The sequence below is a fragment of the Choloepus didactylus genome, chromosome 6 (assembly GCF_015220235.1).
Source record: "Choloepus didactylus isolate mChoDid1 chromosome 6, mChoDid1.pri, whole genome shotgun sequence".
Taxonomy (NCBI): domain Eukaryota; kingdom Metazoa; phylum Chordata; class Mammalia; order Pilosa; family Megalonychidae; genus Choloepus; species Choloepus didactylus.
This window is the reverse complement of record NC_051312.1, coordinates 1,658,150-1,730,238: the sequence shown is the minus strand read 5'-3', so window position 1 is coordinate 1,730,238 and position 72,089 is coordinate 1,658,150. Positions and strand designations below refer to the sequence as shown.

At 40.1% G+C, this 72,089-nt stretch overlaps 1 protein-coding gene and 2 pseudogenes across 1 annotated transcript; 1 reads left to right on the top strand and 2 right to left on the bottom strand.

Moving 5' to 3' along the window:
- Positions 1-34,591: 34,591 nt before the first annotated feature.
- LOC119535925 lies at positions 34,592-37,145 on the top strand (annotated as a pseudogene).
- Positions 37,146-44,456: 7,311 nt separating this feature from the next.
- LOC119535923 lies at positions 44,457-66,726 on the bottom strand (annotated as a pseudogene).
- Positions 66,727-68,919: 2,193 nt separating this feature from the next.
- LOC119535922 (peroxisome proliferator-activated receptor gamma coactivator-related protein 1-like) lies at positions 68,920-70,765 on the bottom strand. Its single transcript, XM_037838302.1, has 4 exons — positions 70,694-70,765; positions 70,472-70,648; positions 70,056-70,321; positions 68,920-68,992 (listed from the first exon to the last, which is right to left on the bottom strand). Exons 1-4 carry the CDS (start codon positions 70,763-70,765, stop codon positions 68,920-68,922), a joined length of 588 nt encoding a protein of 195 aa, XP_037694230.1.
- Positions 70,766-72,089: the final 1,324 nt, after the last annotated feature.

Sequence of the window (72,089 nt, the reverse complement as noted above, 5' to 3'; positions counted from 1 at the left end):
GCAAACCAAAACAGGTTTTGCTACCAGCACACTAGTGTACTGAGATTTGCAAATACCAAAAATGCTGGGACAGCTTTATAAATGGATAAGGAAGATTCTGGAACAATTGTGAGGAGCTTGATAGAAAAAGCCTAGACTGCTTTGAAGAGACTGTTGGTAGAAATATGGACTCTAAAGATACTTCTGATGAGGCCTTGAGCAGAAATGATGAATGTATCATTGCCAACTGGAAGAAAGGTGACCTTGTTTTAAAGTGGCAGAGAATTTGGCAAAATTGAGTCCTGGTGTCAGATGGAAGGGGGAATTTGAAAGTGACCAGCTTGGATATCCAGCTGAGGAAATTTCCCAACTAAATGTGGAAAATGTAGTCTGGCTTCTCCTTTCAGCTTATAGTAAAATAAGAGGAAAGGAATAAGCTGAGAATTGAACACTTGAGTACAAAGAAATCAGAAATTGATGATTTGGAAAATTCTGGGCTTTCAGAAAGTGAGACTCCAGAGGTGAGTGCCCCATAGTGAGGATTTAACCAAACTGGGAACCAATCAGCCATTTCAGTACAAGTCAGGATTGGAGATGCAGCTATCCAGAAAGGAGTTATGCAAAGTTCTGTTGTCTGATGGACAGTATCCCTGTGTATTACATACTAAACTGATGAGGCTTTTGCAAGATCTGTATGAAAGGAACCACTGCCAGCTTGGACTAAAAGGGACAGATTGAAAGAAAAATGACTTCAATGGCAGAACCACAGAAACCAAGGTCCAGAACCAAGAAACCTTGGGCCAGGAGAGTGGACACACCGATACATGTGGAAAGGGTGAGTTTGCCCCAGAGTTTGCAGGGGGTGGGCCTTCCTCCCCATTGCTCAGGAAGAGTGCTGCTGACTAAGAGCTCTCAGATGCCTGGAGAATTGAGGGGAGCTTGGCCACCTTTGTTCAGGAAGATAGCTGCTGCCCCAGGCCTCAGAGAGGGTGGGGCACATTCCCCGGGGATTGGGGATAGACTGGCCACAACCCCCACTGTTTGTAAAGGGGTGAGCCTGTGCCCCAGAGATAGCAAAGAGTCCAGCTGCCACCCCAGTGCTTGAAGAGGGTGGAACAGAGAGCACGGCCATCTCCCCAATGTTTAGAGATGTTGGAACCTTCACCCCAGTGTTTGGAGAGGGCAGGGCCACTGTGTAAGCCTTTGGAATGGGTGGGACAGCCTCACCACTGGTGGAAACTTAAAAGGGGTAGCCTCTTTGGAAAACATTCTGACAGTACCTGAAACAATTAAACATATAATTACATGACCCAGCAATTCCACTCCTGAGTACATAATCAAGTAAAGGAAAATATATGCCCACACAAAACCTTGTTCACAAATGTTTAGAGCAGCCTTATTCATAATAGTGAAAAGTTGGAAACATCTCTAATGGTCATTGACAGAAAAATAGATAAATTAAATCAGACAGGCAGAAAATCAATAAGGATACAGTTCACCTAAGTAGCACTATCAATCAACTTGATCTAATTCATACTTATAGAGTACTTCAGCCAACAACAGAAGGATACACATTCTTCTCAAGCTCACATGGAATATTCATCAAGATAGACTGTATTTGGGGCCATAAAACACCCTTAACAAATTTAAAAGAATAGAAGTATGTTCTCAGACCACAATGGAATTAAACTGCAAATCATGAACAGAAAAATAGCTAGAAAATTGCCAAATATTTTCAAATTAAACAATAAACTAACATATAACAATTTTGTCAAAGAATAGAGCATATGAGGAATTTTAAAATTATTTTGAACTAAATAAAAATCAAAATACAACTTATTTGTGGGACCTCGTATTTAAATGGCATTTAAAGGGAAATTTATAACATTGTATGCATATATTAGAAAAGAAGAAAGATCCAGATTCCATAATCTAAGCTTCCACCTTTGGAAACTAGGTAAAAAGAACACTTTAAGTCTAAACTAAGGAGGAGAAAGAAATAATAAATATTTGAGCAGAAATCAATACAGTTGAACACAGGAAAATTTAGAGAAAATCAATCAAACAAAAAAAAACAGTTCTTTGAAAAGATCAATAAAATTGATACATATCTAAGTAAGCTAACCAAAGGAAAAATAAAGAAGACATAAATTACCAATATCAGAAATGAAATTGGGGTCATCACTACAGATCTCTCAAACATTAAAAGGATAATAAAGGAACACTCTGAATAACTCTATGACAACATATCTGATAACTTGGATGAAATGGACCAAGTCACTGAAAGATACAAATTACAAAAACACTAAGAGAGAGGTTGGATCTAAGATGGTGGCATAGAGAGGAGTGGAAGCTAGTTAGTCCCCCTGGAACAACTAATAAACAACCAGGAACAACTAGTAAATAATACAGAATAACTTCAGGGGGACAAATGTGACCATCCACTCATCATACACCAACCTGAATTTGGAGGAATGCCAGAGATTGCAGCATAATATCTGTAAGTAAAAACTGTGGATCCAAGCTGGGAGCCCCCTCCCCCCATGGCCTGAGCTGCAAAGCCTCGTGGTGCCAGAGAGAAGCTCTCTCCCAGCAAGCAAATATAGCTCAGCTGAGCCCCAACTGGGGTTTTAATTAACAAGCATGGACTGCTCAATACAAGCTATGAATCCCCAACAAGCAGACAGAGGCTTTGGGAGATGACTGACATTGGAGAGCTGGAGAGTGGCAGCGGACTGGCCCTGAAGGGGGCTTTCTGTCCCTTTTTTGGCTCAGTGGAGAAAGCCTCAGCCATTTTCAGTTCCCAGTGCTCTGAATCAGACAAGGATGGAGATAGCACAGGCAGAGAGAGACCACTGAAGTGCTAATAACCTCCCCCTAGGGGGTCTATCTTCTCTAAAAGGAAGGGGGTGGGGCCCAGCTCTACTACTTGCCTTCCACTCAGAACCAGACACCAGAGCCTGGGGGAAAACAGCCATGGGCCACACCTCCTTACCCCAATCTGGAATTACATGCTGACAGATGCCACCTGCTGGTCAGAAAAGCACAGTGACCTGAGGCATCACAGGGTGTACCAATTTTCTAAGACACACCCTCAGGGAAACTGGATACTGAATATTTCTTCCTTCTGGGACCCAAGCCCGTCTGATCTTGGAAAACCTGATTGGGGTAACCAAGGAAACAATGCCTAGACAACAGAAAACTACAACCTACACTAAGGAAAATGAAGTTATGGCCCAGTCAAAGGAACAAACCTACACTTCAACTGAGATACAGGAATTGAAGTAACTAATAAGTCAATTCAAAAAGTTTAGGGAAGATATGGCAAAAGAGATGAATCATATAATGGAAACACTGGGTGTATATAAGGTAGAAATTGAAAGTTTGAAAAACCAACTGGCAGAATCTATGGAAATGAAAGGCTCAACACAAGAGAGGAAAGACAGAATAGAAACATACAGCAGCAGATCTCAAGAGACAGAAGAAAACACTCAGGAACTGGAGAACAAGGCACCTGAGAGCCTACACACAAAAGAACAGATAGAGAAAAGAATGGAAAAATATGAGCAACATCTCCAGGAGCTTAAGGACAAAATTAATACCAAGAATGTACATGTCATTGGTGTCCCAGAAGGAGAAGAGAAGGGAAAAGGGGCAGAAGCAATAATAGAGGAAATAATCAATGAAAATTTCCCATCTCTTATGAAAGACATAAAATTACGGATCCAAGAAGTGCATCATACCCCAGAAACAGAATAGATCTGAAAAGGCCTATGCCAAGACACTTAATAATCAGATTATCAAACATCAAAGATAAAGAGAGAATCCTGAAAGCAGAAAGAGAAAAGCAATCCATCACATACAAAGGAAGCTTGATAAGACTGCATGTGGATTTCTCAATAGAAACCATGGAAGCAAGAAGGAAATGGGGTGACATATTTAAGACACTGAAAGAGAAAAACTGCCAACCAAGAATCCTATATCCTGCAAAACTGTCCATCAAATATGAGGGAGAGTTTAAAATATTCTCTGACAAACAGACAATGACAGAGTTTGTGAACAAGATACCTGCTCTACAGGAAACTCTAAAGGAAGCACTGCAGACAGAAAGGAAAAGACAGGAGTGAGAGATTTGGAAAACAATTTTGGGAGATAGTAGCACAGCAATGTAAGTACATTGAACAAAGATGACTGTGAATATGGTTGAAAGAGGAAAGTTGGGACCGTGTGGGACACAAGAACAAAAGACAAAAGATAGAGACTGGGACTCTGTAACTCAGGGAAACCTAGGATGCTCAATGATTGTAATAAAAGGTACAAATATATTTTTACATGAGGTAGAACAAATGAATGTCAACACTGCAAGGAGTTAAAAATAGGCTGGGATGGGGAAAATACAATCAATGCAAACTAGAGACTATATTGTATGGAAATATTGCATTATACTTCCTTTAATATAATAAAGGCAATATACCAAAGCTAAATGCGTATGGGGGTGGGGAATAGGGGAAGGGTATGGGACTCCTGGCATTGGTAATGTTTTCTGACTCTTTATTCTACTTTAGGTTAATGCTATCTTTCCTTCTGATGCCATGTAGCTGTCAAGTTGTTTTGTTTTGTTTTTCTCTCTCTCTTTCTCTTTTCTTTTTCTTTTGTCTCTCTGTCTTCTTTCACTCTTCCTCCTTCTTTGTGAAAGAAGTGATGTCCTTATATAGATAGTGGCAATGGTGCTGAATACAGAAATGCATGACTATACAGGGAACCAATGGTTGTTTACTTAGGATGGAATGTATGGTGTGTGAACAAAACCATCTTAAAAGAAATGGGTTGATTCATCTCTTCCAGGGCACTATATTGAGTGAAATAAGAAAGATACATAAAGGCAACTATTTCAGAGTCTCACTGATATGAACTAATTATAATATGTAAACTCATAGAAATGAAATATAAGTTACCAGGATATAGAATGAGCCTAAAGAATGGGGAGTGGTTGCTTATTATGAGCAGAATCTTGAACTAGGGTGAACTTAAATGTTTCAAAATGGACAGGATGTTGGTAGCATGTTGTGAGAATAACTAACAGTGCTGGAAGGTGTGTGAAGGTGGTGGAAAGGGTAAGCTCAGAGTCATGTATGTCACCAGAAGGAAAGTTGGAGGTTAAAAGATGGGAATATATAAAACAGTGAATCTTGTGGTGGACAATGTCTGTGATTAACTGTACAAATATTAGAAATCTCTTTCATGAACTAGAACAAATGTATGACACTGTAACTAGAAGTTAATAATAGAGGGGCATATAGGAAAATATATATATACCTATTGCAAACTATATACTACAATTAGTAGTATTTTAACAGTCTTTTATCAACAGTAACAAATAGTACTATACCAAAACTATGAATCAATAATGGAGGGGGGTGTGGTTAGGTGTATGGGAGGACTTGAGTTTCCTTTTTTTGTCTTTATTTCTTTTCTGGAGTAATGAAAATGTTCTAAAAATTGAAAAAAAATTGTGTTGATGGATGCACAGCTGTGTGATGGTATCATGGACAACTGATTGTGCACTTTGGATATTTGGATAGTTGTATGCTATGTGAACTATACATATATATGTGTGTATATATATACATATACATATACATATATCACAAAGAGAAATAGACAAACTGAATGGGCTTTTATATATTGAAGGAATTGAATAAAAACTTAATAACCTTCCAAATAAGAAAGGACCAACCCCAGTGAATGTTTGGTGAATTCTACCAAATATCTAAGGAAGAAATGACACCATTCTCCACAATCTCTTCCAGAAGACGGATGCAGAGGGAAGACTCATTCTATGAGGCCAGCATTGCCATAACTCTAAATCAGATCAAAGATATTACAAGAAAGGGAAAATACAGACCAATATCCTCTCCTGAACCTAGATGCAAAAATCCTGAACAAAATGCTACCAAATTGAATATAACATAAAGAATTCTGGGATGATGGCAGAATAGGAAGCTCCAGAAATCAGTCCCTCCACCAGAACAATTCAACAGGCAGGAATAGTCTGAATCAACTATTTGGAAACTCCAGAGTCCAGAAGAACCCTGTGCAGCATCCAGGGAAGAGCAGAAAGAAGATTCTCATAAACTGAGGTAAGTACCAATAAATTGTTCTCTCCATGTGGTGGTTACCATCACTCATTCCTGCTCTCATGGCAGGCAGCAGGAGATCTGACCTTTGGCATAGCTTGCTGGTGCCAGAAAGGGACATTAAAAATTCACTTTGATGTTCAGGGGGTGAGTGGGAATATGTCTTAGTACTCTTCACTGATTTTCTTTAGCTACTTCAGATCAGCTCTGAGGGTGGCCATTACTACAACCCACCCTGGAAAAGGTGGCAGAGGAGATTTAAAGACAATACACTTCCTCAGAGCTACAAAGGGCAGTTGAAGGGCTGCATTTGCTTGTTTGGGTCAAGAAACTGCAGGTTTAGGGAGACATGGAGGAAGCTCCTGCCACTGTTCCTGGTCTGTCCCTCATCCTCTTTCCAGGGCAGTTTGGAGCCAACTGGTGCTCCCTTTCTGAGCCCCTGATCTTGTTCCAGGTGGGAAAGACTGACTTGGGAAACTCTTCTCCAGCATGCCCTCCACCCAGAATTTGCCCTGGGTTAAAAGCAGTAAAAGAAAAAGTTGAGACAGATGGCTTGGGGCAAAAACTAAACTGCTTTAATTCCAGTAGTGGAACACCTGAGAGATGGAGGTAGTCTGTTTCCTGGGAAGTAGAAGGGAAATTCAAACTCCTGTACACAGGGGAGCTCTTAAGGCCACTAACAAGCACAAGCCCAGGACAAGACACAGGCCCAGAAAAGACAGAGAGGACAGTGCACTTTGCATTCACCTCAGGCTGATATTCCTGATAGGAGGGCTGAGCTCTGAGGAAGAGCACCACCTCACACAAAGCCAATTTGCAAAAACGGTGGAAAGTGTTCCTTGCTTAGATTTACCTGGTTTTTTTAGCTCCTGTTTCCCAAAAAAATCTCTGACATGTCACCAGTTGATTGCAAATTCAATAAATAGACATCTCAGGGAATAAATCCCTGAATTAACATTTAAAAATATTAAAAATGTGCAGTGTGCAACAAAAGATAACAAGACAAATAAAGATACAGGAAATGATAGCCCATCCAAAGGAAGAGGATAAAAATCCAGAAAACATCAATGAAGAAGACCAGACCATGGACATACCAAAGACTGTTAAAAAATAATCTTCATATTCTACCTTTGCATCATGCTCTTAAATGGCTTGGCATGGCACCATTACCAATGTTATCTGTATTTGAAATTTTGATATTTTGTTCACCATGGACTTTTTGCATTACTTTTGATTTTTTAAAACCTTGCATTCAAATACTATTTCCTGAGTTTTTTGGTGCCCCTTAAATTTGGGGCCCAAGGCAAATGCCTCACTATCCTTCCCTGCTTTAAAACCTGAAGCACACTTTTTCACTTTAATTATTATTCTGGTTATTTTTGTGCATGTGGTAATGAGAGTGTTGGGGATTGATTTTAGTGATGAATGTACAACTATGTAACAGTACTGTGAACAATCGAATGTATGATTTGTTTTGTATGACTGTGTGGTATGTGAATATATCTCAATAAAATGAATATTAAAAAAAATAATCTTCAAATGCTCAAGGAGATGAAAATTCAGAGGAAGAGCTAAAGTATATCAGGAAAACAATAAAAGAACAATATGAAAATTTCAATAAAGAAACAGAAATTTAAAAAGGAATAAAATAGAACTACTGTAATTGAAGACCACAGTAGTGGAAATGAAAAATTCCCAGGAGGATTTTAACAGCAGGTTGGAACTGGCAGAAGAAAGAATCAACAAATTAAAAGACAAGACAATTGAAATGAGTCAGGCTGAGAACCAGAAAGAAAAAAGAATTACAATAAGTGAAAATAGCCTAAGAGACCTATCAAGCATACCAATACTTTCATTATGGAAGTCCCAGAAGAAGAAGATAGATAGATAGAAAGAGGCAGAAGGAATATTCAAAGAAATAATGACGGAAAACTTCCCAAACTTAGAAAAAACATGAATATGCACATCCAAGAAGCCCAGAGAATACCAAAGAGGATAAACTCAAAGAGAAATACACCCAATCACATACTGATCAAACTACTGAATGCAAAGGACATGAAGAGAATTCAGAAAGCCTCAAGAGAAAAACATGTTATGTACAAGTGAGTCCCAATTAGATTAAGTGCCAATTTCTCTTCAGAAACCATAGATGCAAGAATGCAGTAATTTGAAATACTTAAAGTGCTAAAAGAAAACAATTGTCAACCAAGAGTTTTATATCTGGTGAGACTTTTTTTTTTAATGAGAACAAAATTTATGCTTTACTAGATAATAAAAGCTGAGGGAGTTTGACCCACTGCCTGCCCTACAAGAAATGCTAAAGGGAGTTCTTCAGACTGAAAGGAAAGGACCCCAGGCAGTGGTTCCAAGTGGCATAAAATAATAAAGGCTTCTGGTAAAGGTAACCACTTGGGCAAATACAAGTGGCAGTACTATTGTATTGTATATTTTGATATGTAACTCCCCTTCTTACTTCCTAAAGGTGCTAAAATGCAAATGCATAAAAAAAGATACATTGATGGCTCTGGACATAGAATATACAAAGATATAATTTGTGCCAAGTACAAAAAGTAGTGGTATAGAGGGATATAGGAACTGTGTATGTGTATGTTATTGAAGTCAAGTTGGTATCAAATCAAATATGACTTCTATATTTTTAGGATGTTAAATTTTAACTCCATGGTAATCACAAGGAAAAATATATGAAAAATATATAAAGAAAGAAATGAGAAGAGACTCAAGATGATACAATACTAAATAAATAAATAAATAAATAAATAAATAAATAAATAAATAAGAAAGTAGGCATTACCAGAGGAATTGAGGGGCAATGAATGTGTAAGACTTACAAAGATGAAATAGCAAAATGGCAGAAGGATGTCCTACATTATGAGGTAATGACTGTAAATGTAAATGGATTAAATTCTCCAGTCATAAGGCAGAGATTGACAGAATGGATATAAAAACATGACCCAACTATATGCTGTTTACAAGAGCTCACTTTAAATTCAAAGATATAAGTAGGTTGAAAGTGAAAGGATGGAAAAAATATACCATGCAAGTAGTAAAAAAAAAAAAAGAGAGAGAGAGAGAGAGCTGGCATAGCTATACTAATACCAGATAAAATAGACTTTCAGTCATCAACAATTTTGAGGGACCAAGGCAGTCATTATATACCAATAAAGGGGTAATTTAACAAGAAAATGTAGCAATTATAAATACATATGCACCTAAAGCAGAGCCCCAAAGTATATGGGGCAAATACTGACAAATATGAAGGGAAAAACAGACAGTTCTATATTGATAGTAGGAGATTTTAATACATGATTTTCAATAATGGATAGAATATCTAGACATAAGATCAATTAAAAAAATAAAGATTAGACCTAACAGACATATATAGTACACTTCAACTAACAACAACAAAATACACAATTTTTTCAGGGCACATGGATCATTCTACAGGAGAGACCATATGTTGGGTCACAAAATAAATCTCAAAAAATTCAAATATGTTGAAATCATATAATGTATTTCTCTGACCGTGATGAAATGATGCTAGAAATCAATAACGGGGAGAAATTAAAAATCCACAAATATATGGAAAATGAAAAACATAAGCAATCAATGGGTTAAAGAGGAAATCACAAGGGAAATTAGGAAATATTTTTAGGAAAATGAAAATGAAAATACAATATAACAAAACATATGATGCAGGAAAGGCAGTTCAGAGAGGGAAATTTATAGTTCTAAATGCTTACATTAAAAAGGAAGAAAGATTTCAAATCAGAGTTCTAACCTCAAAACTGGAACGGCTAGGAAAAGAAGATCAAACTAATCCCAAAACAAGTAGAAGGAAGGAAATAACAAAGATTAGAACAAAGATAAATGAAATAGAGGATAAAAAGCAATAGAGAGAATCAACAAAATCAAAAGTTGTTTCTTTGAAAACACCAATAAATTTAATGAACCGTTAGCTAGATTGACAAACAAAAGAGAAGACACAAATAACTCAAATCAGAAATGAAAAGGGGGCATTACTACTGACTCCACTGAAATAAAAAGAACTATGTATGTAGATAACCTAGAGGAAATGTACAAATTTCCTACAAACACACAAACTACCTACACTGACTCAAGCAGAAATATAAGATCTCAACAAACCAATTATGAGTAAATTAATTGATTCAGTCATCAAAAACCTCCCAAAAAAGAAAGGCCCAGAACTAGATGGCTTCACAGGTGAATTTTACGAAACACACCAATTAGAATTAACACCTATCCTGCTCAAACACTTCAAAAATATTACATAGAAGGGAACTCTTCCTAATTCTTTCTGTAAATCCAAACTCACTCTCATATCAAAGCCACCAGAAAAGAAAATTACAGACCAAAAATCCTCAACAAAACAACAATTTGAGTCCTGTGGCATATTAAAAGAACTATACCAGGAAAGTTGGGGCAAGATGGCAGAGTGGTGAGGTGTGGGTTTTAGTTCTCCTCCAGGGCAGTTGGTAGAAAGCCAGGAACTGCATGGAATGGACACTGCAGAGGAATTTAAGTTTGGACATACTTCATACAACACTCATGAATGTATGGAACAGCTGAGATCAGCAAAATCTGTAAATTCTCATGGCCAGGGGGCCCATGACCCTCCCTGTCAGGCACAATCCATGGGAGGAGGGGCCGTTGGTGCTGGGAACCAGGAGGGAGAACTGCAGTTGCACCGCTGATCAACAAATACAGACTCCAGAAGAAAAACTCCAACATAGATAAACTGAGAACAGACACTAGAAAATCTGGGAGCAGTCAGCATGGCAGAGAGGAGATAGGGCTAGCAAAAACAGTGAAAAAATAATAATATAATAAGTAAATAAAGAGGCTTTTTGAAGTTCCAGTGAACATAATATGGAGAAGGGCTGGACTCAAACAAAATGAGGCACATATGCAAATCCAGGGTGCAAGGACCTGTGTCTGAAAAGCCTGCTTCTCTGCTTTCTTGATTGTTCCTTAATTGCCCTCAACTCCTTTCATTTTAGCATTTCAGTAGCCCATTAGATCTGTAAGGACTGTAAATAGTCCATACTGGGCCCTTCTTTTCCTTTTTTCTTTTTTTTTAATCTCCTTCTCTTTTTCTAAAACAATTATTCTAAGAAGCCCATTACAGAAAGCCTCAAAGATTTGCATTCTGGGCCCAGGCAAGAGCAGAGCTAAGATAGCTCTAAGAGACAAAGCAATAAGTCTAGTGGTGGAGAAAATTTGCTAAACACCATAACTTCCCAAGAGAAGAGGATCATGGCCCAGCTCCGGTGGCAGCCCTCCTTCTGGGAACTCAGATCCCAGGAGCTGGAAGTCAGAGACTAGCTTCAGTCAGTGTGCTGGTTTGAATGTATTATATCCCCCCAAATGCCATTATCTTTGATGTAATCTTATGTGGGCAGATGTATCAGTGTTGATTAGATTGTAATTCTTTGAGTGTTTCTGTGGAGATGTGCCCCACCCAACTGTGGGTGATGACTCTGGTTGGATAATTTCCATGGAGGTCTTGGCCTGCCCATATGGGGTGGGTCTGAATTAAATTACTGGAGCACTATATAAGATCAGACAGAAGGAGCAAGCTAACACATTCAAGAGGGACTCTTTGAAGAATGCACTGGAACTGAGAGAGAAGCTTCAGCTTACAGAGACATTTTGGAGATGGCCTTTCAAAGCAGATTTTTGCTACAGAGCAGTTAAGAGAGGACAAATGCCCCAAGAGCAATTAAGAGTGACATTTTTGAGGAGCTGAAGCCTAGAGAGGAATGTCCTGGGAGAAAGCTATTTTGAAACCAGAACTTGGAGAAGATGGCAGCCACGTGCCTTCCCAGCTAACAGAGGTTTTCCAGATGCCATTGGCCATCCTCCAGTGAAGGTACCCGATTGTTGATGCCTTACCTTGGACACTTTATGGCCTTAACACTGTAACTGTGTAACCAAATAAACCCCCTTTATAAAAGCCAGTCCATTTCTGGTGTTTTGCATTCTAGCAGCATTAGCAAACTAGAATAGTCAGCCATGCCCCCGACAGGGTCAGGGTCACCAGGAGAACTAAAGTCTCCATGCCTCCTTACACTGGTGGGGAAACTATGGGCTGGCAAGCACCACCTGCTGGACAGCACAGGAGAAGCACAGAGTCTAAAGGCCTCAAAGGAGGGTCGCATTCTCAAGGAAACTCCATACCCTCCTCTTGAGACCTGGGCCTCTCTTAACTGGGAAAACCTGACTGGGGTTGACCATATCCGAGGAGACCATCACACAAAAAGGCCACATAGAGGCAGGGCAAGAAACAGAAAAACAAAAGGTGAAAAACTGATCAACTAAACAGAATCTAAATTAAAGGTCTAGAATAAGCTGAATTGAACACCAAAGGTTAGAAAACAAAGCCAACCAACAAGAAAACCATAGGTAAAAGAGTTAAAACAAGCTCAAAATAAACTAATCAAGAAAGTCAGATGCCTAGACAGCTCAAGATAATAAGCCATACTAGGAAACAGGAAAATATGGACCAGCCAAAGGAACAAACAAATAGTTCAACCGAGATACAGGAGTTGAAGCAATTATTGCTAAATCAATTTAAAGAACTGAAGGAAGAACTAATTGGAGATGTTCAAACAAATCTAAATCAATTCAAAACTCAAGTCAATGAACTGAGGGAAGACATAACAAAAGAGATGAAGGATATAAGGAGGAGACTGGATGACCATAAGGAAGAATTCATAAACTTGAAAAAGCAAATGGCAGAACTTATGGGAATGAAGAACATAATGGAGGAGATGAAAAAGACAATGGAGGGATACAACAGTAGATTTGAACAGGCAGAAGAAAAGATCAGTGAATTGGAAGACCAGACATCTGAATTCACAAACATGAAAGAACAGATGGTAAAAAGAAGGGAAAAATATGGGCAGGGTCTTAGGATGCTGAGTGACAAAATATATGTGTTATGGGTGTCCCAGAGGGAGAAGAGAGGGGGAAGGGGGCAGAAGGAATAATAGAAGAAATAATCACTGAAAATTTCCCAACTCCTATGAAAGACAGAAAATTAGAGATTCAAGAAGTATAGCACACCCCAAATAGAATAGACCCCAAGAGACCTACTCCAAGACACTTACTGATCAGATTGTCCAATGTTAAAGACAAAGAGAGAATTCTGAAAGCATCAAGAGAAAAGCAATCCATCACATACAAGGGAAGCTCCATAAGACTATGTACAGATTTCTCTGCAGAAACCATGGAGGTGAGAGACAGTGGCATGATATATTTAAGATACTGAAAGAGAAAAACTGCCAACCAAGATTTCTATATCTGGCAAAGCTGTCCTTCAAAATTGAGGAAGAGACAAAAATATTTTCAGACAAAGAGACACTGAGAGAGTTTGTGAATAAGAGACTGGTACTACAAGAAATACTAAAGGGAGTGCTGTAGGCTGATAGGAAAAGACAGAAGAAAGAGGTTTGGAGAAGAGTGTAGAAATGAAGATTATCAGGAAGGGTAAAAAGAGAGAGAGGAAGAAATAAGACATGACATATAAAATCCAAAAGACAAAATGATAGAAGAAAGTACTGCCCTTACAGTAATAACACTAAATATTAATGGATTAAATCCCCCAATAAAAAGACAAAGACTAGCAGAGTGGATTAAAAAACAGGATCCATCTATATGCTGTCTACAAGAAACTCACCTTAGACACAAGGAAAAAATAGGCTGAAAGTGAAAGTTTGGAAAAACATATTTCATGCAAACAGCAACCAGAAAAAAAGCAGGGTAGCTATTTTAATATCAGACTTCAAAAGTAAAACAATTAAAAGAGACAAAAAAGGACACTAGATATTAATAAAAGGGTCAATTCATCAAGAAAACGTAACAATCATAAATGTTTTTCACCAAGCCAGAATGCCCCAAAATTCATGAGGCAAACACTGAGAACACTGAAAGGAGAAGTAGATACCGCTACAATAATAGTTGGAGACTTCAATACACTGCTATCATCAATGGACAGAACATCTAGACAGAGAATCAATAAAGAAACGGAGATGTTGAATTGTACGATAAGTGAACTAGACTGGACAGACATTTATAGAGCACTACATCCAACAACAGAGGATACACTTTTTTCTCAAGTGCTCATGGAACATTCTTTAGGCTAGATGACATGTTGGGTCACAAGGCAAGTCTCAACAAATGTAAAAATATTGATATTATACAAAACACTTTTTTGGACAATAATGGAATGAAGTTGGAAATAAATAACAGGCAAAAGGTCAAAAAATTCACAAATATATGGAAGCTAAACAACACCCTCTTAGAAAACCAGTGGGTAAAGGAAGAAATTGCAAGAGAAATTAGTAAATGACAATGAAAAGACAACATATCAAAACTTATGGGATGCAGCAAAGGCAGTGCTGAGAGGAAAATTTATTGCCCTAAATGCCTATATTAAAAGAGAAGAGAGAGGAAAAAATGGGGAATTAACTGTTTACCTGGAGGAATTAGAGAAAGAACAGCAAACTAACCCCAAAGCAAACAGAAGGGAAGATTACAGCAGAAATAAATGAAATTGTGAACATAAAAACAATAGAGGGAATTAACAAAACCAGAAGTTGGTTCTTTAAGAAAATCAATAAATTTGATTTCCACTAGCTAGGTTAACAAAAAAAAAGAAAAAGAGAAAGAGAGAGAGCAGATGCAAATAAATAAATCAGAAATGGGAAAGAAGACATAACTACTGGCCCTGCAGAAATAAAGGAGATAATGAGAAGACACTATGAGCAACTATATGCTAAAAAACTAGACAACTTAGACGAAATGGACAGCTTCCTAAAAAAGCATAAACAACCAACATGGACTCAAGAAGAAATAGATGACTTCAACAAACCAATTACAAGTAAAGAGATTGAGTCAGTCATCAAAAAGCTCCCAAAAAGGAAAAGCCCAGGACCAGATGGCTTCACATGTGAATTCTAGCAAGCATTCAAGAAAGAATTAGTGCCAATCCTGCTCAAACTCTTCAAAAAATTTGAAGAAGAGGGAAGGCTACCTAAACTCATTCTATGAAGCCAACATCATCCCTAATACCTAAATCAAAGATACTACAAAAAAGAAAATTATAGACCAATCTCATTAATGAATATAGACACAAAAATCCTCAACAAAATACTTGCACATTGAATCCAGCAGCACATTAAAAGAATTATACACCACAACCAAGTGGGGTTTATTCCAATATCCAAGGCTGGTTTAACACAAGAAAATCAATTAATGTAATACACCTCATCAATAAATCAAAGCAGAAGAACCACATGATCATCTCAATTGATGCAGAAAAGGCATTTGACAAAATTCAACATCCTTTCCTGATGAAAATGCTTCAAAGGATAGGAATAGAAGGGAACTTTCTCAATATGATAAAGACAATATATGAAAAACCCACAGCTAACATCATACTCAATGGGGAGAGACTGAAACCTTTCCCTCTAAGATCAGGAAGACAGGGATGCCCAATGTAGCCACTGTTGTTCAACATTGTGCTGGAAGTGCTTGCCAGAGCAATTAGGCAAGAAAAAGAAATAAAAGACATCCAAACTGGAGAGGAAGAAGTGAAACTTTTACTGTTTGCAGATGACATGATTCTATGTGTAGAAAATCCAGAAAAATCTACAGCAAAGCTACTAGAACTAGTCAAGGAATACAGAAAAGTGGCAGACTACAAGATCAACCCACAAAAATCTATAGTGTTCCTATACACAAGGAATGTGCAACAAGAGAAGGAAATCAAGAAAAAAATTCTATTTACAATAGCAACCAAAAGAATCAAGTATTTAGGAATAAACTTAACCAAGGACACAAATGACATTTACACAGATAACTACAAGAAACTGCTAAAAGAAATCAAACAGGACCTTAAAAAATGGAAGAACATACCATGTTCATGGATTGGAACACTAAATATAGTTAAGATGGCAATTTTACCTAAACTGATTTATAGAGTCAATGCAATACCAATTAAAATCCCAACAACTTATTTTACAGAAATAGAAAAACAATAACCAAATTTATTTGGAAGGGCAAGATGCCCCCAAATAGCCAAAAATATCTTGAGAAAGAGGAACAAAGTGGGAGGTCTCACACTACCTGACTTTGAAACATATTACAAAGCTACAGTGGTCAAAACAGCATGGTACTGGCATAAGGACAGAGATACCGACCAACGGAATCTAATTGAGTATTCAGAAGTAGACCCTCACATCTATGGACAATTGATCTTTGATAAGGCAGTCAAGCCAAAGAAACTGGGACAGAGCAGCCTCTTCAATAAATGGTGTTTGGAGAACAGGATATCCATTTCCAGAAGAGTGAAAGAGGACTCCTATCTCACACCTTATACAAAAATTAACTGGAAATGGATCAAAGACCTAAACATTAGCACTAAGACCATAAGACTCTTAGAAGAAAATGTAGGGCAATATCTTAAAGATCTTGTGATAGGAGGTGGTTTTCTAGACGTCACACCAAAGAACAAATAGACAAATGGGGTCTCCTCAAAACCAAACACTTTTGTACATCAAAGGACTTTGTCAAAAAAGTAAAAAGGCAACCTACGCTGCTGCAAAGGAGAGGCTAGGCCTCCCTATGGTTGTGCCTAAGAGCCTCCTCCCGAATGCCTCTTTGTTGCTCAGATGTGGCCCTGTCTCTCTAGCTAAGCCAACTTGAAAGGTGAAATCACTGCCCTCCCCCCTACGTGGGATCAGACACCCAGGGGAGTGAATCTCCCTGGCAACGTGGAATATGACTCCTGGGGAGGAATGTAGACCTGGCATCGTGGGACGGAGAACATCTTCTTGACCAAAAGGGGGATGTGAAAGGAAATGAAATAAGCTTCAGTGGCAGAGAGATTCCAAAAGGAGCCGAGAGGTCATTCTGGTGGGCACTCTTACGCACACTTTAGACAACCCTTTTTAGGTTCTAAAGAATTGGGGTAGCTGGTGGTGGATACCTGAAACTATCAAACTACAACCCAGAACCCATGAATCTCGAAGACAATTGCATAAAAATGTAGCTTATGAGGGGTGACAAGGGGATTGGGAAAGCCATAAGGACCACACTCCACTTTGTCTAGTTTATGGATGGATGAGTAGAAAAATAGGGGAAGGAAACAAACAGACAAAGGTACCCAGTGTTCTTTTTTACTTCAATTGCTCTTTTTCACTCTAATTATTATTCTTGTTATTCTTGTGTGTGTGCTAATGAAGGTGTCAGGGATTGATTTGGGTGATGAATGTACAACTATGTAATGGTACTGTGAACAATCGAAAGTACGATTTGTTTTGTATGACTGCGTGGTATATGAATATATCTCAATAAAATGAAGATTAAAAAAAAAAAAAAAAAAAGACATAATGCTGAGCAAAATAAGCCAGGCACAAAAAGAGAGATATTGTATGTTACCACTAATGTGAATTCTGTGAAAAATGTACAATGTTTTATACTGTAGAATGTAGGGGACCTAGAGATACCAATTAGTGGAGGGGGAATGATAATCTAATAAGAACAGATAAACTATGGAGGGTAATCTCAATGTTATGGGAATGCTCAGGAATGATTATGGTTTGTAAACTTTCTTGGATATAGTAAGATTATGTTGGAAGCAATAGAGTTATTTTAGGTTTTTTTTTCTCTTATTCCTTTGTTTTCTTAGGGGTTGTTAATTTTCTTGGGGTATGGTAGGAACATGTTGGAAGCAATGTAGTTATTTTAGATTATTTGTTTTTCTTACTCCTCTGTTTGGACATGGTTTATTAATTTTCTTGGGGTATGGTAGGAACATATTGGAAGCAAAGTAGTTATTTTAGGTTATTTGTTTTCCTTAATCCATTGCTTTGTTTGAAATGTTGTGGGGTTTTTTTGGTTGTTGTTTGCCTGTTTGTTTTTAATTTTTTGATAAACAAAGTTAAAAAATTGAAAAAAAATGAGTAGAAAAATGGGAGTAAAAACTAAATGACAAATAGGGTGGGATGGGGGGATGGTTTGGGTATTCTCTTTTCACTTTTATTTTTTATTCTTATTCTGATTCTTTCTGATGTAAGGAAAATGTTCAGAAATAGATTGTGGTGATGAACGCATAACTATATGATCATACTGTGAACAGTTGATTGTATACCATGGATGACTGTATGGTTAGTGAATATATTTCAATAAAACTGAATTAAAAAAAAAAAAGGCAACCTACACAATGGGAGATGATATTTGGAAACCTCATATCAGATAAAGGGTTTAATATCCCAAATATTTAAAGGGATCCAACAACTCAACAACAGAAAGACAAACAATCCCATTTAAAAATGGGCAAAAGACATGGACAGACACTTTTCTGAAGAGGAAATACAAATGACTCAAAAACACATGAAAAAAATGCTCAACTTCAATGGCTATTAGAGAAATGCAAATCAAAACCACAATGAGATATCATCTCACACCCACCAGAATGGCCATTATCCAAAAAAAAAAAAAAAAAAAAAACAGAAAATTACAAGTGCTGGAGAGGATGTGCACAATTATTCATTGTTGGTGGGAACATAGAATGGTTCAACCACTCTGGAAGACAGTTTGGAGATTCCTCAGGAAGCTAAGTAGAGTTTTGCCATATGACCCAGCTATTCCATTGCTAGGTATATATACTCAGAGGAATTGAAAATTAAGACACAAATGGACATTTGTAAACTGATGTTTATTGCGGCATTATTCATGATTGCCAAGAGATGGAAGCAGCCCAAATGTCCATCAACAGACGAGTGGATAAACAAATTGTGGTATATACACATGAGGGAATATTACACAGCTGTAAGACAGAATCAAGACATGGAACATATAATAAGGTGGATGAACCTGAGGACATCACGTTGAGTGAAATTATCCAGAAACAAAAGGACAGAAGCTGTATGGTCTCATTAATATGAACTAACATTAATGAACAAACTTTGAGAATTAAAAGTTGACAACACAGGCTGCCAGGAGATAGAAAGAGGGTAGAGACTGGGCATTTGATGCTAAAGGACTACAGAATGTTCAGAAGGATTGATTGTATAGATCCAGAAATAGATAGCATAATACTGTGTGATGGTAGCACAATATTGTAAGTACACAGAACAAAGATGTTTGTGAGTAAAGCTGAAAGAGGTGGGATATGGGAATGTATGACACCAGAGGTAAAGACAGATGATAAAGACTGGGACTGTATAACTTGGCAAAAACTGGAGTGGCCAACAACTGTTACTAAATGTACAAATATAAAAATGTTTTTATATGTGGGAGAACAAATGAATGTCAACCATGCAGAGTGTTGAAAAAGAGACTTGATTTGGGAAAAAAACATAATCAAAACAAACTGGAGTCTATGGTCAACAGTAACATTGTAATACGCTTCCATTAAATGTAACAAAGGCAATATACCAAAGTTAAATGTGTATGAGAGAGGGATATGGGGGACAGATATGGGATTCTTGGTAGTGGTGTTGTTTTCTGTCCTTATTATTATATTGTATAACATTTTTCTTTTTATTATCTTTTTTATTATTCACTAAAAAAAACAAAACTTTTTTTTATAGTAATCAATATGTTCAAGTGCTGATTGTGGTGATAAATTTACAACCTTATGATGATACCATGAACAATTGCCTGAACACTGTGGATAAATGTATGCTATTTGAATATAACTCTATAAAATTGTGGGAAAAAATATAAATAGGTGTAAACATGTTGGAGAAAACATGGAGAGAGAAATGTACCTATCTACTGTTGTGTAGCCTTTCTGGAGGTCAGTGTGGTGGCTCCACAAGAAGCTAAGTATGTGGGGCCATAAGGTCCTGCAACCTCATTATGGGGTATGTAATTGGAAGATCTGAGAGCAGAGACATGAATGGACATTTGCACACTGGTGTTTATGGAGGCAGTATTCATGATATGCAGTGGGTGGAGGTGGCCTAAGGGTACACTGACTGAGGAACAGAATGGTGAATTGTGGTGTGTGCATACAATGGAATATTGAGCAACTACAAGAAGGAGTGAAGCTGTGAGACACGCAACAAGATGAATGGACGCTGTAGACAGCATTTTGAGTGAAGTGCACCAGAAACAAAGGCAAACACTATAATGCCTCACCAATATGGACTAACTGCAATGTGTAAACTCAGAATTGAATCTCAGAGCACAGCCTAACAGAGGAACGATTATTGTAATTGTCCCTAGATTATAACTTCTTACAGCAGTCAAATCTATTCCTGAATTGTAATAGCTATCTCCAAACTCTGAGATGTTGATCCCTTTGTCTGTGGCCTGATTGGTCTCTGGAAAATTGGGTGTCTGTGTGACACCTGGGGCTCAGAGCTAGAGCTCGGTAGATATGAATGTCAGTATTAGTGCATACAGCAACTGTTTAAAAAAAAAAAAAAAAAAAGCTGAGGGAGAGCCCAGACTTCAGTTAGAGATACGAATGAAGCAGATCTGACTAAGACTAAGGCAGATCAGGCCAGCGGGTGAAGGTGGAAACTGACTGTGTGTTAGGATTTCAGCTTCTGTGTGAGAACAAGGGAAGACATGTTTATTTGGTGTAGGATCTATATTTTCTAAACAACATAACTTCTACAGTCAGTTTGTTCAAACACCACAATTACATGGATCTTTGAAGTGAGATCTGGTAGGTTTGTATAGGTTAGAGTGAAATAGTGACACATCCCAAAGAATTTGGGCAGAGAATAAAAATATACATGCAGGGCCCCCCTTGAGGAGCTGGAGGAAAGTGTGGAAGGGTTGGGCTTCCTCACCTGGATTGTTGCTGGTATTCTCACAAACATTGAGGACTGGTGGTTTGATGTACCGAGCCCTCTATCATGGGACTTGCCCTTATAAAGCTCATTACTGCAAAGGAGAGGCTAAACCTGCTTATAATTGTGCTTAAGAGTCTCCCCCTGAGTGCCTCTTTGTTGCTCCGATGTGGCCCCCTCTCTCTCTCTAGCTAAGCCAACTCGGTGGGTAAACTCGCTGCCCTCCCCTCTACATGGGACCCGACTACCAGGGGTGTAAATCATCCTGGCAACACAGGATATGACTCCTGGAGATGAATCTGGACCCAGAATCATGGGATTGAGAACATCTTCTTGACCAAAAGGGGGATGCAAAATGAAATAAAGATTCACTGGTTGAGAGATTTCAAATGGAGTCAAGAGGTCACTCTGGTGGACATTCTTATGCACTATATAGATAACACTTTTTAGGCTTTAATGTATTGGAATAGCTAGAAGTAAATACCTGAAACTATCAAACTCCAACCCAGTAGCCTTGACTCTTGAAGATGACTGTGTAACAATGTAGATTACAAGGGGTGACAGTGTGATTGTGAAAACCTTGTGGCTCGCACTCCCTTTATCCAGTGTATGGATGGATGAGTAGAAAAATGGGGACAAAAAGTAAATGAAAAATAGGGTGGGATGGGGGGGGTGGTTTGGGTGTTCTTTTACCTTTATATTTTATTCTTATGCTGATTCTTTCTGATGTAAGGAAAATGTTCAAAAATAGATTGGGGTGATGAATGCACAACTGTATGATGGTAGTGTAAACAGTTGATTGTACACCATGGATGATTGTATGGTATGTGAATATATCTCAATAAAACTGAATTTAATTAAAAAAAAAAAACTTATGCCCTGCAAAAGACAGTGTTAATAGAATAAAAAGACAAGCCACAGACTGAGATAAATCATTTATCTGAAAAGGAACTTATATCCAAAAGATACAAAGAATTTAAAATCTAACAATAAGAAAACAAAAACTCAATTTAAAAATGGGCAAAACACATCACTAAAGAAGATATATGTATAGAAAATGAACATATGAGAAGATGCTCAATATCATATACCATTAGCAATTGCAAAAAAAAATGACAGAATTGAGATACCACTACACACTTATTGGAATGGCTAAAATCCAAAGCCCTGAGAACACCAAATGCTGATGAGAGGGTGGAGAAAAAGGAACTCTCATTCATTACTGAGGGGAAAGCAAAATGGCGCAGCCGCTTTGAAAGACAGTCTGGCAGCATCTTAAAAAGCTAAACATTGTCTATCAGCAATCATGTTCATTGTTATTCACCCAAATGAGTTGAAAACTTAAGACCCTACAAAACCTGCACATCAATGTTTATAGCATCTTTATTCATAATTGCCAGAACTTGGAAGCCACCAAGATGTCCCTCAATAGCTAAATGGATAAATAAACTGTGATGAAGACACACAATGGTGTATTATTCAATAATAAAAATAAATGAACTACCAAGCTATGAAAAGACATGGAGGAATCTTAAGTGCATATTGCTTATTGACAGAGGCCAGTTTGAAAAGGACACACACTGTGTGAGCCCAGCTACATATCATTCTGGAAAAGACAAAACTGTAGAGACATGAAAAAGATTAGTGGTTGCCAGAGGCTTGGAGGGAGAGGATTTTTGGACAGTGAAATTATGTATGATATATAATGGCAGATACATGGCGTTTTTTTACAAAATTCATAGAACTTTACAACACAAAGAGTTGTGAATCTAATGTAAACTATGAATTTAGTTAATAACAGTGTATCAACATTGGTTAATCAGTTACAACAAATGTTACCGTACTAATGCAAGATGCTAATAATAGAAGAAACTGTAGAAGGGAGTAAGGGATCTGTGGGGACTCTCTGAGGTATCTGCTCAATTTTCTGTTACCTAAAACTGCTGTAAAGAAAGTATTGATTTTTTAATCAGTAATGATATAGAAGACTTGAATACAAAATGAACCATCTTAACTTAATTAACATATAGAAAAAACTATTTAAATATGCAAGATAAACATTTTAAAAGTGCACTAGGAATAATGTCCACCTTACTGAGTCAGAAAGCAAGTTTTATCATTTGGTGGGACATAAAACAAGTATCAACAAATTTTTTAAAAATCAATTTATATATAGTATGTTCTCTGACCACCTTAAAATTATTCTAGAAAATAGTTAACAAAATGAAAAATACAAAATACTAAACATTTGACTATTAATCATTTCACTTCTAAATATCCCATGTGCAAGAACAGAAATTGTAATGATAATAAGGAAATACATTTGAACTGAATGCTAATGCAAACCTGACATATCAAAACTTATGGAAGCAATGAAAACACTGTATAAAGTGGAATTTATAACCCTAAGATGCATATATTAGAAAGAAAAAATAAAATTTATTGACATAAAATCCATACCCAAATATTTTGAAAAATAATCAAATTAAACCCAAAGAAAGGAGAAAAGAGAGTAACAAACATGATAGCTAAAACAAATGTAATAAAAAGATACAATAATGATAATCAACAATGCCATAATTGTTTCTTTGAAAATACTAATAAAATTTATAATTCCCTGGCAAGACGAAGAAAGGAAAAAGAGAAAAGACCCAAATTACCAACAGAAAAATGGAAAAAGGGACATCAGAGCCATAATTAGCTATGAAAATAATACAAGTGGTAGGAGTCTGGGCCTGGAGCAGAGACTCCCGCACTCCTGTTCATCCTTTGTCCCCAACACCTTCCTTGTTGACCGTGCCGAGGAGTCCATCTCACTCAGCTGGGTCACTGGCATTGAGGACTCTCAGCCCAGTCTCAGGGATTCAGCCAGAGCAACAGGAAGGGTGTGCCCTCCAGCAGGCAATCAAATCTGCCTTTTCTGACCCATGAGGACTCAGATCGCCCCAGAAACATCTCAGGGTTCAGTTCTCCAAACCCGGTTGCTGCCTCCATAATGAGAATCAAGATTTGTCCTCACAGGACCCACTGGGGAGGTGCCCATGGCTCTGGGACGGCTCACCCACCTGTGCTTTGCTTACCTAGTGCTTATCTGGTTCTGAATGTAAACCCAGAGGAAGACAGTTGCCAGCTGAGCTGTTCATAATGCAGCCACTGAAGTTAGTGAACTTGAAAGAGGTAGTTACAGACCTCACACAGGCAGAGTGTGCCCTGCTGGGCACGTCCCAGAGAAAGCTCTTCAGAGATGTGGCACTGGAGAACATCAGCCATTTATTTTCAGTGCAGAATCAGGTCTGAAAACCAGATGTATGTTCCCAGTTGGAGCAAGAAGATGTACTGTAGAGAAAAGGAATTGGGTCATTCCAAATCCACAAATCAGGTAGGGAAAACGGTCCTAAAACAAGAAATGCTATTCATGCAATATATCTGCAGGAAAGACACATCTACCATCATGTCATTGGAAGAAAATCCCACCTCAGCAATCTATTTGGAGAAGCCTTCAGTGAGCAGTCATTTTTTTTTCTTTTTTTTTAAATTGAGATTGTTCACATACCGTACAATTATCCAAAGATCCAAAGTGTACAATCAATTGCCATGGTACCATCATACAGCTGTGTATCCATCACCACAATTAATTTTTTTCAATTTTTAGAACATTTTCATTACTCTAGAAAAGAAATAAAGACAAAAAAAGGAAACTCAAATCCTCCCATACCGCTAATCACAACCCCCTCCATTACTGATTAATAGTTTTCGTATAGTACATTTGTTCCTGTTGATGAAAGAATGCTAAAATACTACTAACTGTAGTATACAGTTTGCAATAGGTATATATTATTTTCCTATATGCCCCTCTATTATTAACTTCTGGTTGTACTGCCATACATTTGTTTTGGTTCATGAAAAAGATTTCTAATATTTGTACAGTTAATCACAGACATTGTCCACCACAAGATTCACTGTTTTGTACATTCCCATCTTTTAACCTTCAACTTTCCTTCTGGTGACATATGTGACTCTGAGCTTACCCTTTCCACCACCTTCACACACCATTCAGCACTATTCATTATTCTCACAACTGCTACCATCACCTCTGTCCATTTTCAAACATTTAAATTCACCCTATTTGAACATTCTGCTTATAATAAGCAACCACTTCCCATTCTTTAGCCTTGTTCTATATCCTGGTAACTTATATTTCATGTCTATGAGTTTACATATTATAATTAGTTCATATCAGTGAGACCCTACAATATTGGTCATTATGTGTCTATCTTATTTCACTCAAGATAGTGCCCTCAACATTTCTTCATCAACCAATTTTTTAAGGAGGTTTTGTTCACACACCATACATTCCATCCTAAGTAAACAATCATTGGTTCCCTGTATAGTCACGTATTTATGTGTTCAGCATCATCACCACTATCTATATAAGGAGATCTCTATTTCTTCCTCAAAGAAGGAGGAAGAGTCGAAGAAAGTAGAGGGACAAAAGAAAAAGAAAAAAGAGAGAGAAAAAAAGCACGACAGCTAGAAAGCAACAAAAGGAAAGATAGCATTAAACTAAAGTAGAATAAGGAGTCAGACAACATCACCAATGCCAGGAGTCCCATACCCTTCCCCTATGCCCCCCGTAAGCATTTAGCCTTAGTGTGTTGCCTTTGTTATATTAAAGGAAGCATAACACAATGTTTCTGTTAATTATAGTCTCTAGTTTGCATTGATTGTATTTCCCCCCCAATCCCACCCTATTTTTAATTCCTTGCAATGTTGACATTCATTTGTTCTACCTCATGTAAAAACATATTTGTACCTTTTATTACACTTGTTGAGCACCCTAGGTTTCACTGAGTTATACAGTCCTGTCTTTATCTTTCATCTTTCATTCTGGTGTCCCACATGGTCCTAACCTTCCTCTTTCAACCATGCTCACAGTCATCTTTGTTCAATGTACTTATATTGCTGTGCTACTATCTCCCAAAACTGTTTTCCAAACTTCTCACTCCTGTCATTTTCTTTCTGTCTGCAGTGCTTCCTTTAGTGTTTCCTGCAGAGCAGGTATCTTGTTTACAAACTCTGTCATTGTCTGTTTGTCAGAGAATATTTTAAACTCTCCCTCATATTTGAAGGACAGTTTTGCTGGATATAGGATTCTTGGTTGATAGTTTTTCTCTTTCAGTATCTAAAATATATTACCCCACTTCCTTCTTGCTTCCATAGTTTCCATTTAGAAATCCGCACATAGTCTTATCAAGCTTCCTTTCTATGTGATGGATTGCTTTTCTCTTGCTGCTTTCAGGATTCTCTCTTTATCTTTGATGTTTGATAATCTGATTATTAAGTGTCTTGGTGTAGGCCTAGTCAGATCTATTCCCTTTGGGAAATGCTGTGCTTCTTGAATCTGTGATTTTTTGCGTTCATAGAGATGGGAAATTTTCATTGATTATTTCCTCTATTATTGCTTCTGCCCCTTTTCCCTTCTCTTCTTCTTCTCGGACACCAATGATACATACATTCCTGCATTTCATTTTGTCCTTAAATTCCCACAGATGTTGCTCATATTTTTCCATTCTTTTCTCTATCTATTCTTTTGTGTGTAGGCTCTCAGGTGCCTTGTTCTCCAGTTCCTGAGTGTTTTCTTCTGCCTCTTGAGATCTGCTGCTGTATGTTTCCATTCTGTCTTTCCTCTCTTGTGTTGTGCCTTTCATTACCATAGATTCTGTCAGTTGTTTTTTCAAACTTTTGATTTCTACCTTATGTACACCCAGTGTTATCATTATACACTTCATCTCTTTTGCCATATCTTCCCTAAACTTTTTGAATTGATTTACTATTAGTTGTTTAAATTCCTGTATCTCAGTTGAAGCATAAGTTTGTTCCTTTGACTGGGCCATAACTTCATTTTTCTTAGTGTAGGTTGTCATTTTCTGTTGTTTAGGTATCTGGTTTCCTTGGTTACCCTAATCAGGTTTTCCCAGACCAGAACAGGCTCAGGTCTTGGAAGGAAAGAATAGTATCTGGTTTCCCTGAGGGTGTCTTAGAAGATTGGTACACCCTGTGAGGCCTCAAGTCACTGTGCTTTTCTGCCCAGCAGGTGGCACCTGTCAGCCTGTATCTTCAGACTGCTGTAAGGATGTGTGGCCCATGGCTTTTTTCCCCCAGGCTCTGGGGTCTGGTTCTGAATGAAAGGTGGGTAGTAGAGCTTGGCACCACCTTCTTCCTCTTAGGAAAGATACACCCCCTAGGGGGAGGTCATTTACATTTGAATAGTCTCTCTGCCTGTGCTATCTCCACCCTTGTCTGAGTCAGAGTGCTAGGAATTGAAAATGGCTGAGGTTTTCTCCACTGAGCTGAAAAAGGGACAGAAAGCCCCCTTCAGGGACAGTCCATGGCCACTCTCTGGCTCTCCAAGGTCAGTTGTCACCAAAAGCCTCTGCCTACCTGTTGGGGATTCATATCTTGTATTGAGCAGTCCATATTTGCTAATTAAAACCCCAATTGGAACTTAGGTGAGCTATAGTCACTTGCTGGGAAAGTGCTGCTCTCTAGCACTGTGAGACTTTGCAGTTCAGGTCCTGTTTGGGGAGAGGGGCTCCCAGCTTGGATCCACAGTTTTTGCTTACAGATTTTATTCTGCAATCTCAGGCATTCCTCCTTATTCAGGTTGGTGTATGATGAGTGGACCATCATGTTTGTTCCCCCACAGTTATTCCAGATTATTTACTAGTTGTTACTGGTTGCTTATTAGTAGTTCCAGGGGGACAAACTAGCTTCCACTCCTCTCTATACCACTATCTTCTTCCATTCTCTGAGCAGTCATCTTTTAATCAACAAAAGCAAACTCACAATAGAAGTAAATCATATGGATGTCATCTAATTGGTAAATCCTCTATTCAAATCTCTGGCCTTACACAGTACAATGGAACTCACATCAGAGAGAAATCATATAAATGCCACCTATGTGAAAAAAAAACCTTTGATAAAATTTTTACCATTTGATTATATGAGAGAATTCACACTGGAAAGAAACCATATGAATGTTGTCTACATGGTAAAGCCTTTACCCAATGTTCTAATCTTAGTCTACATGAGAGAATTTACAATAGAGAGAAACCCTATGAATGTCCCCTATGTGGGAAAGTCTTCAATCATTATTTTGTCATTAGAGTACATAAGAGAACACAAATTGGAGAAAAATCATACAAATGCCACAGTGTGGGAAAGCTTTCACTTGTCAATCTATCCTTACACAACATGAAAGAACTCACACTGGAGAGAAATTCTATAAACGTCTTCTTTGTGAGAAGTCCTTCACTCATTGTTCTTTCCTTAAAGAACATGAGAGAATTCACAGCGGAGAGAAACCATATGAATGTCACATATGTGGGAAAGCCTTCACTCATCATTCGAACCTTACATGACATGAAAGAACTCACACTGTAGAGAAACCTTATGAATATCAGCTTTGTAGGAAAGCCTTCAGTCATCATTCTACCTTTACACAGCACGAGAGAATTTGCACTGGAGAGAAACCCTATGAATGGCAACTTTGTGGGAGAGCCTTCACTTGTCATTCTACCTTTACACAGCGTGAGAGAATTCACACTGAAGAGAAATCCTATGAATGTTACCTTTGCGGGAAAGTCTTCACTTATTGTTCTGGCTTTAGACAACATGAGGAAACACACTGGAGTGACACAAGTATATCACCTATCTTGGGAAACCTTAGTTTATTTTAGTAACCTTAGACAACATGAGAGAACTCACACTAGAGAGAAACCCTATGAAGGTCATGTATGTGAAGGGTTTCAGTCAGTATTCTGACCTCAGATGACGTGAGAGAACTCATACCATGAATGTTTTGAATATGGAAGAAATTTTAGCACTTGACGGAAACTTTAAACATGCTAGAGAACTCACACACTGAAAAAGACATTGCAATCAATCTGGTAGAAGCTTTAGCCATCCTGACCACTTCATGAATCTAAGCCAATTCATACTGGAGATAAAAGATATAAAAGTCACCTATGCAGCAAAGCCTTTGGTAGATGACCTGATGATATACAACATGAGAGAACTCAGAATATGAATAATGAAAGTGAACTAGCATTCGTCCACTATGCCAAATGACAGACTAATCAGAGAAACCACATGCGAGATAAATTCTATGTCTTTAATCCATATACCAATGCCATATTTTAAAAATTATCCTTTAAAATGAGTGTGAACTCCACAGGTGAGAAACCTATGTCTGTACTCATTGTGCACTTACATTCAACCAAGCACAAGCCTTGGTATGCAATGAAAACTCAGTGTCAGAATGACAAGTAAAGCAAGAGAGAAAAGTCTTTACCAGAAAAAGAATCCCCTTGAGGTAGTGCCAGATAATTCATTCAGGAGATGTTATTAAATGAAAAAGCATGCAACATATTTTATTCTTACAGCAACACTTGTAGTGCAAGTGAGAATTCACACTGTGTAAAATGCTTATTTGTGCCATGAATAAAGTCATGTCTTCAGTGATCACTCATTCTTTAGCATTAATATTCTTATGCTAAGGAAACAATTCTAAGTCAATTTAGGAAAATCTTCAGCTGTATTTCACATGAGAAAATTCATGGTGAAAAACAAAATATTTTATAGGGAACTGCTCTGGTTTGCTAAATGCTGCCGTTATGCAAAATACCAGAAATGAATTGGCTTTTATAAGCTTTATAACCTAGAAGCCCAACAAATTCAGATTAGGAGTAACACATAGAGATCTACATACAGATGATTCAGAGTCAAAATGTTGAAAGGCAACATAAAGAGCAAATCTTGAAAGCAGCAAAAGAAAAAACTACTTGCCACATACAATGGAATCACAATAAGCAAGGAAAATCTAGGAGTATAAAATACAGTCATATATCAAGAACAAGATTGGTTTATTTCAGCAGGCAAGGTGTGTCTAGCACTTAAAAATCAACCATGGGATTGAAAACATCTTCTTGACCAAAAGGGGGATGCGAGATGAAACAAAATAAAGCTTCAGTGGCTGAGAGATTCCAAAAGGAGTCGAGAGGTCACTCGGGTGGACATTCTTACACACTATACAGATAACCCTTTTTAGGTTTTAATGTACTGGAATAGCTAGAAGTAAATACCTGAAACTACCAAACTCCAATCCAGCAGCCTTGACTCATGAAGACAATTATGTAACAATGTAGCTTACAAGCGGTGACGGTGTGAATGTGAAAACTTGTGGATCACACTCCCTTTATCCAGTGCATGGATGAATGAGTGGGAAAATGGGGACAAAAGCTAAATGAAAAACAGGGTGGGATTGGAGGGCAATGATTTGGGTGTTCTTTTTTACTTTTATTTCTTATTCTTATTCTGATTCTTTCTGGTATAAGGAAAATGTTCAGAAATAGATTGAGGTAGTGGATGCATAACTATATGATGGTACTGTGAACAGTTGATTGTACACCATGGATGATTGTATGGTATGTGAATATATCTCAATAAAACTGAATTTAATTGAAAAAAAAAACAAATTACAGAAAAAAAAGCAAAAATAAAAAAAGAATGGGGGGTATGGGAGGATGGGTTGTTTTGGGTGTTGTTTTTGCTTTTATTTTTATTCTTATTCTTAATTTTATTATTATTTTTTGGAGTAATTAAAATGTTCAAAACTTGGCTGTGGTGAAGAATGCACAACTATATGATGATACTGTGAATAACTGATTGTACACTTTGGATGTTTGTATGGGATGTGACTATATCTCAATAAAATTGCAGGAAAAAAGTCAAAAAAATAACCAACCATATAATTCACATCAATAAGAGAATAAAGAAAAAATATCCTGTGATCATTTAAATGAACTTGGAGAAAGCATTTAATAAACTTCAACATTCATTCATGATTTTTTTGAAAAAAGGCAACTGCTGAAACAAATAGGGGCTAGATAATATAAAAACCTTCATCAAACACAACACTTCGTGGTGAAAAGTTTTCATCTTTGCCCTTGAGTTTGTAAACAAGACAATAATGTCCACAAACCCCACAGAAATTCCTCATTGTCCTGGAAGAACCAATGCAATAAATGAAAAATAAATAAAAGTTAAGAGAATTAGAAAGAATGAAATAAAACAGGCACACATGACTGTGCGATAGAAACCAAAGAACCTGCAGATAAACTATTGAAGTTATCATTTAAATTATTAAGTAAATAAAAATATTAATTAACATAATTAGCAAAACCAGTGGATACCAGATAAGTATACAAAGTCTATTTTATTTCTATATAGCAGCAATGAACAATTATAAAATAAATTCTTCAAAAGAATGCAATAGTCCACCAAAAAAGTCAAATGTCTAGTAGTAATAAACTGGGTAAAGTTTGCACAAAAGCTCTATACAGAAAACCTTAAAATATTAGTGAGAGAACTTAAGGAAAATATTAAGAAATGACAGGATATTCAATGTTAATAGACTGAAATTCAGTGTTGAAAGAAGTCAATTTTTGCAAATTTTCCCAACTATTCTATGTGATCTCTATCGATGATTATAGCTGACAAATTGGGGGGAAATGACATAATTCAAAAATTATATGGAAATGCAAAGTACCAAGAATGACTAAGAAACCATGAAGAGAAACAAATTTCAGAGATTTACCCTAGCAGATATCAATATATAGTAATGAAAAGTGTGTGATATTCAAACGTACAAATAGAGCATTGTAACAGAAGGAAAATCCCAGGGACAGACCCACCCAAATGGAAACGCGGTTAATAGCTAGGTGGCACTGCAGAGTGGTGGAGGAGAGTCTTTTGGATAAATGGTGCTGGGTCAATTAGATGCGCACATGGAGAACGTGAAAGGTGACCCTACCTCGCCCATGTGCAAATTCACCCGAGGAAGGGTCTTTCCTCGTCTCCACCTTTTCCTGACCTTGAGTAACGTCTCCGACTGAGGAGGGCCCTTCGCTCCAGCTCCCACCTCCAGCCCCCCGGGGCAGGCGCAGCTGTGCTTCTCGGCGCCGGCCCCCCTCTCCCGGGGCGCCCTGCCCTGCTCCAACAGGCGACCGTGTGCCCTTTGCTCGCTTGCCAAGACGTTTAGTTTCCCACACAGTCCGCAATAAGGCTGCTGTGTTCCGTAAGGCAATGGATCCATAACGTAAAAAGAACTACCCGAGAAGACGAAGACAGACACCGTTAGAAGACGCTCGGGCGCTGAGGCGCCTCCCTCTGCAGAAGGCACCTGACGCGTCGGAGCGCAGGCGCGGGAACCGCTGGTTTCATCACCAACTTTTTTGTACCATTTGCCTTTATAAACGGTGTGTTATTGTGTGGATAAGGAATAAAAATTAGTTTGAAGTAACAAACAACCAAGAAAATACCAGAAAGGCTATTTTGAAGGTGATATTCTTCTAAATAATCCCTAAGGGAGGGGATTCTAGACATCAGGATTGAACCCGGTCCCCACCCACCGGGGCTGGTTTACCTCCGGGGGAGAGCAGGCGCAGAGGTCCAGCAGAGCCCGGCAGAGAGAATAGGACGCACCCACCTAAGAACAGGTAGGATTCCCATCCCTACAGAAAAGCTAAGAATCCTGGAAATGAGGTTTTATAAATACCATCCACATTGCGAAGAGACCAGATTTAGACATTGCACAAATACGCACTCACTGGCAAGCAACATGACCCTGAAGAAACAGCACAAAGAGGAACAAGGAAGGACCCTGTGTCCAGATCCCACCTGACCCCCGACAGGTACACAAAGGCTCCCGGCACAGGGGGCCCGACACCTGACCACCTCCCCTCTCCACCTGCTCCTCTGACCAACTCCATCCTCAACCCACCAGGACCATGGGCTGCTCTGGCTGCTCCGGAGGCTGCGGGGGCTGCGGCTCTGGCTGTGGGGGTGGCTCCGGCTGCTGTGTGCCCGTTTGCTGCTGCAAGCCCGTGTGCTGCTGTGTGCCAGCCTGTTCCTGCACCAGCTGTGGCAAAGGGGGCTGTGGCTCCTGTGGGGGCTCCAAGGGGGGCTGTGGCTCCTGCGGGGACTGCAAGGGGGGTTGTGGCTCCTGTGGGGGCTGCAAGGGGGGCTGTGGCTCCTGCGGGGGCTGCAAGGGGGGTTGTGGCTCCCGCCGGGACTCCAAGGGGGGCTGTGGTTCTTGTGGCTCCTCCCAGTCCAGCTGCTGTGTCCCCGTTTGCTGCCAGTCCAGCTGCTCCAAACCCTGCTGCTCCCAGGCCAGCTGCTGCAAGCCCTGCTGCTCCCAGGCCAGCTGCTGTGTCCCCATTTGCTGCCAGTGCAAGATCTGAGGTTCTAGCCAAGTGCTGATTTGGAGCTGTTATGCACCCCAGATAATGCCATATTCTTTTAATCCATTCCTGTGGGTGCAGACCTATTGTGGGTGGAACCTTCCGATTAGGTTGTTTCAACTGAGATGTGACCCACCCAATTCAAGATGCATTTAACCCCTTACTGGAGTCCTTTATAAGAGGATAAAGGATACAGAAAAAGCTCAGAGAAACACCCAGAGAAGTCTGGAGAGAAAATGCCCCTGGAGGAGCTGAAAGAGGAAGCCATGAAACCCGGGAGCAAAGGATCAGCAGACGCCGGCCATGTGCCTTGCTTTCTGATGGAGGAAACCTGGATGCCATCAGCCTTTCTTCAGAGAAGGTATCATCTTGTTGATGCCTTATCTGGGACATTTTCATGGCCTTAGAACTATAAATTTGAAAACTAATAAATCCCCATTGTAATAGCCAACCCATTCCTGCTATATTGCATTCTGGCAGCTGTAGCAAGCTGAAACCGGCCACGAGCCCCAGGGGACCCCAGCCAATCTGGGCTCCTGGCCATGAGCAGTGACACACTCCATATCCGAAGCACAGGAATGTGCTGAACCTCTCAGGTAAGGCAGCATCTGAGACTTTAGGCCCAGAGTCCCAGCTCACTGGTTCCTGATGGAGAATAAGGGGCCACCTCATATCCTTTCACCCATCTTGGAATCTCCTCACACACTTTTACTCCAAAAGATGTCTTGCCTGCTGTACCTATTATTTGCAGCTTCCAAGGGTTTCTAAGCATAACACCCAACCCAACCCAATAAAGTCCACGGCACAGGAAAGCGCTGTGACCACCAAAGGCCCGTCCATCTTCTCTTTCCCTGACACCTGTCCTGTCCCCCTCTCTACCCGGAACACCTGGACTTCAGCTGGTGTCAGCCCCATGGACGCCCAGGGGGCAGGAGACTCCCCAGAGCCCCAGGGGCCGTCTGGGCCCTCAAACCATTCTCCTCGTTCCTGGTCCCCACCCTAACACCTGCTCGCTCTGATTCTCTGTCTGTAAAAGTCTACTCCAGAGCCTGCAAAACACCTAAATAAACACGTTCCCCATCCACAAGCCTTGTTCTCCTGTGATCCTTTCCTTACTACCTTTGGCAGATGGAAAAACTGCCGAACAATTTGTAGGAGTGGAAACCAGTGAAGTTTAAGGAATTAATGCAAATCAAAACACAAATAAATATTGCCTGTCAAATTACAAAATGTATCTAATCTGCAAATAGGTTACATTTAATAGTTAGGAAAGCAGCCTTGGGAATTAAACTGCCTGAGGACAAAGAAGGGCTCAGCCATGGACCTGCAAGTGTTGAGCTCCTGGGTGAGCTGCTGGGTCTGTCCAGGTCTTGGTGCTGAATTCTGAAAAGCAAGGATCCTGAGCACACCTCTAAGCCCTCAGTACCACCTACAAGACCAGGAAAATAACAGACCTGCCTGCTGGGGCCAGTGAACACAGAGGACTCAGCACAGTGCCTGGTGCATGCGACATTTCCATAAATACCAGTCATTCTTGTTTTTACAATAAAAATTGCATAATACAGTGACGGCACACAGAGAGTGAAATGGACACGCTTACCCACTAGGGATGAGGGTGTAACTTGGTACAAGCAACTTGGGAACCAATTTGTCAGACACAAGTCTTAAGGAAGAGGGAATTGGGGAAGATAGTTGGTTAAACACTTTCCCAACCCCTCATCCCTCCCACATCCTCTCTAGGGTCATAGTGAGGTGGACAGACAGCCCGCCCTCAGGATCCTTTTGGGGATACAGGGATTCACTCCAGATCTCAGGGCAAGAAGAGCAATGCACGGTAACCTCCTTCATGGGAGGCAGAAGTCAAGGACCTGTCTCTCCCCACAGCCTGCCGGAGAAGACCAGCTTCCACATCAGCCCAGCGACTCGGCCTGAGAAGCCAGCGAGGTCCACGGGGAAAGCACATGTTCCTGCCAGCTGCTGCTGGCCCTGGGGGGACCTGCGTGGCCCTGCTGAGCCAGGGGGACATGGATGGGGCTGCACTGGGGAGGAGAATCACCCCAATCTTGTGGCTGGATGAACAGCCACATAAAGTTACACGTGCTAAAGTCCAGAAAGAAGGTGTGACAGTTGTAAACCTTTAGAAGCTAAGAAATACAGTGGCCAGGCTAATGAAGTAAAAATGCCCAGGAATATTAAAAAAAAAAAAAAAAAAAAAAAAAAAAACTTGATGGTACAATCATAGTGAGAGGTTTTAATTTACATCTGTGCTAATACTATGAATAAAGAAGATATAGAGATAAACTAGATAGACAGGTAGACAGATAGAGATGAAGATGAAAATGAATAGATAGGTGGATGGATAGATATATTAGATCATTAGAGAGATGATAGATTAGACAGATGATGATTAGACAGATGGATGGATCATAGATGGTTAGAGATAGATATGAAGATGATAATTAGATAGGTAGATGTTAAATAGATTATATCATTAGATAGATGACAGAGATAAATGATTAGATAGGCAGATGGATTGATAGATGGTTTGATAGAATAGACAGATGGATAGATACATGGATGATTAGAGCTATATATGATAGATCATAGATAAACAGAGGGATGACAGGTAGGGATAGAGAGATTGGAAATAGAAAGGGATGTAAATGTAGATAAAACACATACTTAATAGTATGTAGATAATACAAATAATTAGATTGCTTTGGTAAATTGAGAAAGAACTCTGTAACTTATGAGGAGAGACTATACATTCATTTCTTATGCCCATGGAATTTATACTGGACCATTAACATAGATTTTTACAGGTTTACAAGCCACATGCCCTGATTACAATCGAATAAAATAAAAATAGATCATATGGCGTCCTACTTCTTGCAATGGTGGATTAGGTTACTTGGAAAAAAAAAAAAAAGCTTCCCTCCAAGAAAAAATATTAAATATGGACAAAATACATTGTAAAAATAACTGTTGAAGGGAGCGGCCGCGCGGCCCAGCGCCAGAAGCTGAAGCAGCAGTAGCCGCCGCCGCGCGCCCCAGCGCCGGGGCCGTCCGGGTAGCTGTCCCCAGCGCTCCGGGCGCACGAGGACAGCCGCGGCGGGGGCAGCAGCAGACGCGCCCCCTCGGCGGGCTCCTCGCCCTCCTGCTCCCTGCGGGCCGGGGGGCGTCCGGCAGCTCGGCGGTGGCTGGGCTCGGCGGCCACCAGCGCGTCCCGGAGAGGCAGCCGCAGGAGGGAGCCGGCGCTGGAAGGCGTGCTCAGCAAAGAAGCCAACCTCCTCCAGGGCTGGCAGAGCAGGTGCTTGGTGCTGGGTTTTGAGGCCGGCATCCTGCAGTATTTGGTGAATGAGCAGAGCAAGCCCCAGAAGCCTGGAGGAGCTTGTCTTTATCTGGAGCCATAGTGTCCCTGAGCGCGGTAGCTCTCCACAGGCTAACGGAGAGAAGTAAAAGCCGAGAGCTTCCCATGCAAAATAGAAACAGTATTGAGTGACTCAGCTTCCAGCTTGTGCCAAATACCACATGGAAACGGGGTCTGAGAGTGCTCCAGGCTCCTGAAGCCGAGGTCTCACTTCGCTCCCCCATGGAACACCCAGTTCTACGTCTCTCTGTAGCCAGAGACACTTCAGTGTGAGGTCCCGTGCGGGGTCCGTGTTGTTACAATCACGCATCACAAGTCGCCTGCATCCACCACCGGAAGAGCCAAGAGTCAGTATTCCCGCCGGCTTCATGAAGTCAGGGAGGTGAGGATGCTGACACAGATGTGCAAACACTGGCACTCGAGACACCCGCAGAGTGCGAGACCCGCTGAAGCAGAGTGGAAAGTTTTGATTCTTGGATCTCGTGCCCAGCTTCTCCCCTAACTGGAGAAGATTAGTTTTGTGACATCTGGCATTTTAAGATGTGAGAGGTGCACCTTGGGGACTATCTCAGCAAATTTCACTTATTCCAGAAAGTTCTGCAGTTTTAAAAGTGTGTTAATTTCAGAATATCCAGGTCTCCGCTTTTAATTAGATTCCACTCCATTTATCTATAAAATAACTAGAGAAAATAGCACAGCATTTTTATCCCAGCTGTAGAGGGAAGATAAACTTTTGATTACCAAAGCAATGAGGAAATCATTACACACAAGACAGATGCGCCTGAAGATCTGGAGAATAAAAGAAAAATTGCCCACCCAAAGGCAGTAGAATAAATATTAAATGGAATGCCACAATATAGGTGAAAATAATGGGACAGTTTAAAAGATTAAGTGGTTATCATCCAAAATATAAAGAACTGAGATTCCAAAGGTCGATACCCAAAGTCCTCTCAGAAGTGGCCAGGAGGGATGAATATGGGAATTCAAGACACAACATCATTGCAAGAAAGTGTAACCTCACCAGCAATTCAAGAAATGAAAATTAAAACAACTTGGTCTACCAAATTACCAGGTATTTTTAAAGCTCATTCTTGGCGATGGTGTTAAAAATGTTGGCAATGCTTAAATTGTCTTTTTGCTGGAATCTAGTGATATATAAGAACTGAACACAAAAGCAAAACTGTATATTGTCATTGACTTGTAAATCCCTCCTTGGGGGCTCTATCCAGTGAAAATAATCCATGGTTTTGGGGGTAGAAGGAAGTTAATTTGGATAAAAATATTCATACTAATCAAGTAATAAATACATTAGAACAGTATAGGAATGACTAAACAATAATAAATTTAAGATATTAAATTGCTAATAGCAGTTTTAAGATGAAAGTCATGTTAGTATTGTAACCACATGGATGTGTAGAAGAGAAATAAACAAGAAAATCCAAATACAGAATAATATGCACACATTGGACCCTATGTCCACCTTAATAAAGCCCAGAAGTTGTTTAAAGCAGTGATTCCTAGGATTTTAGATTTTACTTGCAAACTAAAATTTAGAAATAGAATTTTAGGAGCAATATTGGTTACTAATTTTTTATCTTGACCGATTAGGACATTTTAAAGGCACGGTGACTACCTACAATTACTACCATTTCATAAAAGGACATTTTAGTACCCCCCCCCAAAAAAAAAAACAGGAAAATAAAGTCAGAATAAAGGGTTATTAATTGCACTGAATAAATTCAGTTTTTTGGGAAAAAAATAACTGTTAAAGGCATGGTGGAAATACTGTATCAGTTGTTTTTGTTTTCTTGGCTGCTCAAGCAAATACCATGCAACAGGTTGGTTAAATAGTGAGGATCTAATGACTCATGGTTTTGAGGCCAAGAAAAAGTCCAAATCAAGGCATTATCCAAGACGATACTTTCTCCTCAGAGACTGTGGCGTTCTGGGCTGGCTGCCAGCGATCCCTGGCCCTGGGGTCCTCTGTCACGTGGACGTGCACACGGCGGCCTCTCCGGCCTGTCCCTTCTCTTCTGTGTTCCGTTGACCTTCAGCTTCTTGCTTCCCCTGTCTTTCTTCTCTCTTTGTCTGAATTTCCTTCTGCTTATAAAGGCCCAGTAGTAGGATTAAGACCCACCCTGACTGAGCTGGGCCACACCTTAACTGAAGTCGCCTCATCAAAAGGTCCTCCTTACAATGGGTCCACGCCACAGGGATGGGTTAAGACTGAGAACGTGTTTTTCTAGGTACAGAGCTTCAAATCACCGCAGCACCCCAACGCAGAAGAAAGAGAAGAGCCTAGCGAGGTCAACCCAACATTTGGTGCTGCTTTTCCTGACTCAAGAGAAATGTCTGGGATTCCTGACCACGATGAAGGGGCTGGGGCCAGATTTACTTTGCAAACTCAAGCAACTAAGACAAATGGAAAAATGGTTTTCAAGACATTAGGCCATCAGGCAATGAAGGGTGCACTGAAGGATGCATCAGAGATGGAAAAAAAATGACACAAGCCCTAAAAGCACCTAATCTTATCACCTTTTAAGATTCCAGGCCACAAAAATGGAAGAGAAAACCCAGACAAAGCCAAGTATACCCCCCGATTGAGAAGACAAAGCTGAGAGCTGGAGAGACCAAGGTAGCCAGAGTTCAGGGGGTAGTGGAAATGAGAGAAGTGCACAGAGAGAAAACACGGGAGGTGTGCTGACGACCCTCAAGTCTCCAACAGAGAACTGGGCAGCACTTACCCGTAAGGGAACTCCGCAACGCTGCTGTGCCCACCCAACAATTCTTGAAGCAAGACTCAAAGGGTCAGACTGTTTCCTGGTAGCTTAACTGCAAGGAATAACAAGAGTCATGCCTGTTAGGCTCACCCTGATCAGTTTGGAAGAACGAGAGCTTCAGTGCTCTGTCCCCACAGGAGCTCGGAACAACCACCAGGAACAGCCTCTCTCAAAGCTCCTGAAAACACGTAAAGAACTGCAGTGACAGGCTGAGCACTGAATCAAGAAAAAGGTCACTTAAAAGCAACAGGTTCTATCTTCTTGAGCAAAAGGGGGATGCGAAATGAAACGAAATAAAGCTTCAGTGGCTGAGAGATTTCAAATGGAGTCGAGAGGTCACTCTGGTGGACATTCTTATGCACTATATGGGTAACACTTTTTAGGATTTAACGTACTGGAATAGCTAGAAGTAAATACCTGAAATTATCAAACTCCAACCCAGTAGCCTTGACTCTTGAAGACAATTGTATAACAATGTAGATTACAAGGGGTGACAGTGTGATTGTGAAAACCTTGTGGATCACACCCCCTTTATCTAGTGTATGGATGGATGAGTAGAAAAATGGGGACAAAAACTAAATGAAAAATAGGGTGGGATTGGGGGGGCTAGGTGTTCTTTTTTACTTTCATATTTTATTATTTTCACTTTTTCTGGTGTAAGGAAAATGTTCAAAAAAATAGATTGCGGTAATGAATGCACAACTATATGATGGTACTGTGAACAGTTGATTGTACACCATGGATGATTGTATGGTATGTGAATATATCTCAATAAAAATGAATTTAATTTAAAAAAAACAATGGGTTCTTGGGGCACCCTGGCTGGTCCCACTCCCACCCCTTGCCCACTCAGTGCCCTGCTCCCATGAGGATCCCTGGTACCCATTCTGGAGGGAGCAGAGGTACCCTCGTGCACATACTGGGAGCAAGTGTGTCTGGCCCAATAGGTCTGGGGGTGACTGAGCGATGCTCCATCTCTGTAGAAGGCGGCTCACTGAGCTCTACAGAACGCTGTGGGGGGTCATCAAGTGGCTGCCAGTGGCTAGGGCTTGCTGGCTGCAGGACATGCAGTGCAGTGCCCCAGACTGTGAGGAAACCGTTTCCTGGGGAAGAGGGGACATTCAGAACCACATAAATGGGGACTTCCTAGAGCCACAGGTGCGTGCTCCAGAAAAGATGCATAGGCCGAAAAGACCAGGGAGTCCCAGAAGCTAAACCCATCACACAAGGAGCACTCGGGGAGGCCGATCTGCCGAGACTGGGAAAGGTACGTTCTTTGTTCCTTTTTTTCATTTTTTAGTCCCTGGCATTTAAGGAAAGCTGTGTCTTAACACTAGTTCAATACAAGTTTAAGGAACAGACACCTCAGAGACTAAATTCTAGTGATAACAGATTAAAATATCAAAATGTCCAAGTTTCAACAAAAGATTACAAAGCATGCAAAGATATGGGAAGTGATGGCCCAGGCAAAGGAGAAGGCTAAAGCATTAGAAACCATCACTGGAAAGGAGAGGACTTGGGATATTCCAGAAAAGAACTTTTTAAAAAGATTCTAAATATGCTCAGATGACTCGCAAACTTTGAAATCGGAAGGAATTTGCCCCACTGCGTTCTGGAATGGTTTGGGACCCATGACCCCCATTTTCCTTCCAAGTTTTCCGCTCTGGAATGGGAACGTCTGTGCCATGCGTGTCCCTCCCCTGTATGCTGGAAGCAGGTAGCTCCTTCTCCAGGTCTCCCAGGTCCACGGGCTGAGGGATTTGTGCCCAGGACAGAGCACATCCAGAACCGACTTTGGTGAGACTTTGACCTCACCATTGTTTCTGAAATTAGTTAAGGCTTTTGGGGTGTTGTGATGGAAAAAAATGTAGTTTGCATGAGGGAAGAACATGTCTTTTGGGGTCCAGAGGGCATACTATGGGGGTTTGGAGCCACATACCCCAGAAAAATATGTTCTCAAACTTAATCCATTCCTGTGGGTGTGACCCTTGTAAATAGTTCCCTTTGATGAGGCTATTTCAGATAAGGTGTGATCCAAGATGGGTCTTAATCCTATTACAGAAGGCCTTATGGGGAAAGTAACAGAGAAAGGAGAAAAACGCCGAGGGAGCAGCCAGAAGCTGCACATCAGTGGAGCCCAGAAGAGAAGGGAGCGGCCCGGAGAGGCTGCTGTGTGCATGGCCACGTGAGAGAGGAGCCGGGGACCAGGGATCAGAACGCAGCCGGCCCCAGGACACCCGTCTTCAGGAAGAAAGCATTGACTCGGTGATGCCTTGATTTGATGTCTCCTAACCTCAAAATTGTGACCCAATAAACTCCCATTGTTTAACCAACCCATGGCATGGTATTTGCTTTAGCAAGAGGAAAGTAAAACACTTTCTAACACATTCTATGAGGCCAGCGCTACCTCGATGCAAAAGTTAGATAGGACACCACAAAAAGCTCCAGATCAATATCCCTCATGCCTACAGATGCAAAAATAATCACCAGAATACTATCAAACCAAATGCAGCAGCATACTGAAAGTACTGTACACCATGATCAGGTGGATTTATCCCAAATACAAGGGATTCAACTTATGAGAATCAGTTTAATACATCACATTACCAGAATGAAGGAATAAAAATATATGATCACCTCAGTCAACGCAGACAAATCATTTGATAAAATCTAATACACTTGCTTTCATGGCAAAAGCACTCAGCAAACTAGGAAGAGAATGGAACTTCCTCAAATGATAAAAGACATATATGAAAAACTCACATCTAACACCATTATTATGGTGAAAGACTCAAGGCTTCCCCCTCCGAAGATCAGGAGCAAGACAAGGAGGCTCATTTCACCATTTCTAACCAACATTGTCTTGGAGTTTCTAGCCAGAGCAATTAGACAAGAAAAAGAAGGCAACCAGACTGGAAAGAAAGAAGTAAAACTATCTCTATTAACAGATTAATTAATCTTATATGGATAAAATCCTAAATAAACCACAAAGAAACTATTGGACTTAATAAACAAATTAAACAAAGTTGCAGGATACAAGATCCACATATAAAAATCTGTTGTAGCTATACACTAGCAGTGAACTATCAGAAGAAATTAATAAAACAACTTGATTTACAATACCATCAAAGATAATAAAAACACTTAGGAATACATTTAACCAAGGAAGTGAACGACATACACTGAAAACTACAAAGGAGCAAAATTCAAAGAAGTACTTGCCACAAGATTCCATCTACATAAGGTTCAGAAATAGTGAAAAACTAATCTATGGTTTAAGAAGCCAGGAGAGTATTTTGAGGGGAGTGAAGGAAAAATATGGTCATTGGGAGGAGCAGTAATAAGGCTTCTGGGGTCTTAGTAACATTCTATTTTTGAACCAGGTGTCGGATATTGGGTTGTGTTCAATTTGAGATGCAGTTGGGACACAAAGTGGGCATATGCTCAATTGCATGAGCTGTGCAATTATTAAATGCTCAAATTTCTCATATATATACTTCAAAAAGTTTGGAGAACAGATAGACTACTCAACATATTTATCTCAGTTCTTCACTAGAACCCACTAAAATCTATTAATTCATTAGACAAATCATTATTGAACTCCACTTTTGTGCTAGATACTGTTCTAGTAACTGGGGATATAAGAGTGGAAGAAGCAAGAAAATATCCTGCTTTTATGGTATTTACAGTCTAAGCAGGGGAGCATGAATATGTGAAAAACAATAAACAGAGGTGGAGGTGGGGAGATTATGCCCCATATGATAAGTGTTTTGAGACAAAATGAAGAAAACAGAAGAGAGAAATCCCAGGCGGGAAGAAGACAACTCTAAGAAATTTTGCTGCAAAGGGACACAGGGGATTATGGTGGTAGCTGGGGGAGAGCATGCTGCAGGATGATATTGTTTCTCAATTTTGGGGAAATAACAGCCTGTTCTCGTGCCAATGAGGATGATCTAGTAAAGAATGAAAAGTTACTGGTGCAGGGAAGAGGAGAGGGGGAAATTGCCAGAACCACGTCCTTGAAGGGCAGGGGGTATCTGGGCCTCATAGGATGGGTGACGTGCAGGAGTAAGGACAGTGGGCCTTTGGGACAGGTGGAAAGGCAGAGTGTAGGGAAACAGATGTAAGGAGACAGGTGGGGGGTGAAGCTTTGGAACATTGTCTTCCCATTCTTCTATTTTCTCAGAGAAATAAGAAAAAAGAACACCAGCAATGCACAAAGTGGGGTGCTCCTACACCACGTCTTGCCTGACTTGCTATCACTTTCCATCCAGAACATTCAAGATCTCTTAATACCCATTTCCCCTTTGTTCTGCTGACAGAGGGCTCTGCCTGGACCTGGCTTCCACGCTCTCCTGTGAGCAGGTGTTCCCTGCTCTGCACACAGTAGTCCTGCTGCTGCCCTGGCTGTGGAATGGCCTCCTCTCCTTGGTACACCTCCTTCACGTGAGAGTCACCTTCAACAGGTTCCCACACTGAAGCTGTCGTGTTGCTTCTGAATATCATTCTCAGGGCCAGGGAGAAACCCCAAAGAATGCACAAAAAACTCTATTAGTGCTAACAAATTTCAGCAAAGTTGGAGGGTACAAAATCAGCATGCAAAAATCAGTTGTATTTCTATACACTAGCAATGAGCAATCTGAAAAGGAAATTAATAAAACAATTCCATTTACAATAGTATGAAAGCTAATAAAATACTTAGGAACAAATTTAACCAAGAGAGCGCAAGAATAGTACACTGAAAACTATAAAACATTACTAAAATAAATTAAAGAAGACCTAAATAAATGGAAAGACATGCCATGTTCACACTCTGGAAGTTTTAATATTGGTTGTTAAAAGGAAATATTGTGCAAAATGATCTAAACATTTGATGCAACCCTTGTCAAAATTCTACAATTTTTGTAGAAATAGAAAAACTAATCCTAAAATTCATAAGGAATTTCAAGAGACTGTGAGTAGTCAAAACCTTGTTGACAAAGGAGAAACATTAATTCAAAATTGGATGAAACACCAAAATTTAGGAGCTAACACTATAAAAATCTCAGAGGAAGGAGGCAGAGTGGGTGAGGGGGCGCAGGCTTCTCATCCGCGAAGGAGACCACAGAGGGGCCACAGGGCGCCCCGGACGGTGGTTTTGGGGTGTGACTGGCCACAGAGGGACACCCACAGGACATGGTGGCGATGTGGATGGAAAGGTGGAGAGGCTGCGCCTCGATGGACGGGGAGTTTTTTCGGCCGGGACCGGCTCCTGGGGCAGCAGTGGCGAGACGGCCTCGGAGCAGGGGAGTGAGCAGCAGCTCTCCGCTCCCTGCACCCACCTTGACAATTACCTGGGGAGAAGATCCTCCACAGCCACAGGGCCGGGAGCTCCAGAGAGGGAACCGAGAGGCAGCGAGCAGTGCTGACCGTGTTTACTCCCCCCGGACAGAGGTCTAGGGGGTGCATCGCCGGGAAGTGGGGGTAGGAGAGGGTGCCACACGGAAGCACCAGGAGCTCGTGCGCACATGGCAGGTAGGGAGCAGGTGCACGGCAGGCTGGAGGGACCCCTTCAGCAGACTCCCTGCTGAACTGCACAGGGCCCACACCGCAGCCCCAGGGCAGGCAGTCTGCAGAGCACAGGAGATCGGGCGCACTGAGTGGATCCCACCCGGGTTGGACCCTGCCCCGTGCCCAGGAGAGCTTCGGGAAGGCTGGCTTGAGACTGAGAGGTGGCTCGGGAGCTCCACCTCCTGGTAAGGAAGTGAAACTGCACTCCAGCAAGCTGTAGCTCTGCCAAATTATACATAAAATGCCCAAATAATCCTGCATTTCCCAAAATAATCTTACCAAGATAAGAAAATGCCCCAAAGCCAAGAGAAAATCATAAGGCACCTGAAGAACCAAGAAGATATGGACAAGTGAAACAAACAAATTAAAAAGCCAGAAGAGACACAAAATTTGGAGCAATAATGAAAGTCCTCTCAAATATCCAACACAACTTTAACAAAATTGCTAAAGACATAAAGCACATCAAGAAGACTCGAGAAGTGCATAAAGAAGAATTTGAAAGAGTAAACTAAAAACTAGCAGCTCTTATGGAAATAAAAGATATTGTTGATCAAATTAAAAATATACTAGAGACAAACAGCAGCAGATTTTAAGAGGCAGAAGAAGGGATAAGTGAACCAGAGGACAATGAAATTGAATGTGAACACACAAAATAACAAACGGTGAAAAAAAATTGAAAAATTTTAAATGGAGCTCAGGGAAATAATGGACAACATGAAGTACGTAAATATAAGAATCACTGATGTCCCAGGAGGAGAACAGAAGAGTAAAGGGCTAGGAAGGGTGTTTCAAGACATAGTTGAGGAAAACTTCCCTACCCTTCTACATGGCATAAATATGCAAATCAAAGATACCCAGTGAACTCCAAATAGAATAAATCCAAATAAACCCACTCCGAGACATATACTGATCAGATTGTTAAATGCTGAAGAGAAGAACAAAGTTCCGAAAGCAGCAAGAGAGAAGCAATTCACTGCATACAAGGGAAACCACATAAGACTAAGTACTGACTACTCAGGGGGCACCATGGAGGCGAGAAGGCAGTGGTATGAAATATTTAAGACTCTGAAAGAGAAAAATTGCCAGCCAATCAGTTATCAAAAATCTACACACAAATAAAAGCCCAGGGCCAGATGGCTTCACAGGGAATTTTACCAAACTTTTCAAAAAGAATTGACATCATTACTGCTCAAATGCTTTCAAAAAATTGAAGAAAAAGGAGCACTACCTAACTCATTTTATGAAGCTAATATCACTCTATTACCAAAACCAGATAAAGGTACTACAAAAAGGCAAAACTATAGGCCAATCTCCCTAATGACTAGAGATGTAAAAATTCTCAACAAAATACTTACAAATCAAATCCAAAGGCACATTAAGAGAATTGTACACCACAACCAAGTGTTGTTCATTGCTGGCATGCAAGGGTGGTTCAACATAAGAAAATCAATCTATGTTATACAAAACATTAACAAATCAAAAGGGAAAAACCAAATGATCATCTCAATAGATGCCGAAAAAGCATTTGACAAAATTCAGCATCACTTTTTTATAAAAACACTCCAAAGGTAGGAATTGAAGGAAACCTCCTCAATATGATAAAGGACATATATGAAAAACCCACAACCAGCACAGTACTCAACGGTGAGACCTTCCCCCTAAGATCAGGAATGAGACAAGGATGCCTGCTGTCACCACTGTTATTCAACATTGTGCTATAAGTTCTAGCCAGAGCAACTCACCAAGACAAAGAAATAAAAGGCATCCAAATTGGAAAGGAAGAAGTAAAACTGTCAATATTTGCAGATGATATGATCTTATATTTGGAAAATCCCGAGAAATCAATGACAAAGTTATTGGCTAATAAACAAATTCAGCAAAGTGGCAGGATACAAGATTAGTGCACACACATCAGTAATGTTCCTATAAACTAGAAATGACCTAACTGAAGAGACACGCAAGAAAAAGATTCCATTCACAACAGCAACTAAAAAAATCAAGTACCTGGGAATACATTTAACCAAAGATGTAAAAGACCTCTACACAGAAAATTACATAACTTTATTAAAAGAAATATAAGGGGACCTGAAAAGATGGAAAGATATTCCGTGTCCATGGATAGGAAGACTAAGCATCATTAAGATGTCAATTCTACCCAAAGTCATCTACAGATTCAATGCAATTCCAATCAAAATTCCAAAACCTACTTTTCAGACTTGGAAAAGCTAGTCATAAAATTTATTTGGAAGGGAAAGATGTCTCAAATTGCTAAAAACATTCTAAAAACAAAGAATGAAGTGGGAGGACTTAAACTTCCAGACTTTGAAGCCTACTATAAAGCCATAGTGGTCAAAACAGCATGGTATTGGCACAAAGACAGACATATTGATCAATGAAATCGAACTGAAAGCTCAGAAACAGACCCCAGATCTGTGGTCAACTGACATTTGATAAGCCCCTAAATCCACTGAACTGGGACAGAACAGTCTCCAACAACTGGGGCTGGGTAAACTGGACATACATATCCAAAAGATGAAAGAGGACCCATACCTCACACCCTACACAAAAATTAACTCAAAGTGGATCAAAGACCTCAATATAAGAGACAGCACAATAAAATTCTTAGAAGATAATATAGGGAAACATCTTCAAGACCTAGTATTAGAATTTGAACCTTATACCCAAAGCACAAGCAACAAAACAAAAACAGATAAATGGGAACTCCTCAAAATTAGAAGTTTCTGCACCTCAAAAGACTTTGTCAAAAAGGTGAAGAGGCAGCCAACTCAATAGGAGAAAATATTTGGAAACCGTAAATCTGATAAGAGACTGATATCCTGCATATATAAAGAAATCCTTTAACTCAACAACAATAGTACAAACAGCCAAAATGGGCAAAAGATATGAAAGACATGTTTTCAAAGAGGAAATACAAATGGATAAAAAAACACATGAAAAAATGTTCATCTTCACTACCCATTAGGGAAATGCAGATCAAAACCACAATGAGATACCATCTCATACCAGTAAAAATGGCTGCCATTAAACAAACAGGAAATAACAAATGGTAGAGACGACGTGGAGAAATTGGAACTCTTATTCATTGCTGCTGGGACTGTATAATGGTACAGCTGCTGTGGAAGACAGTTTGGTGGTTTCTCAGAAAACTAGATATCAAATTACCCTATAATCCAGCAATTTCACTTCTCAGTATATACACAGATCTGAAAGCAGTGACACGAACAGACATTTGTACACCAATGTTCATAGTGGCATTATTCAAATTGCCAAGAGATGGAAACAATCCAAGTGTCCTCCAACAGATGAGTAGATAAACAAAATGTGGTACATACACTATGGAATACCATGCAGCAGTAAGAAGAAACAAGGTCATGAACATATGGCAACATGGATGAACCTTGAAGACATAATGCTGAATGAAATAAGTCAGATACTACTATGAATTCCCTGAACAATGTAAAATCTATGTCTCATTATCTAGAATATAGAGGACCTAGAGATAGAAGCTAGTGAAGCAGAAATGATAATCTAACATGCTTAGATATGTTAATGAGGGTGAATTCAAGGTATGGGAATGGATGGGGGTGATGATTGTCTGCTAATGGGATTATAAGTGTCGAAGCTGTATTGAAGGAAAATAGGATTGAAAGGGGCTGTTTAAAAGCCTGTATCCCACAGATCAGCACCACAAATACACATAGGAGCTTGTAGATGACACTGGTACAGAGTTCACAACAGAGTGGAATACGGGAAAAATCTACCTGTTGCATTCCAGGGACTATAATTAATAGGAACACCTTACTAGTACCACACAAATACTAGGGAAAAATAATTAAGAACTGAAAAGAGCTATGGGGTGTTTTGGATCATGAGAATTGTTTAAATTGGAGAGTGATGAGGATTGAACAACTAAGTGATGATAATGTTAGATATGGATGGATTATCATGGACAGAACATTTGCTATATGGACTCAGGAACCCCCTACTTTATAAGTCAAGCCCTCGATCTTGAGGCTTGCTTTTGTGAAACTTACGGTTGTAAAGGGGAGGCTAAGCCCACCTATAATTATTCCCAGGAGTCACCTCCAGAAAAACTCATTTGTTGCTCGAACGTGAACTTTCTCTCTCCAAGCCTAACTCTGAAAAGATATTCATCACCCTCCCCCCGATGTGGGACAGAACCCCCCAGGTGTGTGAGTCTCCCTGGTGATGTGGGACACGGATTCCAGAAATGAACCTGACCCTGGCATCGAGGGGCTGAAAATGCCTTTTTGACCAAAAAGGGGAAAAGAAAGACAAAAAAATAAGGTTTCAGTGGTGAAGAGAATTCAAATAGAGTCAAGAGGTTGTCCTGGAGGTTACTCCTATGCAAGCCTCACCTAGATATGCCAAATGACCACAGTATAATAAGCCCAAGTCAACAGTAGTCCCAAAAACCCTAAAGAATACCTGGGTAACTATCTAAGACTTTATAAAAGTTTCATTCACTAAGTTTATTCTTCAGAAACTAAAATCCTCCAGAGAGCTCCTACTCCAGCTAAGTCCATAAATTCAGAGACAACAGCCTCTTCAAGAACATCAACCAGATGTGTCCCCTTTTCCCATAAAGTTGACACCCCTTTTCAAGATGAACAGGTTAGGGTGGTCACTGCCTAGACATCCCTGATGATTGAGAAAATTATTAAACTAGAGGAAAGGGTAGCAACAGACAAGATGGAATCTGACAAAGGATTATGAATACTGAATCTCTACATAATATTCTTTTTGTTAGTTGCTAGGTGTGATAGTTAGGTTCATGTGTCAGCTTGGCCAGGTGATAGTACCCAGCTGTCTGGTCAAGCAAACACTGGCCTAACAATTGCTACGAGGACTTTTGTGGCTGGCTAATAAACCAACAGGCTGGTTTATTAAATCATCAGTCAATTGGCTGCAGCTGTGACTGATGACTCACTAAAGGGCGTGTCTTCCACAATGAGAGAAGGCAATTGGCTGGATTTAATCCAATTAATCAATTGAAGACTTATAAGTGAGACAGTTAGAGGACCTTCACTTCTTCGGCTGCCCAGTGAAGTGTTTCCTGAGGAGTTTGTTGAAATTGCCGGTTCGTTTCCTGAGGAGTTCATCAGACATCTTCCTTGGAGTTGACAGTTTGCTGACTGCTCTACAGAATTTGGACTCATGCATACCCACAGTTGTGTGAGTCACTTTTACAATTTGATAGTCAGAGACACCTCTCATTGATTCTGTTTCCTAGCGAACCCTAACTAATACACTAGGGTATTAGAATAGCTAGAAGGAAAGAATTGAAATGGTGGAACTGTGACCCACAGCATTCTTTGAAATTTGCTCTATAGCTACCTGTTAAAATGTAATTTGAAAGTTATCACATTTAGGTACATATGTTATATTTCACAATAAGGAAATAACTGAAACTATGGAACTGTAACCCATAACATTCTTTGAAATTTGCTCTCTAACTACTTGTTAAATTGCACTTAGAAAATCATTACTTCTAAGTAAATATGTTATATTCCACAATAAAAAAATCTTAGAAGAAAACATTGGCAAATCTTCATGATCTTGGATTTCACAATAGATTCTTAAACATGACAACAAAAGCACAAACAATAAAAGTAAAAATAGATAAATTGGACTTCATCAAAGTTTCAAAAAAATTTATGCATCAAAGAATACTATCAAGAGAGTGGAAAGACAACAAACAGAATGTGAGAAAATGTTTTAAAATTATACATCTGACAACAGACTTATATCTGAAATACTTAGACCTCTTGCAACTGAACAGAGGCAAACAACCCAATTAAAAATGGACAAACAATTGAACAGATATGTCTTGACAGAAGATATACAGAAGGACAATAAGCAAATAAAAAGATGTTCCACCTCATTAGGGAAATGTAAAACGAACCACAACCAGAAACCACTCATGGTTGGTAAGAAATAAAAATTGGTTTAAAATAACAAATAAATAACTAAGTGAACCAGAAAGGCTTTGATGACATTAAGAACCTTCTAATTAATCCACAGGGGAGGGGACTTGAGCCATGAGGACTAAACAAAGCGCCCTCCCTCCACCTGGGCTAAATGCTGCTGTCCCACCTGGGGAGAACAGGTGTTGTGCCAAAGGCACCGGACTTCCTTTGAGACCCAGCAGACAGAATAGCACACACCCACCTATGAATTGGAAAGTATCCCAGTCCTAGAAAACCCCAGAGAAGCTAAGAATCCTGGAAATGAGTTTCTATTAATAGCAAATATACAGACTAGGAAGAGACCAAATTTAGAAACCTAAGAAGGGCGATGTCAGACGCAATAGGAAGACTTGGACTAGGGTAAATACACACACACACACACACACACACACACACACACACACACACACATACACACAACCTGATCCTGAACAAATGGCACAAACAGGAACAAGGAAGGAACCTGTGTCCAGATCCCACCTGACCCCGGGCAGGTACATAAAGGCTCCCGGCACAGGGGGCCGCACACCTGACACCTTCCCTCTCCACCTGCTCCTCTGACCAACTCCATCCTCAACCCACCAGGACCATGGGCTGCTGTGGCTGCTCCGGAGGCTTCAGGGGCTGCGGCTCTGGCTGTGGGGGCTGTGGCTCCGGCTGTGGGGGCTGCGGCTCCGGCTGTGGGGGCAGTGGCTCCGGCTGCTGTGTGCCCGTTTGCTGCTGCAAGCCCATGTGCTGCTGTGTGCCAGCCTGTTCCTGCGCCAGCTGTGGCAAAGGGGGCTGTGGCTCCTGCAGGGGCTCCAAGGGGGGCTGTGGCTCCTGCGGGGGCTGCAAGGGGGGCTGTAGCTCCTGCGGGGGCTCCAAGGGGGGCTGTGGCTCCTGCGGGGGCAGCAAGGGGGGCTGTGGCTCCTGTGGCTGCTCCCAGTCCAGCTGCTGTGTCCCCGTTTGCTCCCAGTCCAGCTGCTGCAAACCCTGCTGCTCCCAGTCCAGCTGCTGTGTCCCCGTTTGCTCCCAGTCCAGCTGCTGTAAACCCTGCTGCTCCCAGTCCAGCTGTTGTGTCCCCGTTTGCTCCCAGTCCAGCTGCTGCAAACCCTGCTGCTCCCAGGCCAGCTGCTGCAAACCCTGCTGCTCCCAGACCAGCTGCTGTGTCCCCATTTGCTACCAGTGTAAAATCTGAGGCTCTGGCCACAGTTTCCAAATGGTTCCAGCCAATCTGGGCCCCCTGGCCATGACCAGTATCCCCATGTGATATCCTGAAGTGCAAGGATGTATTGATTTCCTTCAGGTAAGCCATCACCTGAGACTGTGAGCCCTGGGTCCTAGCTCAACAGACCCTCATGCAGACTAAGGGGCTACTTCACATCCTTTCTCCTATTTTGGAATCTCCTCGCACACTCATCATCTGGAAGATTTCTTGCCAGCTGCACTTGTCTACAGCCTCCTTGAAAACATCCTCCATTCACATTGAACTAGAGACTCCATGGACTGGGAAGGCACTGTGACCACCAGAGACCCATCCCTCTTCTTCTCCACCACCTCACTCCTCTCCCCTTCTCCTCTACCTGGACACCTGGGGTTCAGGAGACTCCCCTGGGCCCAGGGACTGCTCCAGCCCTCAAACTGTGCTCCTCTCCTCTGGTCTTCCTCTCTAATGCCTGCTCACTGTTATTCTCTGTCTACCAAGGTCTACTCCAGAACTTGCAAAACATTTAAATAAACATGTTCTCCAATCACAAGTCTTGTTCTCACTGTGAGTTTTTCTTACTATCTTTTGTACAGGGGAAAACTGCCAAATATTTTGTGGGAGTAAAACCTGGTGAATTCTTACCATATTTACAAATGTTTAATTTGTATAAGTTTTGCCCATGCACACACCTTCTCAGAATTTGTCTTGGGTAACGAATCCTGGTTATTCACAATATATGGTGGATAAAGTTGCTTATCACATGACTAATTAAAACAAGAAAAATTTTAGAGCTACCTAAAAGTGCTGCAATCGTGCCTTGGTTATGTAAGGAAATACACATCCACAGAGTGGACCCAGGAGTGGGGACAAACCCTGACCACCTGCAGCTCGAGGGCAATCCCACATCCCATCATGGAGACCGCTTCACAATAGAAACCTGGGAATACAAAATAATATATAATCACGATGGGAATAATGTGATTCTGTCCACTTGGGAGCCCAGAAGAGGGAGGGCTGTGGCAGGACACTGGAATTCTGAAGTGCCACTCTCTCTCTCTGTATAGTGCCCCATCCCACCCCAAACATTTAAGGAAGAAATAACACCAGTCATCAAGTTGCCCAGAGAATAGTAGCAGGGGAAATTTTTCTCAACTCACTTTATGAGGCAGCATAACCTCGGCACCAAAACCTGTCAAGGGCATTACAAAAAATGAATATCAATGGACAATCTCTCTCCTAAATATAGATGCAAAATTCCCAAATAATTAGCTAATAAAACCTAGCTAGTACACCAATCATAATATATCAAAAGCAAGTTATGATTATTTATTTATTTAATCCTTGATTTAAAAATAAATCAAGGTTTTATACACCAAAGTTCATAGCAGCATTACTCACAGCAGCCAAAAATTGTAAGCAATCCAAGTGGCCATTAACAGATGGATGGATAAACAAATCTCCAGAATAGTTCTAGGAATATGAAAATATCCAGCTGTAGTAAAAGAGGAACAGAAGAACACAGTATTCATGGGACATACAGAAAAAAGAGCAAAATGGCAGGCAAAAATTCAACCATATCAATGATAACATTGAACATAAATGGATTAAACAAGCCAATCCAAAGGCAGAGCTTGTCAGACTGCATGAAAAACAGGGCCAACTATATACATTTTATATTCAAAGACACAAATAGATTGGAAGTAAAGAATAGAAAAAGATATACCATGCAAATAGAAGTTATAGGAGAGCTGGAGTATGTATACTAATATCAATAAAATTGGTTTTAAGACAAAATCAGTTATTAGGGATAAAGAGAGACATCTTATAATGATAAAAAGATCAATTAATCAGGAAAATACAATTATAAACATATGTTCACCTAACAACACAGCACCAAAGTAAGTGGAGCAAAATATGACAGAATTGAAGGAGAAATAGGCAAATTGATCATTACAGTTGGAGACTTAAATACCCCCACTTTTACTAATGTATAGACAACCCAGAACCCTTGAACCTTGAAGACAATTGTATAACAATGTAGCTTATGAGGGGTGACAATGGGATTGGAAAAGCCATGTGGATCACACTCCCCTTTGTCCAGTGTATGGATGGATGAGTAGAAAAACGGGGAAAAAAACTAAAGGAGGAATGGGGGGACAATTTGGGTGTTCTGTTTTTACTATCATTTTTTTATCCCTGCTTTCACTTTTTCTGGTACAAGGAAAATGTTAAAAAAAAATTGATCAGGGTGATGAATGAACAACTATATAATGGTAATGTGATCAATGGATTATATACTTTGGATGATTGTATGATATGTGAACAAATCTTAATAAAAAAATAATGTATAAAACAATTAGACATAAGATTAGCAAGGATATAGTAGACTTGAACAACACCACAAACTAACTAGACCTAAAAGGCGTCTCTAAGAACAGTTCACTACTCAATAACAGAATACACATTCTACTCTACTGTACGTGGAATATTTTCCAAAACAGGCCTTATTTAAGCCATAAATAAAATAAATAAATCAGTAAATTTAAAAAGGTTGAAATCATATAAAATATATTTCAGACCACAAAAGAAATCATTAGAAATCAACAGAAAGAAATTTAGGAATTCTCAAATAGATGGAAATTTTAAAACATCTCCAAAATAACCAAAAAGATCAAAAAAGAAATCATAATGATATTAGAAATATTTAGATACAAAAGAAAAGGAAAACACAACATATGAAAACTTCTGTGATGCAACTAAAGTAGTGATTACAGGGAAGTTTATAGTTATAAATGCCTATATTTAAAAATAAAATAGTATAAACAGTCAACAAAACCAGTTGGTTCCTGAAAAGATCAAAAAAACTGACAAAACATTAGCTGGACTGATCAAGAGAAAAAGAAAGATGATTCAAATTATAAAAATGAGTAATGAAAGCGAGAGCAAAACTACTGACCTAACAGAAATAAAAATGATTATGAAAGAATACTAGAACAATTGTATGCCAACAAATTAGATAAACTACATGAAATGGGCAAATTTCTAGAAACACACAAACTACCAAAACTGTCTCAAGAAGAAATAGAAAAGTTGGGCAGACCTGTAAAATTAAATCACTAATCAAAAGCTTCCCAACAAAGTGTCTCCTCCCATATGCCTCTTTGTTGCTCAGATGTGGCCCTCTCTCTCTCTCTCTCTCTATAAGCCAACTTGGCAGATGAAACCACTGCCCTCCCCTCTACATGGGATCTGACACCCTGGGGTGTAAATACCCCTGGCAACATGGAATATGACTCCCAGGGAGGAATCTAGACCCAGCATCGTGGGATGGAGAACATCTTCTTGACCAAAAGGGGTGAAAGGAAATGAAATAAGCTTCAGTGGCAGAGAGATTCCAAAAGGAGCCGAGAGGTCACTCTGTTGGGCACTCTTACACACAATATAGACAATCCTTTTCAGGTTCTAATGAATTGGAATAGTTAGCAGTAAATACCTGAAAGTTCTACAACCCAGAACCTTTGAATCTTGAAGACGATTGTATAAAAATGTAACTTATGAGGGGTGACAATGTGATTGGGAAAACCATGTTGTTCCTTCTCACTATAATTTTTATTCTCATTACTTTTGTGTGTGTGGTAATGAAAATGTTCAAAAATTAATTTTGGTAATGGAAACACAACTGTATGGTGGTACTGTGAACAATTGATTGTACACTTTGTATGACTGTATGGTATGTGAATATATCTCAGTAAAAAAAGGAAAGTAAATAAATAAATAAAAAGCCTCCCAACAAAGGAAAGCCCAGGACCACATGGCTTCACTGCTGAATTCTACAAAACATTTAAAGAAATATTAACACTAACCCTTCTCAAAGCCTTCCAAAATATAGAAGAGGAGAGAATACTTTGTAACTCATTCTATGAGGCCAGCATTACCCTGATAGCAGAGCCAGATAAAGATAGCACAAGAAAAGAAAACTACAGGTCAATATGCCTTATAAATAAAGATGCAAAAATAATCAGCAAAATACCAGCAAACCAAACGCAGTAGCATATTAAAAATATTATACACCATGACCAAGTGGGATTTACCTCAATAATGCAAGGATGGTTCAATATATGAAAATCAGTCAGTGTAATAAGCTACACTATTAGACTGAAGGAAAAAATACATGATCATCTCAATTGATGCACAAAATAATTTGAAAAAATCCAACACACTTTTCATATAAATGCATTCAATAAACTAGGAACAGAATGGAACTTCCTCAACATGATAAAGGGCATTTATGAAAAACCCACATCACTCCCTTTATCCAGTGTATGGACAGATGAGGAGAAAAATGAGGACAAAAGGTACGTGAATAATAGACAGGGATGGAGGGTTGTGTGGGGGATGTTTTGGGTGTTCTCTTTTACTTTAATTTTTATTCTTATTCTTTTTTGTATGTGGTAATGAAAATGTTTAAAAATTGATTGTGATGAATGCACAACTATAAAATGGTACTGTGAACAATTCATTGTACACTGTGAGGGATTGTATGGTTTGTGAATATATATCTTAATAAAATTGAATTTTAAAAAACCACAACTAACATATTGAATAAGGAAAGACTTAAACCTTCGTCCAAGATCAGGAGCAAGACAAGAATGGCTGCTTTCATCACTGCTACTCAACCTTGTACTAGAAGTTCTAGTCAGAGTTTTAGACAAGAAGAATAAATACAGGGAATCCAAACGGGAAAGGAAGAAGTACAACCATCTCTACTCACAGATGATATGATCCCAACGAATACAAAAGAAAGCTACCAGAACTAAAGACTACTTCAAAGTTGTGAGGTACAAGGTCAAGACATGTAAAAGAAGTTGTGCTTCTATACATCAGCAATTAAGAACCCAAAAAGGAAAATTAAAAAACAACTCCATTTATAATAGCATCTAAAAGAATGATATAGCTAGGAATAAATTTAACCAAGAAGGTGAAAGACTTGTACACAACTACAAAATATTGCTGAAAGAAATTTTAAAAGAACTAAATAAATGGAAAGACATGCCGTGTTCATGGATTAGAAAACTTAATATTGTGAAGATGTCAATACTACCCAAACTGATCTGAAGATTCAACACAATCTCCATCAAAATTCCAGCATCCTCTTTGCAGAGATGAAAGAGCCAATCCTCAAATTCGTATGAAATTGCAAAGGACACCAAAGAGCCAAAACAATCCTGAAAAAGAAAAACAAAGTTGGAGGACTCACAGCTCCTGATTTCCAAACTAACTATAAAGGTACAGTAATCAAAATAGCGTGGTACAGGTATAAGAATAGACATACATCAATGGTATAGAATTGAGAGTCCATAGACAAACCCTTACATCTATGGCAAACTGATTTTTAGTAGGGTGCCAAGACCATTTGAGGGGGGGAGAAGACTTTTTTGAACAAATGGAGCTGGAAATACAGAAGTCTGCATATCCAACATGATATCCACATCCTCGAGGAAAATTAGACCTTTACCTCACACCATACACAAAAATTAACTCAAAATGGGTTAAAGACCTAATTTAACAACCAAAAATGATACTACTCTTAGAAGAAAGCACAGGCATAATCTTCATGAGCTTAGACTAGGCAGTGGTTTCTTAGGACACAATAAAAGCACACGCAACAAAAGAAAAAAGTAGATAAATTGGGCTTCATCAAAATTAAAACCTTTAGCACTTCAAAGGACACTATCAAAAAAGTAAAATGACAACCCATGAAATAGGATAAAAAATCTGCAAATCATATATATGACAACAGTCTTGTATCCAGAATACATAAAGAAATCTTACAACTCAATAATAAAAAGACAACAAACCCAATTCGAATACGGACAAAGTACTTGAATAGACATTTCTCTAAGGAAGATATACAAATGGCTCACGTCCACATTAAAAGATACACAACATCATTAGTCATGAGGAAAATGAAAATCAAAACCATGTGCTGCCACTTTTAACTAAGATGGGTAGAATAAAAAGATAATAACAAGCGTTGGCAAACGCATGGAAAAAATTGAAATCCTCATACCTTGCTGGTTGGAATGTAAAATGGTGCAGCTATGTGGAAACTGGCATGTCCTGAGATGTTAAACATTGTTAAACATTTGATAGAGCAATTCCACTCTTGGGTATGTACCCAAGAGAATTGAAAACATGTCCACAAAAATACTTGTGTGTACTTTATTAGATATCCAAAAGTGGAAAAAACCCAAATGTCCATCAACTAATGAATAAACAAAATATGATATATGCATATGCTGGAATATTATTCCATCATAAAAGGAATAAAGTTCTGATATATGACACAAATATGGATGAATCTTGAAGACATCATGTTAAGTGAAATAAGCCCAACACACAAAGGTGAAAATTTATGAATTCACTTATATGAAACACCTAGAATACATATAGATATAAAGTAGATTACATAGAGATAAAGTAGATTATATGCTACCAGGGGCCTGGGGGGTTGGGAGTTAGGAAGGTTATTGCTCAGTGGGTACAGAGTTTCTGTTTGGGGTAATGAAAAGTTTGGGATGGTGGCACAATATTGTGAATGTAACAGATATCACTGAGTTGGATACAGGAAAATGGTTAAAACGAGAAGTATTGTATTGTATACATGTTACAACAATAAAATTTTAAAACAAACCAGGTAATTCTCCATAGCATTAGAATAAAGGAGAATAATTATAGGATCATCTCAAAAAGTTTTTCCTCTGAGACTGGGAACAAGACAGGAATGCCTACATTTCTAACCAACACTGTATTGGAGTTATTTGCCAGTACAAAAAGGCAAGAAAAATAAGGAGGGGGGGGTTCAAAAAAAAGAAACAAAACCATCATCATTTTGAAAATATGACGGGTATGCAGAAGATCCAAATAAATCAACAGGTAAATTATTAGAAGTAATATGTAAATTTAGCGAACTTGCTGGAAATAAGTCAATATTCACAAAAAATACATATATCTAAAACAGACATAAACTGAAAATGAAATTTTAAAAAGACTCTTCTACAGTAGTGTTAAAAAATCAAATACTTTTTTCAAAATATAAAAAAATCCGTGAAAGAACTCCATACAGAAAATTTTTAACTTTACTAACATAAAATAAAAACTTAAATAAATGAAGAGAGATGCTTTGTTAATGGATTAGAAAACTCTATATTATAAAGTTAACAATTCCCCTCAAACAGAACTATAAATTCAAAACATACCCAATCATTTTTAAAGAAGTTTTATGTAAAAATTGACAAGTGATAGAGAGGAGGGGAAGACTGTTAGTCCCCCTGGAACAATTCATAAACGACCAAAAAACTAGTAAATAACCTGGAATAACTGCAAGAAGACAAACGTGACTGTCCACTCATCATCCACCAACCTGAATTGGGAGGAATGCCTGAGATCGCAGCATAAAATCTGTAAGTAAAACTGCGGACCCGCACCGAGAGCCCAGAGCCGAGAGCCAAGAGCTGAGAGCCCCTCCCTCACGGAAGCCGCGCGGTGCTAGAGAGCAGCACTCTCTCAGCCCAGCTCCAACTGGGGTTTTAATGTTAACTGCTCAATACAGACAGCGAATCCTCAACAAGCAGACAGAGGCTTTTGGTGACAACTGACCTTGGGAGAGTCAGGGGATATATCTGTCTCAGGACAGGGACCCCAGAGGATCAGGTGCTATCTCTGACTGATGGGTAAATCTGGGAGCTTTCTGTCCCTTTCTCTCTCTGTTAAGCTGGGTGGCTGAGTGGAGAAAACCTCAGCCATTTTCAGCCTATGGCGCTTTGCAGTAAAGAAAGCCTCAGCCATTTTTAAATCGCAGCACTTTGACCAGCAGAGTCAGAGAAACAAAGAACATATTTATATGCAAATGACCTCTCTGGAGGGGGCATAGCTTCCCAAGAGGAAAGGGAGGGGCCCAGCTCTACTACCCGCCTACCAGAACCAGACCCCAAAGCCAGGGGGAGGAGAGCCATGGGTCACATCCCCTTACACCAGCCGGTGACAGGCTGACAGGTGCACCTGCCAGGCAGAAAAGCACAGGGTGTATCAGTCCTCTAAGAAAAACCATCAGGGAAACCAGAGACTGAATATTTCCTCCTTCTGTGACCTGAGCCTGTTCTCCTTTGGGAAAACCTGATTTGGATAACCAAGGAAACCATGCCTAGACAACAGAAAACTACAACCTTCACTAAGAAAAATGAAGTTACAGCCTAGTCAAAGGAACAAACTTACACTTCAACTGAGATACAGGAATTTAAACAACTAATGCTAAATCAATTCAAAAAGTTTACAGAAGATATGGCAAAAGAGATAAAGGCTATAAAGAAAACATACATAAGGCAGAAATCGAAAGTTCAAAAAACAACTAGCAGAATCTATGGAAATGAAAGTCACAGCACAAGAGATGAAAAACACAGTGGAGACATACAACAGCAGATCTCAAGAGGCAGAAGAAAACACTCAGGAAATGGAGAACAAAACACCTGAAAGCCTACATGCAAAGGAGCAGATGGAGAAAAGAATGAAAACATATGAGCAACATCTCTGGGCACTTAAGGACAAAACGAAATACAAGAATGTATGTATCATTGTTGTCCAAGAAGGAGAAGAGAAGGGAAAAGGGGCAGAGGCAATAATAAAGGAAATAATCAATGGAAATTTCCCATCTCTTTATGAAAGACATAAAATTACAGATCCAAGAAGCTCAGTGTACCCCAAAGAGAATAGATCTGAATAGGCCTATGCCAAGGCACTCAATAATCAGATTATCAAACAACAAAGAGAGGATCCTGAAAGCAGCAAGAGAAAAGTGATCCATCACATTCAAAGGAAGCTTAATAAGACTATGTGCAGATCTCTCAGCAGAAACCATGGAACCAAGAAGGAAGTGGTGTGATATATTTAAGGTACTGAAAGAGAAAAACCATCAACCAAGAATCCTATATCCAGCAAAACTGACCTTCAAATATGAGGGAGAGCTCAAAATATTTTCCAACAAACAGACAATGAGAGACTTTGTGAACAAGACACCTGTCCTACAAGAAATACTAAAGGGAGCACTACAGAGTGATAGGAGAAGACAGGAGTGAGAGGTTTGGCACACAATTTTGGGAGACAGTAGCACAGCAATGTAAGTACACTGAACAAAGATAACTATGAATACGATTGAGAGAGGAAGGTTAGGAGCATGTGAGACACCAGAAGAAAGGAGGAAAGATAACGACTGGGACTGTGTAACTCGATGAAATCTAGAGTGTTCAACAATTATGATAAAATGTACAAATACATTCTTTCACGAGGGAGAACAAGCAAATGTCAAACTTGCAAGGTGTTAAAAATGGGGAGGCATTGGGGAAGGGATGCAATCAACATAAACTAGAGACTGTAACTAACAAAATCATTGTATTATGCTTCCTTTAATGTAACAAAGGTGATATACCAAGGTAAATGCAGATAAGGGGGCAGATAGGGAAGGGGTGTTAGACACGACATTGGTGGTATTGTCTGACTCTTTATTCTACTTCGATTTAAGGTTATCTTTCCTTTCGCTGCTTCCTAGCTGTCATTTTTTTTCCCTCTTTCTTTTGCCTCTCTACCTTCTTTGACTCTCCCTCCTGCCTTGTGGAATAAATGCAGATGCTCTTATATAGATAGTGGTGAGGGTGGTGAACACATAAATATGTGACTATATAGGGAACCATCTATTGTTTACTTAAGATGGAATGAATAGCATGTGAACAAAACCATCTTAAAAAAAATGGGTTGATGACAAAACTTGAGGGTAATATACTGAGTGAAATAAGCCAGACACATAAGGACAAATATTGCAGGGTCTCACTGATAGGAACTAATTATAATATGCAAACTCATAGACATGAAATATAAGGTACCAAGATATAGCACAAAGCTAAAGAATGGGGAGCGGTTTCTTAGTATGAGCAGAATGTTCAACTAGGATGAACTTAAATGTTTGGAAACAAACAGAGTTGTTGGTAGCAAGATGAGAGAATACCTAACGTGCTGAATGGTGCATGAATCTGGTGGAAAGAGGAAGCTCAGAGTCATATATGTCACCAGAAGGAAAGGTGGAGGTCAAAAGATGGGAATGTATAAAACAATGAACCTTGTGGTGGGCAATGTCTGTGATTAACTGTACAAATATTAGAAATCTCGTCCATGAACCAGAACAAATGTATGACACTACAACTAGAAGTTAATAACAGAGGGGCATATAGGGAAAAAATATATACCTATTGCAAACTATATACTATAGTTAGTAGTATTTCAACATTCTTTCATAAACAGTAACAAATGTACTATACCAACACTACAAGTCAACAATGGAAGGGGATTAGTTAGGGATATGGGAGAATTCGAGTCTCCTTTTCTTTCTTTTCTTTTTCTTTTTTCATCTTTCATTTTATTTCTTGTCTGGAGTAATGAAAAGTTTCTAAAAATTGAACAAAAATTAAGTATGGTGATGGATGCACAGCTGCATGAGGATACCAGGGGCAAATGATTGTACACTTTGGATCTTTGGATAATTGTATGGTATGTGAACAATCTCAATAAAAATTAAAAAAAAATTGACAAGCTAATCCTAAAATTTATATGGAAACATAAAGGACCAAGAAAGCCAGATACACTTGAAGAACAAGAAAAGAACATTTGAGTACCTGAGACTTATTATACAGCCACGTTTATTAAGACAGCACAGGTATAGGCATAAGGATAGAGAAGTTGCCCAGAAAAATCAATTTGATCCAAGAAATAGACCCACACGTATCTAGACACTTCATTTATGACAAAGGTGGCACAGCAGAATAGCGTGGGAAAGATAATCTTTCCAAAAAATTATTCTGAATCCACGGGTAATTCACCTAGAAATACTGGATCTATTCTTCACATCATACCCCAAAATCAATCCAAGGTGGAGTGCAGAGCTGAGGGTGAAATCTAGAACAATAGACTTTCTACATGAGAAAATATGTTCATGAGTTTGGAGTGGGAGAAAGACATCGCAAACAGAATCTAATGAAATATTAACCCTTAAGGAAAAGATTGATAAGTTGATTACATTCAAACTAAAGATGCATGTTCATGAAAATATGTCATTAAGAGAATTAGGAGACAAGCCAAGAGTACAAGATATTTACAATACATTAAACCAACAAAGGACTCCTCAAACTCGGTAAGAAAAGCACTCAAAAGAAATTGGGCAAGAAACAGGCACTTTACAAAACAGGGATATCTAAATGAGTGGAAAACATATAAAATGTTACTCAAACTCATTGATTATTAGGGAAATACAAATTAAAACCACTACATCTCACCAAAATAACTAGAATTAAAATACAATAATGATCAGGATGTGGAGCAACTTGAACTTTTTCACACTCCATTGGTGGGAGGGTACATTGGTACAACTACCTTGCAAAAACGTTTGGCCACACGTCTACAGATGAATGTATATGCACTATAATTAGCAATGTCTCTTCTGGATGTAACCAAGAGAAATCTGTTGGTTTATTCATAAAAGCCAAAATGTAATGTTTATGTATACAATGGATAAATGTACAACTGGATAAATGGACTATAAACTGTATACCGTAGGCTGGATAAATAAATTTTGGTGTGTTCACATAATTGAATACAATGAAAATGAACAAATTATTGCTCAATGGAACAAGGATGAATCTCATGAACATAATATTGAGTGAAAAGAATATTTGCTCTACTGTTCCATTTATAGAAAGATCAGACTAATCAATGACATTGGAAGTCAGGATAATGGGTTGAAGAATGAGGCAGTGAATAAGATGTCAGGGAGCATCTGACATGCAAATAACATTCTCATTCTGGACTGGGCAGTGCAAGATAGATGTGTTCACCTTGTGAGAGAAATTCATTGAGTATACATGCAAGAACTGCGTACAATGCAAAAGTGTGTAAAGAAGAGCCAGTCATATCCTACCACCCCAATGTCACCCCTACCCCCACGGGAAACGCATGATAAGGGTCTGGCGCTCACCACAAAATGAACCTCCTCTCTCCAGTGCATACAATGCGTAAAGAATATATATCAAATATATTAGGGGGGGATTTATTTTTGCCACTTAGAATTATACTTTCCACATTTCTCTGCAACTTGATTGCATTCACTAAAATGTGAATTATGGGCATCCCTTATAAGAAGCAGGTGTAGAAATAACCCTAACACTTTTTATGATTCTTTATGCACATGCATAAACATATAGAATGTTTACATCATAGGATCATATAATTTATTATGGATGCGTTTTTAGCATGTTCATTTTATTTTAACCTGTCATTTAATTTGTTTATCTTTGGATAAACAAAAGTTTTAAATTTATATGCCTGAATACGTCTCTTTTCTTGTACATGGATTTCACATCATGTACACAAAAACTCTCTTCTTATATAACACATGTAGTCTCCTAGATATTTTCTCAGTTTTTATTGTTTATTTCTTATATCTAATATTTACCGTCTGGATTAGTTAGGGTTCTCTAGGGAAACAGAATCAATGAGAGATATCTATAAATATAAGATTTTAAATAGTGTCTCACAGAACTGTGGGGATGCATGAGTCCAAATTCTTCAGGGCAGGCAGCAAACTGGTGACTCCAATAAAGATGTTCAATGAACACCTCAGGCAACAAACTGGCAACTTTGATGAACGTGTTCGATGAACTCCTCAGGAAACAAACTGGCAAATTCGACAAACTCCTCAGGAAACGCTTCGCTGGTCAGCTGAAGAAGATGTGAAGGTCCTCTATCTGTCTTGCTTAAAAGTCTTCAACTGATTGATTGGATTAAATCCAGCTGACTGCATTCTCTCCTTGTGGAAGACACATTTGATTTACATCATCAGTCACAGCTGCAGCCAATTGACTGATGATTTAATAAATCAGCCTGTTGGTTTATTAACCAGCCACAAACGTCCTCACAGCAACAGTTAGGCCAGTGCTTGCTTGACCAGATGCTGGGTACCATCACCTGGTCAAGTTGACACATGAACCTAACCATCACACCATTTGAAATTCATTTACATATACAGTGTGAACTAGAGGTATGACTTGACTTTCTTCCAAAAGGAGAATGTGTTGTGCTACTACGTTTCCCACAAATTAAAATATGTTAAATTCTTACATATTAAAGAGATCTATTTCTTCATTCTCTTTCTATTCCACTGATTTAGCTCTTTATTCTAAGTTCAATTCCCATTACTGTCATTAGAATGATACCTGGTAAGGTAAGTTCACCATGTCTATCATTCCTTATATTTATCTCAGTTTTGCTCAGACATTTATACTTCTAATAAATGTCAAGGTCACTTTATTCCAATAATATACCCTATTCTGTTTCTATTTCAAATTGCTTAACATTTAGATATCAACTTCAGAGAAATTAATATGAATAACTCTTCTGCAACCCAAGAATATGCTGCATATTTCCATTTCTTCTAATGTTCTGTATAAACTCCAGTAAGAATTTAGAATTTTTCTCACAGATATTCCTCTGCCTTTCCACCTTGGGCAGATGGAGAGGAGGCCCCCTGGTCCCCGGCCGTGGGATGTCAGCTAGCATCAGGAGGGGAGAGGGACAGAGCAGGCCCCATTCGGCGTGGGGGGCCTGGTGTGGTCAGTGTTGTGGGTTGCTGGGGGTGGGGATGGGGAAAGCCTCTCTGATGAGGGCATCTGGGAAGACTGGCTGGAAGAGGAGGCAATTGGAGATGGGTCTTCATGAGGGGGTCCCTCAACAGGGCTCCTGTGCTGGTTTGTATATATTATGCACCCAGAAAAACCATATTCTTTAACGCAGTCATGTGGGGTCAGAAGTATTAGTGTTGATTAGTTTGGAATCTTTGGACTATGCTGTTTCCATGGAGATGTGACCCACCCAACTGTGAGTGACACCTTGATTAGGTATGACCTCTTGATTGAATGTTTCCATGGAAACGTGGCCCCGCCCATTCAGGGTAGGTCTTGATTAGTTCACTGGAGTCCTATAAAAATTGCTCACAGAGAGAAGGAACTCAGAGCAACTGAGCATAATACTTTGAAGAGTTGCTGCAGCTTAGGGAGACATTTTGAGGACAGCCATTGAAACCTGATGCTGACATGTTGGAGAACGCCATTTTGAAATGCAACCCGGGAGCAAACAGACGCCAGCCACGTGCCTTCCCCACTAACAGAGGTTTACTGGATGCCAATGGCCTTTCTCCAGTGAAGGTACCCGATTGCTGATGCCTTACCTTGGCTATCTTATGCCCTTAAGACTGTAATTTTGTAACCAAATAAACCCCCTGTATGAAAGCCAAAAAAAGAAAACAGAAAAGACAAGAAATCCTATGCCTTTTTTGTTGAACAGATTCCTTAGTGTTTCATAGTTTTTATTACTTTTGTTAAGTTGTTCTTTTTGATTTTTATATTCTTGGTGTTTTTTGCCAGAACAGTGAGAAAACTATTGGTTGTTGAATACTTACCTCATACCCATCCACCATAAAAAATAGCCTTTCATTTCCATGTTTTTATTTTTAGAATCTCTTAGTCTTCTCAGGGTTATAAATAATCAAGTCATTGTCAAAAGAAAACCTTTTATACTGGATGTATACACTGTATCATTTTCTTGTGTTATTGCATTAAGAGAAACCTGCAAGACACTGTTAAATAATCATATTGAGAGCAGACAACCCCACCCAGCTCCTGATTAGGATCAGATGGCTTCAGGGTTCACCATTGGGCACACACCACACAGCTTATATTGCAGGCAAGAGCCTCTGAGGGGTGCCGAAATCAGGGGTGAAGGTTTGAGTAGACCCAGAGGTTTACATGGTCTCAGGATCTTTGGGAAGATATTTATCAACTAAAGAGGGAAAATAGCAATTATACTGTGGAGAAAATCAACAGACACCACCTAATCCAATTGACCGAGGTCAATGTCACCAGTCGTAAGACATATCAGTATCATGTAGAGCTGGACTTGTTGCTCTGACAAGAATTCAACACTATTTCTGGGGTGTTCGTAACAAAAATGCAAATGAGTTTAATGAAGGGAAAGAGGTATAGGGAGTTAGATAAGAGCAGAGGGTGATTTAAGCTGGTTGTTGATGGGTAAGAAGAATCCCATGAAAAACAGAAATCCATTTATAATAACACTAAAAAGAATAAAATACTTGGGAACAAATTTAGCCAAAACAGTTCAAAACTTATACTCTGGAAACAAAAAGCATTGTTGAAATAAATTAAGGACTATCTAAATAAATTGAAAGATATCCCACATACATGGACTGGAAGACTTCAGAGGGTTAAGATGGCAATACTTTCCAAATCCTTGTCAGAATACTGGCTGGCTTCTTTCCAGAAACTGACAAACTAATCTTAAAATTCATATGGTCACTCAAGGGAACAGAAGAGCCAAAATAATCTTTAAAAGAAGGGTTGAACAACTCACATTTCCAAAGTACAAACTTCACTGTAAAACAACAGTAATCAAGACAGTGTGATGTTGGCATATGTCCAGGCATATACCAGTGGAATGCAATTGAGGGTTTACAATAAACCCACACGTCTATGGTCAACTGACTTTCAACCTGGTGCCAAGACCATAAGGAGCGAATGGCCTTTTCCACAAATGGTGCTGGGACAAATGGATAATCACAAACAAAAGAAAAATGCTGAACCCTTGCACCATACACAAAAATTAACTCAAAGTGGTACGGAGACATAAATATAAAAGCCAAAATTATTAAACACTTAGAGAAAACCATGAGGGTAAGTCTTCATGGATCTTACATATGACACCAAAAGTACAAGCTACAGAGAAAAAATAGATGAATTGGACATAATCAAAATTTAAAACTTTTTTGCTTCAAAGAGCACCATCCAGAAAGTGGAAAGACAACCCACAGAATGGGAGAAAATGTTTGTGAATCATATATCTCATAAGGGACTTGTATCCAGAGTAATAAAGAAATCTTACAACTCAGTAATTAAAGAGAAATCACCCAATTAAAATGACCAACAAATTGGAATACAAAATTCTCCAAAAATGATATACAAATGACCAATAAGCTTATGAAAAAATGTTAAGTTGTTCCTAGCCATCAGGGAAATGTAATTCACAGCCACAATGTGATGCCACTTCACACCCATTTGGGTGGCTGGAATCAAAAAGTCAGATAACAAGTGTGATGAGGATATGGAGAAATTAGAACCTCCTACATGGCTGATGGGAATGTCAATGTTGCAGCCAATTTGGAAAAACACTCTGGCAGTTTCTCAAAAAGCGAAAGGCAGGGGGATCATTTTATACAACAATTCCACTCCCAGGTGTCTACTCAAGGGAATGGAAACATGTGCCTACACAACAACTTGTACACAAATGTTCATGGCGGCATTGGTCGTCAGCGCTAAATGGCGGACACAACCCAAATATCCACCAGCTTATGAACAAATAAAACCAAATGTGGTATATCCTTATTAGGAAACATCATTCAGCCATAAAAATGAACAGAATTTTGATACACGCCACAACACGGATGAACCATGAAAACATCGAGTGGAAGAAGCCAGTCCCAGGAGACCACACACTGTACAACTCCGCTGTATGAAATGTCCAGCTGAGCTGTCAGGCCACTATGTAAGTGCATCTCTGCAGACATCATCATAAAACACACGCTAACTAAGGATCCCTTAGCAGGACCAGGGTCAAAGCTAGGGACTGACAGATGCAGAGGAAGAGGAGGGAGATTTCCCTGAAAAAGGGGTGAAGACAAGTCAAGGGCAGCTGGCACGGGGGCCTGAGGAAGAGGCGGCCAGCAAGAGGACGGTCCCCAAGGACTCTCCAAGAGATGTGCAGCAGTGACAACTGGTATCCAGAGTTGAGCTTTTCTTGTCGGTGATGCACAACCCTGATGTTCTCTTTGAGGCTTAGTGAACATACTTAGACAAAGCAGCCGTGATTCAGCAGCGGTCTACAGGTGAGAGGAGACAGGACCGTCTCTTTCCACTAAGGAGCAAAGCTGACCAGAGAAGTGACAGCAGGAGGAGGGGCAGCCTCAGGACACATGGACAGTCTGAGCAGAGATGGGAGAATGCAGTGACGAGGGAGATCTGAGAGCATCTTCAGAACTACTCTGGGAGGGGAATGGACTCTCCTGCAAATGCAGGTTGTGGGTCAGAATATTCTCATTTGGATAGTAACTCAAAGGATATCTCCAGAAAGCTGATAGAGCTGTGGGTAAACCCTGGCAAAGTGCACATACATACATCCATTCCTGCCTACAGAAATCAGTCAGATGTCATCCCTAAGTGACACAATTGTGGATACTTTGTATCTTCTTTAGCTTTGTCCATTGCTTCCACTAAAAACCATGTATAAGTTTTCAAATCTAGAAAATATATAAACTTAATGTTCTCAGGGGAAGTTTCAATACCACAAATCAGGGCACGGGACAGGAGCTGTTATCCATAGGTCCCACGGGGAGAGCACAGCAAGCAGGTGACCATCACCTGGGGCCCCTGGGGAAAACCCTGACATCCTGGAGCTGAGGTTCTAATTATAGGGGACACAACAAAAAGGAAAGAGGACAAATTTAGGAAACAAAGAAAGTACATGCTGAGCTCAGCCAGTAGGAAGTCACTGGCAAGAAAGGAAAAATAAGGATTGGGCAAAATAGCATAAGCATTCACAGGGAAGTGGTCATGAGCCGACCGGGGTCTCAGGCAGGTACATAAAGGCTCCCAGCACAGGGGGCCCCACACCTGACCACCTTCCCTCTCCACCTGCTCCTCTGACCAACTCCATCCTCAACCCACCAGGACCATGGGCTGCTCTGGCTTCTCCGGAGGCTGCGGGGGCTGCGGCTCCGGCTGTGGGGGCTGCGGCTCTGGCTGTGGGGGCTGCAGCTCTGGATGCTGTGTGCCCGTTTGCTGCTACAAGCCCGTGTGCTCCTATGTGCCAGCCTGTTCCTGCGCCAGCTGTGGCAAAGGGGGCTGTGGCTCCTGTGGGGGCTGTAAGGGGGACTGTGGCTCCTCCGGGGGCTGCAAGGGAGGCTGTGGCTCCTGTGGGGGCTGCAAGGGGGTATCTGGCTCCTGTGGGGGCTGCAAGGGGGGCTGTGGCTCCTGCGAAGGCTGCAAGGGGGGCTGTGGCTCCTGCGAAGGCTGCAAGGGGGGCTGTGGCTCCTGCGGGGGCTGCAAGGGGGGCTGTGGCTCCAGCGGGAGCTGCAAGGGGGGCTGTGGCTCCTGTGGCTGCTCCCAGTCCAGCTGCTGTGTCCCCATTTGTGGCCAGTCCAGTTGCTGCCAGTCCTGCTGCTCCCAGTCCAGCTGCTGCCAGCCCTGCTGCTCCCAGTCCAGCTGCTGCAAACCCTGCTGCTCCCAGTCCAGCTGCTGCAAACCCTGCTGCTCCCAGTCTAGCTGCTGCAAACCCTGCTGCTCCCAGTCTAGCTGCTGTGAGCCCGGCTGCTGTGTCCCAATTTGCTGCCAGTGCAAGATCTGAGGCTCCGACCCCAGACCCTCAGGTTTCTCATGTTTGGTGAACCTCATATTCTTGTGGTTTCCCTGTATCAGCTTTGTTCCACACTCCCTCCCTGAGGTACCTGCAACTTTCTTCTTCTTTTCATTCATGCACACACCTCCCTTTCAGGTTCAGCTCTCCCTCGGGGACCTGTCTTTGTCCTCCTCGACCAGAAGGGTGTTGCCTTGACATTGGAGATGACCCTGCTTGGAATCAGGTGCCCGGCCAACTGCCACCCTGGGGCCCTCCAGCTCTGGCCACCAAGGTGCAGCCAACATCCGGATGACTGCCAGAGGACTGCTTCCACCTGACTTCCCACCCAGGGGGGTCCCTGCAACCCCCTTCTCCCTTCCTTCCTTCCTGCTGGCTCCAACATACTTGTTTAAGAAAAAGAAAAGAATTTCCTTTTAATAAAGTTTTTTCTTTCTTTGCAAACCAACTCTACACTTTGGTGCAATTACTTCTATTCAATCTCTTTCCTATGTCATGGCTAATCAACAACTTTCTCAAAAATGTGCTTCAGTATCTGTGAGCTCTGCAGGGAAATCCACACCAGCACATCTGGTACACTCACAGAGAACCACGTCATTTACTTCCATATGTCCAGTGGCCACCGGGCACCTTCATGCTCTCTGCTTGCCGTGCAAAGGCGTCTGCCCACCAAGGAGAAGCCCCAGCAACCACCCAAGCAGGGGTTTAGTCAGGTGGGTAGAGACATGAGCCTCCCCCTTCCATCCTCCTCTGGGTCCATGAACGGAGGCCGTGGTCCTCAGGAGGATGGGGGACAAGGGGTCCCAGAGCAGGTTCACGTCTGGGGAGGGGAGGATAAAATACGAGCCCCCTCCCCTTCCCATCAGTCTCCAGTCCAGCTCTGGTTCAAGCACAAAATGAGAATTTTAGAACTTTAGACTTATCAGGCTTTTCATAACTGAAAGTAACCAGGGAGCTACAGAAATTCCCATGGCGTCATTAATGGATCAGTGTCCCAGCAGGAAAAGGAAGTTCAACGTGTCAAGTTTGGGGGAAAGTAAAATTGCTTCTTGTTATTATACCACCAACTTGAAAGTACTCTCTGAACAGTTTCATATGCAACATTTGTGAATTTACCCGATCCTTTCTGGGGACAAAAGGAGGGGCAAACATTATTTGAGGAAGTTCTCTGGCCAAATAAACAAGCAATGCAAAGATAGAGGGAGATAAAAAATACAAAAGATACCAGTGAGCAATGAACTCCAATAATACTTAGAGCAGGAGCTAAATAACTCTTGATAACACGGTAGAGAAATACAAAGTAATTTTCAAGAAAGGATTTCTGAGATTAAAGAGACATTATATAA

Excerpts from the sequence above, each read along its gene's own strand:
- LOC119535922 (XM_037838302.1), bottom strand. The coding sequence starts at position 70,765 with ATGAGAAACCTGAGGGTCTGGGGTCGGAGCCTCAGATCTTGCACTGGC. Across the intron at positions 70,322-70,471 it reads GCAGCCACAGGAGCCACAGC|CCCCCTTGCAGCCCCCACAG; the intron begins CCCCCTTGCAGC and ends AGGAGCCAGATA. Across the intron at positions 68,993-70,055 it reads CAGAGCAGCCCATGGTCCTG|GGAAATCTCCCTCCTCTTCC; the intron begins GTGGGTTGAGGA and ends CCCCTTTTTCAG.